Source organism: Microcaecilia unicolor, chromosome 4 (assembly GCF_901765095.1).
Source record: "Microcaecilia unicolor chromosome 4, aMicUni1.1, whole genome shotgun sequence".
NCBI lineage: Eukaryota > Metazoa > Chordata > Amphibia > Gymnophiona > Siphonopidae > Microcaecilia > Microcaecilia unicolor.
This window is the reverse complement of record NC_044034.1, coordinates 94,818,141-94,890,229: the sequence shown is the minus strand read 5'-3', so window position 1 is coordinate 94,890,229 and position 72,089 is coordinate 94,818,141.

The following is a 72,089-nucleotide window of genomic DNA, read 5'->3' as shown; positions in this document are numbered from 1 at the left end:
AGCAGTTGAGGACGCAAAAAATCGGCTTTCGATGATGCCGATTTGGGCGACCTTGGGAGAAGGACACCCATCTCCCAATTTGTGTTGGAAGATGGGCGTCCTTCCTTTTCGAAAATAAGCTAGTTATTCATCCACAGTTGATAAAACCTCAAAGCGACTAGAAGAATATGAGCCAACACGGGCCGTGCTTTGGCATACAAGCCTTCTTCAGGGATCCTTATAAAACATAAATATCAAAAGATAAAAGATCTCAAAATAACAATTTATGCAATAAAAAACTAAAAAACAAATTAAATATAGAATAAAATACAAGAGAAAAAGGGTGGCTAAAACAGGTGTAAACAGTGACAGTGTACAATATGATACAAATAGGTGATTAAAAACATGATGAGACAATATAAATATATGAAAGTAATATGGAATAAAGTATAAATAAAATAAGGTAAAAAGGAGGAAAATTAGAAGGTAGAAATAGTGTATCAGAAATGTGCTAAGTGACCAGAGTATTGATAAAATAAAACTATATTTAAAACATAGATTATAATATATCTATTAAATAGAATATAAACTAAAATGAAAAGGGCCATCTCGTGTGTATGTCTGTACTCAAGAGTGTTAGAAAATGTAAAACCCCAAGCGTATCGTGTAATAGATGAACATGGAAAAAGAAATAACTCGAGGTAAAATGGGTACAAATGTGTACCAGGTACATATGCATACCTAATGCCAACAAAAAGGTGATTCACACCATGACTGCTCAGAACATCAACAGGAATGTAAAGAGGAAAAGCAATCTAATAAAACAGTATAACAAACATTAGAATTTAAATGAAATAAAACAAATATTTCATGCCCGTGTCAATTAATAACCCACCATGTTCAACATGCAACTTTAGCTCTAGTAAAAGACAATGAGGGCCATAATCGAAAGGGACGTCCTCGTTTCGATTTGGACGTCCTCGCAAAACGTCCCCATCCAGGGGTGCGGAAACCCGTATTTTCGAAACAAGATGGACATCCATCTTTTGTTTCGATAATATGGTCAGGGACTCCCAAATTGTGGTGGGTTTTGGAGGGCTCGCTGTTTCCTCCACAAATGTAACAGGTAGGGGGGATGGGCCTCAGTCCACCTGTCTGAAGTGCACTGCACCCACTAAAACTGCTCCAGGCAGGGCCGGTCCTAGGGTCTCTGGCGGCCCCCTGCAGACTATGAATTGGCGCCCGCGAGCCCCCCCTCTGGCACCCGCGCACCCCTGCCCCCCCCCAGCATCTCCTTTCTCTCTTCTCCTACCCTGCCCCTGTCCAGCGATTCTCCTTTGCCCCCATCCCCCGCCGCCCTTGGTGCTTTAAATCTTTAATTTACCTCCGTTCCAGCAGCCGCGTCATTTGAAAGCCTTGCCCCATCTCTAGCCTTCCCTCCCTTCGTGAGTTCGTTCTGCATTCCCACCCTCGAGGAAATGACATCAGAAGGCGGGACTGCGGAACAAACTCACGAAGGGAGGGAAGGCTAGAGATGGGGCAGGGCTTTCAAATGATACAGCTGCTGGAACTCAGGTAAATTGAAGATTTAAAGCACCAAGGGCGGCCCGGTATAGCGGCGCAGCACCGCAACGGTGCCCTTGAAGGCAGGTGCCCCCCTGCGGCGCTTACCCCGCTTACCGGGTTTGACCGGCCTGGCTCCAGGTACCTGCATACTGCTGTGATGGACCTTAGTATGACATCTGAGGCTGGCATAGAGGCTGGCAATCAATATTTTTAAAGATGTTTTTTGAGGGTGGGAGGGGGTTAGTGACCACTCAGGGAGTAAGGGGAGGTCATCCCCGATTCTCTCTGGTGGTCATCTGGAGGGGGAAACAAAAAAAGTGCCAGAATAATTTGAAGTGTAAAGTATTTAAAATTGGATCATCAATTCATACAGGACCTTGAGGTCTGGACTTGATTTGAGGACCCCTGATCTAGAAGAACAGCCATTTTGGATCTTCTATAGGGAGAACTGTTCTAGCAACTGGTAACAAAACCTATATGACAAGGTGATAGTGGACCAGGTACTTAAAAATGGAGAGCGTATTTAATGCATCCAGTGATCACCGAGTAGTGTGGTTCAGTATTAGAACACAAGTGGAGCTGGTTCATTCAAGAGTGAGGGTTGTAGACTTCAGGAAAATTAACTTTGTTGAGATGGGAAAATAACTCAAGGAGTCATTAACAGGACAGGAACATCTGTGGGAACTAGAAAAGCACTGGGCAAAAGTGAAAGGAGATATTTTAAGGGTAACAAAGCTTTCTGTTAGGAAAGTAAATTTAAAAAAGATGAGGGAGAGGCTACTTTGATGTTCAAAACAAATAGCTGAATAGGGAAGGGAAAAGAGGTTACCCCAGAAAAGGAATACAAACAACAATATCTGGAAAAGCTATCAGAAGCTGGGAAAATAATCAAGAAAGCAAAGATTCAAATGAAATTAAAAAAAACAATACAGTAAAATGGGGGAAGGGGAGACAACTTTTTTTTGGAAGGTATATCTAAAGGTTGATACATATAAAGCAGAATTGCTTAACAAATATGTCTATTCTGTGTTCAGTATTAAGGGCAGAGAGTAGAACCACAAAAAACAAACTGGAACTGAAGTACACCTTGAACAATTTGCAGAAGACTGTGTTCAAGAAGAGCTAGCTAAATTAATAGTAGACAAAGCAATGAGGACCGATGGGATACAATTGAGGATATTGAAGGAGCTTAGGGATGTTCTGGCAGCTCGTCTGACTTTTTCAATGCGTCTTTAGAGTCTGGAATAGTTACTGAGAGTGAATGTGTCCCTTTCCGCTAAAGTGGAAGTAAAGAGGAGGCTAGAAACTATAGGCAGGTTATTCTGACCTCTGGGTTGGAAATGCCGCTGCAACAGAAGATAGTGCAGATTACAGGATCCAAGGCAATTTGGTTTTAGGTAGATCTTGTGTATCAAAACTATAAATTTCATTGGCCTGGTAACCAGAGAGTTGGATCAGAGAAGAGTGCTAGATGTATCATACATACATTTCAACAAGACAACATAAATAAACTGAGAGCTCTTGGAAAAAGCCTTAAAGGGACTAACTGGGTCAGAATTTGGTTGAGTAGGAGGCAAAAAAAAAGGATAGTAGTTAACGGAGTTCACTCTGGGGATCGTGGCATTACATCTGGCATCCTGCAGGAATCGGTCCTTGATCCTGTTTTTTCACCATTTTTGTAAGCAATATTGTGGAACGATTGTTAGGAAAGATCTATGCTTGTGCAGATGATATCAAAATCTGTAAGAGGCTGGACACCCTAGAAGATGTGGAAAGATGAGGAGGGATCTAGCAAAGCTTGAGGAATAGCCTAAGGTATGTTAATGTTTCTATTATCAAGAGTATGAGAAGCAATTGTGTTATTCGTATTGAATCATTTAATAGTATGCATTTATCCCCAAAACATTTCCTGTAAAAATCTACATGCAGTACATGAACAGTCAGTGTCCACTATTAAAATAATTACCTAATGCAGAGTTTGCCATGAAGATGCTTCAGGTAAAAGCCTCTGTAATAATCCAATAATGTTCTACATTCTGTTTTCATGCTGAAGATGGAACATTTCAAATCATCTCCTTCCTTAATAATTTTAACTTCAAGAAAGCCTACATGAAATTGGCCTTTCTCCATAGAAAAGTTCAAATAGATGTATTACTCATCTGCTGCTGGACTTCATCCAAGAAGATGTGAAAAGCCTTCCAAATAAAAAGAGCACAACTGACGTACCTTAGCTAATTTAAAATATATTCACGAAATAGCATCTGTGCGTAAATTTGTTATTATAGTTAACTGAGAACCTGAGACTTATCTGGGCAAGTGTTCAGTAGTTCATCAAACTGCAAATTGTGCACCTACTTCTGAACATACGTAAAATAATCCAGTTTTCAAACATAGATAAGGTTTCAGTATTGGGTTGTTTGTTATGTAGGTCTGCAACTTTATCTGTTTCACTGGCTTGAGTTATACACTATGGAGGTAATTCTACAAGGAAGTGGCTAACATTAGGTGGTGAATATACACATAAATTGAGGTATACTCAGCGGCGTACCAAGGGCAGGGCGGTGGGGGCGGTCTGCCCCGGGTGCACACTACTGGGGGGTGCCGCACGCCTGTCGGCTCTGCTGGTTCCCTGCTCCCTCTGACCCAGAACAGGTTACTTCCTGTTCTGGGGCAGAGGGAGCAGGGAGCCAGCGGAGCCGAGAACCGCACGGCTGCTCCCTGCAGCTAAAGATGCACCCGGGGGGGGGGGTGATGCGCCGAGAGGGTCGTGCTGAACCGGGGGGGGGGGGGGGGTGCGCATCAGCGATCCGCCCTGGGTGGCAGCTGACCTAGGATCGTCATTGAGTATCCTAGTCATTTACACACATGAAACACATACATGAAAAAGTAACCATAATCCAGCTATTTTGTAAATGTATGCATATTTTCGATATTTACATACTTTGCAGGTGGCCAATCACATAGGCAAGGTCTAGGGGGAACATGGGCAGGGCACATACTTAGGGGCCCTTTTACAAAGAAGCACCAAAAAGTGGCCTTAATACACCCTTACACGGGTCTTTTCGGTGCGTTAATGCCATTTTTAGCTTAGCAGTAAGGGCTGACGCGCTAATCACACGCTAATCAGTTAGAGCCCTGTTTGCTAAGCCACGCTGCAGGTTAAAAATGAGCGTGCGCTAATTTTTAGTGCACACTAAAAAGTTAGCGCAGCAACATCATGGCTTAGTAAACAGGGCCCTTATTGCGCAGCGATGTAGCTGCTCTGTTACCGCAGAAACATTCACTCTCTGCCCTAGACATACCTCCCTCCACGAGAAAAATTAAAATAATTTTTTGCCACGTCGTGTGCCTGTGCTAAGCCGGAACTTACCACAGGATGTCTGAGTGCACCCCGCGGTAAGCCCTTTTAAGGTACAATAAGCACACACTAGTGATTACTGCAGCTTGGTAAAAGGACCCCTTAAGGCAGTTAACTTATAGAAGACAATAAGGGGGTCCTTTTACTACGGTTAAAAAATGGTCTTAAGGTGCCCTTATGAGGTCCTTTCCCACACGCTAAGGCAATTTTTACCACAGCCATAAAAACTCTGATTTTCTAATTTTTTTCATTAATGGCCATGCACTAATAAGCACGTGACAATTTTTAAAAATTACCACTGCAGCACTTATCACCACCTCTTTTGTAGGCGGTAAGGGCTCCCACGTTATCCGTGCTAACCAGTTAATGTAATGTAGACATGCTGACTGGTTAGCACAGGAACACCCACTCTCCGCCCTGACATACCCTCTCAAAAAAATAATATATATATTTAGTGTGCGGTTAGCCTTCAAGTGCACACATGGCAAATGTAACACAGAACCAGTGGCGTACCTAGTGTATTTGACACCCAGGGACGGTCATTTTTTAACACCACTCTCCAAAATCCAGTACTAGGCATACCAAGAATACAAAACACTAAGGACCTATAGAGCAATTCTACCATACCATAAGCAGTAATTTCTACGAACCACACAAGGGTGCACCCAGGAAAAGGAAGCATCTTAAATACTGCAGTGAGCACTAGAACATCAATTCACCTATTGTAAAACGAAGATCATCGATCCTGCACAGTCAATGCAACTGAAAGCCATGCCTTTTTCACAGACACAGATACACCCTAATCCACTATAGAATAAGTAACCATAAACTTTCTAGTTAGACAAAAATTAAACTGAACCCCCAAGAAGCCAGATTCTGCATACAATGCACCACAGAAACAGAAAATATCCCCTAGTACTGTGCAAAATATCCCCTAGTACTGTGCAAAATATAAAGATAGCAGATGTAAATTTCACCACTTTACAAATAGAAATAAAACATTTTATAAGACTAATACATTTAGATTTCAGAGGCCAAAACCTCCTTCTTCAGGTCATTACAGTATACTGTTGTTACAGTATCCTATCCTGACTTGAGGGGGGTTTGCTTTCCGAAAATGAGTTAAAATGTATTAAAATTAGTCCAATAAAAAGATTACCTTATTTCCATGTTCTATTCATAAACATTTATTAACACAGCTCAGCTACAATACTAAAGCAAAAAAAGAAAAAATTATTTACAGTTTGATTTCTGCCTTCCTCATCTTCTCTTCACTCTCTCCCTTCCATCCATCATCTGCCTCCTCTCTCCTGTCCCCTCCATCCACCATCTGCCCTCTCTCTCCCTCTGCCCCTTCCAACCACTATCTGCCTTCTTTCCCCCTTCCATCTAGCATCTGCCCTCTATCTCTGCCCCTTCCGTCCACCATCAGCCCCTGTCTGCCCTCTCTCTCTCTCTCTCCCTTCCAACCACTGTCTGCCCTTTCTCTCCCATCCACTGTCTGCTCTTTCTCTCTGCCCCTTCCATCCACCATTTGCCCTCTCTCTCCCATCCATCCAGGGTCTGCCCTCCCTCTCTCTCCCTTCCATCCAGGATCTGTCCTCTCTTTAACTATCTCTGCCCCCCTCTTTTCAGCCCCCAGTTCTAACCCCATTATCCCACCTGCCCCTAGTTCCAGCCCCAGCCCACTTCTCCCACCTGCCCCCCTTTTCAGACCCCATTTCCAACCCCATTATTCAACCAGTCCCCGCCTCCGCCCACTTCTCCCACCTGCCCCCCTGTTCAGCCCCCAGTTCCAGCCTCATTATCCCACCAGTCCCCAGTATCAGCTTAAGTTTCAGCCCTAGCCCTTTTCTCCCACCAGTCCCTAAGCTTCAGCCCCAGCCACCTTCTCCGTCCCCTTTTCAGCCCCCAGTCCCCACAGTTATAGGCCCTGCCCCTTTTCAGCCCCCAATTCCAGAACTAGCCCCCTTATCCTACCTATCCTCTTTTTCAGCCGCCAGTTCCAGTCCCCTTCATCCACCTGCCTTGCATTATGTCCCCCCTTTTCAGCCCCATTTTCTCATCTGCCCCCCCTTTCCAGCCCCAGCCCCATTCTCCCACCTGCCCCTGCCACATGCATGGCCCCTTTCTCCTTCCTGCCCCAGGCATGGCCCCAAATCCAGCTCCAGCCCCCTCCCATCTGAGCCCCCCCCCCGACCCATTCCTAACCTGTCTACCCTCAGCTCCCTCGTCAACCCCCTTCTCTCTGCCACCTGGCCCCCTGCAAATGCATTTTAAAAACATCTGAATCGGGAGCGCCTCGCATCCGCCTGTGAAAGAAACAGATCGCCTCGGGCCTTCCCTCACTGTGTCCCGCCCTCCTCTGATGTAACTTCCTAGGGTGGGACACAGTGAGGGAAGGCCCAAGGCGATCTGCTTCTTTCACAGATGGACGCGAGATGCTGCACACTGGTGTTGTGCTGCCAATTCAGATGCTTTTAAAATGCATTGCAGGGGGCAGGGTGGCAGAGAGAAGGGGTCCGTCAAGGGAGCTGAGGGTAGACAGGTGGAGACTGGGGACTGTGCCGCCAGCAGCATAAATAAAAGACAGGATGAGGCGGGAGTGGAGCACCCCTCTTTATGTTTACACCCAGGGTGGACTGCCCCCACTGCCCCGCCCTTGGTAAGCCACTGCACAGAACACTTTACTGCATTCCATTAGGCCATTTTTGCTGTGTTAGGGGCACATTAGCACCTAATGCAGCTTAGTAAAAGAGCCTCTAAGTTGGGGAGGATCCAAGATGGCCGCACTTCATTAAGACGCTGCAGGTCGGGATCTTACCTCTGAAACAATGCCTAAACGTCGAGGGAGAGTAGCGGCTAGAGCTTCCCCGCTACCCCCCCCCCTTCATTGCCTGGTACCATCGATCGATTCTTTAGACCGCCGGGTCTTGCCTCTTCAAGCGGGATGTTGCCAGCTGGAAATGCCGTTGAACTGGAGACTTCGGCTTCCTTTGGCCCGGATGTCACGCTAAGCCCCGCTATGCGTTCACCACCTCCCCAGCCGATTGGCGCGAGCTCTTTTCTCCTTGAATCGACAGGGTCTACTCCGGAAGGTACAGAGGGCCCTGTAGAGCGTCGATTGGAAGCACAGTTAACAACGGAGAAGAGAACGGAGGGCATTTTGCCTAATGAAACGCCGCGGAGTGAGGGGAGAGGAGCTGAGGAACAGAGTCGGATTCTGGAGCTGACTTCCAAAAGGTTTGAAATTCCCAAAGAGTTAGTAGAAAAACCAAAAGATGTCACATTAGATACCCTATGGGATTTGGTGTCTAACCTGGGTCAAATTTTTCTTAAGCAAAATAATGAGACGTTACCAAGACTAAAATCTTTGGAGACTGATCTTATGAAAAAAGAAGAGGAGTTTAAAGATCTGAAGGACAAATTTGGGAAATTAGAGGAGAAAGTTGATTAAAAAATTTCGAATTTTGAAGTAATTCAATCTACGATGATAAAAGATTTGACCAGTCTGAGGATGAAGACTGAAGTATTTGATAATTATACTAAAAGTCATAATTTAAGATTTGTCAACTTTCCCAGAGTACAAAATGTAACTCCTCAAGAAATGTTAAAACGCTATATGCGTGAGATTTTGGATATTCCTGAACAGAATCTTCCACCCTTTACCTTGGTTTACTATATTCCCGGGAAAGACCCGAATCAGATACCTGATAAACCAATAGACATTTCTCTTTTGCTTGAAACTACTGACTCTGAATTGCTTCAGCCGCCACTTTGGTGGCGACTGTGGCATTATTGCCAGATAAGAATTGGATATTCCGCATGTTTTTCCGTAATAAAGATAAGCCTTTTTTAGGGTTTAAAATCCTTTTGTTTCCAGATGTCTCTAAGGAGACTAGACGGCGGAGGAAACAATTCTTGCTCCTAAAGCCTGAAGTGTTGCACTTGGGGGGCACCTTTTTTTTAAGATACCCTTGCAGGTGCATAATAAGGCTTGGGGGCAAAAAATATGTATTTATGGAACCTGCTCATGTTTCTGCACTTATAGCCTCAGCAAAATTGGATAAACGATAAAATAATTCAGGCATCACCTCTTAATGTAGTGCGATATCCACTTAGAATTTCTTTTTCTGTTGTTAATTTCCAGTATTTTTCCTATATCTTGGATCCCTCATTTATGGACTTGAGTGTCAATTTCTTATGAAGAGTGAATTATTTTACTTTTTGTGATTAAGTTTTTCCTGAGAAAGATTTATGTATATGTATGACACTTCCTAAACAAGATGTTTCTTGTAATAATTTGAATAATTGAATAAATAAATAAATAAATTAAAAAAAAGAGCCTCTAAGTTATAAGTGTATCTCCCAAATTTGCCCCCCCCCCCCCGTTTACTAATCCATGCTAGCGACTGCTGTGTACTAATGCCGACACCCCCCGGGGGGGTTAGGCATAAACCCCTGGATTCTATATATCACACCTTAATTTCTGTGCAGAACTCGAAGCATATTCTATAAACATACACATAACTTAATTGTGTAACTAGCTAATCAGCACTGTTAATTGGATGTTAACAAGCAATTATCAGCACTAATTGGCATTAAGATTTACATGCACAACTCGCTAAGTGTATTCTGTAGCATGGTGTGCATAAATTTTAAGTTGCATAGCTGAAAAGGGGGTGTGGCCAGGGCAAGGCATGAGTGTTTCTAAAATCTATGTATGTTGTTATAAAATACACCCACTCTCCCCTAGATTCTCTATATGGCGCCTAGATTCCACACAGAGATACATGTGTAATTTAATTGGCATAACATGGTAATCAGTGGTTTTAACAGCGCTTAAGCAATAACAAGCACTAATTGGCAATAATTACAATTTATGCATGGAAATCACTAAGCGTATTCTATAAAGAATTGCGCCTAAATTGCAAAGCGTGCAGTTCAAAATAAATGTGCATAACATAAAAGGGATGTATTTATGGACACAGTTATGGGCATTTCGTGGGTGTTCCAAAATGTATGCGTGTAATTACAGAATATGGGTCAGTGTGCCTAGATTTAGGCGCTACAGTATCGACTAAGTGTATTCTGTACACCACGCCTAAATCTTATAGAATATGCTTAGTTCTGCACAGATTTTGTAAGCGCTATATATTTTTTATTTTTGTTACATTTGTACCCCACACTTTCCCACTCATGGCAGGCTCAATGCGGCTTATATGGAGCAATGGAGGGTTAAGTGACTTGCCCAGAGTCACAAGGAGCTGCCTGTGCTGGGAATCAAACTCAGTTCCTCAGGACCAAAGTCCACCACCCTAACCACTAGGCCACTCCTCCACTATATAGAATCTGGCCTTCTGTACCTAATTTAGGTGTTGGGATTTATACCAAGTAAAACATGGCATAAATGGCTGCAACTAAATTTGATTGTGTGGAGAGACGCTCAGCGTAATTCTGTATTCCATTTAGTTGTCTGATTTTAATGAAAACCTTTCCACTTATTTTTAGTGGCATTAGTAAGGAAAGATCTTTATGATTTTGCATAATTATTTTTTATTTTTTTTATTTTATTATAAATGTGTTTATATTTATAAATTAATATATTTTTTATTTTAGATTTGTAACCCTTTATGCTGGCATAAGCTGAAACATAGCCATGTCAGTTTTACAGGGATATTCTTTTTGTGATGTATTTGTTTTATTAACAAACTAGTAAAAAAAAGCCCGTTTCTCATTGAAATGAAACGGACGCTAGCAAGGTAATCACCTTCTCTCATTAATGTTTTTAAGGGAAGGTCCAGCGTCCCCCCTCCCTTCTTCCCTCCCTCCCTCCCAATTCCAGGGTCCCCCCTCCCTCCCTTCTTCCCAGTTCCAGGGTCCCCCCTCCCTTCTTCCCAGTTCCAGGGTCGTCGTCCCTCCCTCCCTTTCAGTTCCAAGCCCCCTCCCTCCGAATTTTAAAAGTCATCCTGACTTACCTCGTCCGCGTTACGGTGGCCGGCAGCAGCGGTAAAAAGCGTGCAGGCTCGGCACTTACTTCAGTTTTCCCTTCTCTGTCTCTCAGCTCTGGTCCCGCCCTCATTTCCTGTTTCCACAAGGACGGGACCAGAGCTGAGAGACACAGAAGGGAAAACTGAAGTAAGTGCCAAACCTGCACGCTTTTTACCGCGCAAAGTAAGTCAGGATGACTTTTAAAATTCGGAGGGAGGAGGCCTGGAACTGGAAGGGAGGGAGGGACGACAACCCTGGAACTGGGAGGGAGGGGGGACGGACGATGACCCTGGAACTCGGAGGGAGGGAACGAACTTCTGGTGGGTGAATATTATATGCAGCCTTCCCTTCCCTCCGAGGGCGGGGCACTGAGAGAGAGTGAGTGTGAGGCCTGTGGTTGGTCCATTCTCCTTCTGATGTCGCATTTCTTTCCCTGGCAACTATACAGAGTTCCCTCGAGGGCAGGGCGATTACGAACCCTACGAACACTACACGGCTTCACTGCCACGCTGCCACGGAGTCAGCTTCAGAATGTTGGAGGTGCGAATTATTAGATTAGATTATCTCTCTATATAAAAGGCAACCCCAACGTTCTAATGAAGCCTCCATGGAAGTTGAGGTGCCCGAGATATCCAGTGTGCCCCTGAGTGTCTGCACCGCCCTCACGTCAAAACGTGATGACGTCGAGGGCGGAGCAATGACACTCAAGGGCTGAAACGGAAACGGCACAGGCACGGAGGCGCAGCAAAAAAAAAACCCTCCCCACATAGAGCGAACCACGAACAACGTCCGACGGTCACACGGAGGCAGGCAAGCAGCTCGGAGGGATGGAGGGAGGGGGCCCCTACCATTATAGAACCTTGCTAGCGCCCGTTTCATTGCGCTGAGAAACTGGCCTTTTTTCCTAGTATTGTTATATTAATCAGTTTTATTTATCAACTATAAATTGGGGGGTTACAGTGGGGGAAATAAGTATTTGATCCCTTGCTGATTTTGTAAGTTTGCCCACTGACAAAGACATGAGCAGCCCATAATTGAAGGGTAGGTTATTGGTAACAGTGAGAGATAGCACATCACAAATTAAATCCGGAAAATCACATTGTGGAAAGTATATGAATTTATTTGCATTCTGCAGAGGGAAATAAGTATTTAATCCCTCTGGCAAACAAGACCTAATACTTGGTGGCAAAACCCTTGTTGGCAAGCACAGCGGTCAGACGTCTTCTGTAGTTGATGATGAGGTTTGCACACATGTCAGGAGGAATTTTGGTCCACTCCTCTTTGTAGATCATCTCTAAATCATTAAGAGTTCTGGGCTGTCGCTTGGCAACTCGCATCTTCAGCTCCCTCCATAAGTTTTCAATGGGATTAAGGTCTGGTAACTGGCTAGGCCACTCCATGACCCTAATGTGCTTCTTCCTGAGCCACTCCTTTGTTGCCTTGGCTGTATGTTTTGGGTCATTGTCGTGCTGGAAGACCCAGCCACGACCCATTTTTAAGGCCCTGGCGGAGGGAAGGAGGTTGTCACTCAGAATTGTACGGTACATGGCCCCATCCATTCTCCCATTGATGCGGTGAAGTAGTCCTGTGCCCTTAGCAGAGAAACACCCCCAAAACATAACATTTCCACCTCCATGCTTGACAGTGGGGACGGTGTTCTTTGGGTCATAGGCAGCATTTCTCTTCCTCCAAACACGGCGAGTTGAGTTCATGCCAAAGAGCTCAATTTTTGTCTCATCTGACCACAGCACCTTCTCCCAATCACTCTCGGCATCATCCAGGTGTTCACTGGCAAACTTCAGACGGGCCGTCACATGTGCCTTCCGGAGCAGGGGGACCTTGCGGGCACTGCAGGATTGCAATCCGTTATGTCGTAATGTGTTACCAATGGTTTTTGTGGTGACAGTGGTCCCAGCTGCCTTGAGATCATTGACAAGTTCCCCCCTTGTAGTTGTAGGCTGATTTCTAACCTTCCTCATGATCAAGGATACCCCACGAGGTGAGATTTTGCATGGAGTCCCAGATCTTTGTCGATTGACAGTCATTTTGTACTTCTTCCATTTTCTTACTATGGCACCAACAGTTGTCTCCTTCTCGCCCAGCGTCTTACTGATGGTTTTGTAGCCCATTCCAGCCTTGTGCAGGTGTATGATCTTGTCCCTGACATCCTTAGACAGCTCCTTGCTCTTGGCCATTTTGTAGAGGTTAGAGTCTGACTGATTCACTGAGTCTGTGGACAGGTGTCTTTCATACAGGTGACCATTGCCGACAGCTGTCTGTCATGCAGGTAACGAGTTGATTTGGAGCATCTACCTGGTCTGTAGGGGCCAGATCTCTTACTGGTTGGTGGGGGATCAAATACTTATTTCCCTCTGCAGAATGCAAATAAATTCATATACTTTCCACAATGTGATTTTCCGGATTTAATTTGTGATGTGCTATCTCTCACTGTTACCAATAACCTACCCTTCAATTATGGGCTGCTCATGTCTTTGTCAGTGGGCAAACTTACAAAATCAGCAAGGGATCAAATACTTATTTCCCCCACTGTATCTCCTTTTTGTCTTTTTGGGCAGACTTTGGGGTCCTTTTACAAAGGTGTGGGAAAAAGTGGCCGTAATGTGCCCTTACACAGATCTTTCCCATGCACTAAGGCCATTTCTTCCTGCAGCCCAGAAATGGCCGATTTCCAATTTCTAGCATTAATTGTCATGCACTAATGCTACCATTAGTGTGTGGCCAATAAAAAAAGATTAGCACATGAGTCCTTACTGCCACATATTTTGTGGGAGATAAGGGCTCACATGCTAATCACGCACTAATCAGTTAGCATATCAGCATTGCCAACATGCTAACTGATTAACGTAGAAATACCCACTCTCCACCCCCAGACATACCCCCTCCACAAAAAAAGAATATTTTTTAGTGCATGGTGTGCGCACACAGAGTGTAAAATTACTGCGGGACACCCCAGCACCTCCTGCGGTAAGCCCTTTCAAGCTGCGGTAAGATCAGACACTGCTTACTGCAGCTTCAGAAAAGAACCCCTTGATGTTTAATCACCTCCCTCATAAGGAGAGCAACCGAGCAAAGAAAGCCTTTTCAAGGTAGATTCCTCTCTTGGCTGCCATTACATAATTCAACAGCCAGCATGTCAACACTCTTAAAATAAGGAGCCTGTCATATGGCACACAATTTTCTTGCATTCTTGTTTATAACATGAGTATAACTTTTATACAGAGCACTTGCCTGCACCTTCCTTGATCCAATCATTTGCACTTTTCTGCTGCTCTACCTAGCTCTGTTTCAAATTGTATAATTAGTGCCAGAAACTTGTTATTGACCCTGATTGCTTTAGCCAAAGTCATGTCTTAAAAAGCAGATCTGTTCATTTCTATGTAAGTTACAATCAGGTGCATTTTCGAAAGAGAAGGGTGCCCATCTTCCGACACAAATCGGGAGATGGGCGTCCTTCTCTCAAGGTCGCCCAAATCGGCATAATCGAAAGCTGATTTTGGGCGTCCTCAACTGCAGTCCATCGTGGGGACGACCAAAGTTCATGGGGGCGTGTCGGAAGCTTAGCGAAGGCGGGACTGGGGCGTTCTTAAGAGATGGGCATCCTCAGCTGATAGTGGAAAAAAGAAGGGCGTCCCTGATGAGCATTTGGTCGACTTTACTTAGTCCATTTTTTTTCACAACCAAGCGTCCAAAAGGTGCTCCAACTGACCAGATGACCACCGGAAGGAATCGAGGATGACCTCCCCTTACTCCCCCAGTGGTCACCAACCTCCTCCCACCCTAAAAATTTTTTTTTTTTTTTTGCCAGCCTCTACGCCAGCCTCAAATGTCATACCCAGCTCCATCACAGCAGTATGCAGGTCCCCGGAGCAGTTTTAGTGGGTACTGCAGTGCACTTCAGGCAGGCAGACCCAGGCCCATCCCCCCCTACCTGTTACACTTTTGGTGGTAAATGTGAGCCCTTCAAAACCCACCCAAAACCCACTGTACTCACATGTAGGTGCCCCCCTTCACCCCTAAGGGCTATGGTAGTGGTGTACAGTTGTGGGGAGTGGGGGTTGGGGGGCTCAGCACACAAGGTAAGGAAGCTATGCACCTGGGAGCAATTTCTGAAGTCCACTGCAATGCCCCCTAGGGTGCCCGGTTGGTGTCCTGGCATGTGAGGGGGACCAGTACACTACGAATGCTGGCTCCTCCCAAGACCAAATGACTTGGATTTGGTCGTTTTTGAGATGGGCGTCCTCGGTTTCCATTATTGCCGAAAACCGGGGATGGCCATCTCTAAGGTCGACCATCTCAACATTTAGGTAGACCATCTCTAAGGTCGACCTAAATGCTGAGATTTGGGCGTCCCCTACCATATTATTGAAACAAAAGATGGACGTCCATCTTGTTTCGATAATAGTGGTTTCCCCGCCCCTTCGCTGGGATGCCCTTAGAGATAGTCATCCCCGTTCGATTATGCCCTTCCATGTGTTCTCAATAGTGTATAGTCCTCCTAGAGTGGGAAGGTGACTAGCTTTTCCTGCGCCCCCTTACTATTGCTCTTCATTTGACCTCAATCTCTCTGACCCTTGAGCCAGTACCTTTATTCCACCTTTGCCTCACAACTAGCCATACCATCTGTGTAATTAAAGAGCAATATTCCTTAGAGGGGCTGACATCTGGAGCTCACCCTCTGATCTACTATTATGGCTGGCCAACTGGTATGTACAGTAGTGGAAAAGTTGCCTCTATGCTTTGTCTAGCATATCTGGAAATAAGCAGTGGATTTTTCCAAGTCCATCTTAATAATGACCTATGTACTTTTAGGAAATTGCCAAACCTTTTTTAAACCCTGCTAAGCTAACTGCTTCTACCATATTTTCTGGCAATGAATTCCAGAGTTTAATTAAATATTTTCTCTGTTTATTTTAAATTTACTATTTAGTAGCTTTGTGTGTCCCTTAGTCCTCATATTTTTTGAAAGACTAAACAAGAGTTTCGCATCTACCCATTCCACTTCACTCAGTATTTTATAGACTTTTATCATACCTCCCCTCAGCCATCTCTTCTCCAAACTGAAGAGCCCTAGTCTTTTTAGCCTTTCCGCACAGGGAAGTCATCCATCCCCTTTTCATTTTCGGCACCCTTCTCTGAACCTTTTCTAATTCCGCTATAACTTTTTTGAAATGCAGTGACCAGAATTGCACACAGTATTCAAGGTGTGGTCGCACCATGGAGTGATACAAAAGCATTATAACAACCTCATTTTTGTTTTCTATTCCTTTCCTAATAATTCCTAGCATTCTATTTGCTTTCTTAGGTGTGTATTAGAAAGTGGCATAAAGGACTCCATTCATATTTCATATCCATGCAGCCGCTCATCCTAATGCTATACAATAATATCTTGCAATTTCCACTTCATGGAAGTCCTCGCTGAACACTCACACAACTATTGCATGGACCCAGTTAACACAGATTCCATACAAGAAACCAAGGACCAAACCTGGCCCAGTGAAACCCTTGGAGGTGAGACTAGTAACAGTAGTATATTAAAGGAAGTTGCAGCAAGCATAAAGGAGTGAATTACCTCAGCCAATGCACCGTGCTCTCCCAGAGTTCTGGCTCCAATAGCATTTCCAGCATCATTCACTGACTGTACAATGTTCTTGGCTTAATGCTGATTTGGACACTAGTTGTGCATCTCCTCTACCTGCAGTATCCCACCACAAGTACCTAGGAACTCTCCATTCCTTGGCCCTGGTCTTCTCTCCCATGAGGAAAGCAACTATACATGAACTGTTCTTCTGATATGACCCCACTAACTGCAGCAGTATCATCAACCTGCATGGGAAAGATAGCTCTGGGGGAATTTGATCTTCAGTGCTCAAAAAGCAAGCAAAGCTACAGAAGACACCAACGACTACTCAGTGGACCTCAGTGATCTGGATACTTTGAAATTGGCTATTCATTGCAAATGCTATGTAATCAGTTATGACTAGGAAGGTGCCTTAGATGTTAGCTTGCCTTTTCTCTTCCTCCCATCTCATTCAGGGTCAGATGCAACAGAACTCAAATTAACCAGAAGGCTACATGTCCACCATCTTAGGTAAGCCATAATTTCTTTTAAAAATACACTTATGCTGTTGGCCCTGCCACTGGTTGGATAAGAGCTTTTGAATATTGACACAAACATGTAATATAAAAACTAACCTGTTGTCAAGGTATCTCCAGCTTCCTAAAAAGGTGTTGTAAGATGCAGCAACAAAAGAGCAAAACTGAATTGGAGACTGCAATGGGACTGCTAGTTAGAACAATCGTGGGCTCAAACGTACATAGGGGCTCTTTTACTAAGGCACGTAGACGCCTACGCATGGCCAACGTATGTCAAATTGGCACTACCACCCAGCTACTGCGTGCCGCGGGCAGTAATTCCATTTTTGATGCATTCCCAAAGCACCCAGCGGAAATTGGCAGTTTGCGCACACCGGCTACTTACCGCCCAGTTAGCACGTGAGACCTTACCGCTAAGCCAAAGGGTGGTGGTAAGGTCTCAGCCTGAAAATGGACAGCACTGGTTTTAATTTTGCCACACGTCCATTTTCTGGCATTAAAAAAAAACACTTTTTTCCAGGTGCATCGAGCAAATGGACCTGCTTGCATCTAAAACACATTCCTATACCAGCGCAGGCCACTTTTAGGCATGCCTTAGGTAAAGGGCCCCATAGTTATGGTGGTTTTCTCACAGAGATTCCACACATACATAAAGGGATAGATTCTATATATGGTGCCTAAAAAAATCGGCACTGAAATCAGTGCCAACTAAGCGTATTCTATAATCGGCGCCTAGATTTAGGCGTGGTATTTAGAATATGCTTAGTTGATATTTCAGCGCCTAAAGCTACATGCATCCATTTACACCAGCAACAACCTGGCGAAAATCCCTGCATATAGAGTTAGGCATTCTGGGCCATATTCTATAACTTCGTGCATTCATTTCAGAATGCCCACAAATCACCCATTTCCCAGCCTATAACCACGCCCCCTTTTACCTGCATGCATTAAAAATCAGGCATACTGCATTAAAGAAAGCGCTTAGCGAGTTGTGCACGTAAATTCTAATTAGTGCCAATTAGTGCTCATTATTGCTTGTTAAGTGCTGATATTAGTGCTGATTAGCTTGTTAAGCCAGTTAAGTTACGTGTGGTTTTATAGAATCTGCTTGGATTTCGGCACAGATCTGTAGGCACGCTATACAGAATCCAGGGGAATATATATATATCTTGGTTTAAATCATGTGGAACGTGTAGCAGGAGATCTTAGTTTAGTTAATTTAGGAACTTTCTAAACTGCCTTTCAAGTTGTTGACAGCAAAATGGTGAACAATACTTTATTAGAGGGTGATCTTAACTTAAGGGGTCCTTTTACTAAGGTGTGCTAACGGATTTAGTGTGTGCTAAGGATTAGTGCATGCTAAATGCTAAGACACCCATAGATATAAAATGGGCTTCTTAGAATTTAGCATGCACTAACACTTAGTGCATGCCAAGGGGTGAATTCTATGTATAGTGCTGAAAAAAATTGGCACAAAAAAAGCACTATTCTATAAACGCAATTTATAGAATAGCTTACGCCCGGGAGTCGCGTCTAACTATAGGCGTGGCCATGTGCACCAACTGAAACATGTTACAAATGTACATACCTACATTAGGTGTTTATCACCCCTCATTCTATAACGACATCCATAAATGTTAGGAATGCCCCATTCTACCCATGACCCTTCCATTTCCATGCCCCCTTTTTGAACTCATGCCTAAATTTATAGGCATATAACATCTCTTTCTCAAAACAGGGAAAATCAAACTTAATAAATAAATATTCTACCCCGATTAGAAGTTTGAACTATAAGATTAAGTTTGTGGGTGTCTCCCATAGGCGTAGTTTGACTGTTTCATTTGGGGGGGCAAAGAATGGGCGGAGCATATTAGCATATCATTTGCATATATACATATGCAAATGAATATGCTAATATGGAGGAAGGAAAAAAGAGCTGTGATAGAAAAAAAATCCAGGGAAGATCAATAAAAAATAACACTATAAGCCTGTACTCTATTATGCTGCACAATGAAAACAAATTCCTTACAGGTTTGCTTGCTTTGTTTTGAGTGAATGGCGACAGCTGCGCGGGGGAGTGGAAAAAATGAGATTTACCAAATGATGTCTTCTTCCTTCTCTGGACTCAGGACGCTCAGGCTCAGTCACTTCACTTCCACTACGGACAAGGGTTGCAGCGGCGAACTAGTCAGTCAGTAAAAGCACCGACAAACAGGTAGGCTCGACTCCGTCCTTCACTTCTCTGCCCTCTCAACGTCCCGCCCGCCCGAAAGGAAATGACGTCAGAGGAAGGCGGGACGGGACGCAGAGAGGGCAGAGAAGTGAAGGACGGAGTCGAGCCTACCTGTTTGTTGGTGCTTTTACTGCGACTTCGTGTGAAAATTAAATAAAAGTCATAAGTCGTTTCATTTCGTTTGGGGGGGCACTGCCCCCCCTCGCCCCCCCCCCAGTCTACGCCTATGGTGTCTCCCAATTATAAATAAACAATGGTAAAGTTTCCAACCTGGAAATCAGGAATAACCACTTATATAAATTGGAACCTCAAAGCTCCTCGAAGGGAAATACATAAGTATTAAACAAATCCCTTCCAACTCAGGAGTCCATTCCTATCACTGATTCCAGCAAGGAGGAAAAGAGAAAAAAAACATCAAATGTAAAAACTCATAGTATATTCACTCATTTTTCTCATATACTATGAGTTTTTACGTTTGATGTTTTTTTCTCTGTTCCTCCTTGCTGGAACCAGTGATAGGAATGGACTCCTGAGTTGGAAGGGATTTGTTTAATACTTATGTATTTTCCCTTTGAGGAGCTTTGAGGTTCCAATTTATATAAGTGGTTATTCCTGATTTCCAGGTTGGAAACTTTACCATATAACTGGGAGACACCCACAAACATAATCTTATAGTTCAAACTTCTAAGCTGGCATATAACATAACATAACACTTTATTCTTATAGCCTTGCAGTTCAATGCAGATTATATACTAAGGACATCCCAGGAAATACAGCAACAAAAAGAGTTAATCAAAAAGCCTAATACATTCACCCCTTTCCATAAATCCTTAATAAATATGTCTTGAGTAATCATCTAAAATATATATAACTCGACTCCTATAGTATCAAAGGGGGAAACTTCTTTGCCTAATTTAGCTGCCTGATAAGAAAGCAGAAAATGTATACATTTCTTTCTTAGTTTACCATTCATTGATGGAAAGGAGAATAAATTTATAGACCTAGAAGCAGAAATAGTACTTGCAAAACAAAATATTGAATCAGATAAACAGGAGGTAGACCATAAAAAACCATACACATCAAACAAGACAATCTGAACATGACCCTTGCAACTACTGGCAACCAGTGAACTTTAGAATAATACTAGCCTTTGAGCCCGTAAAAATGGGCTATTATAGGAAGGGGGAGGGTTGAAAGGCCCGCCCCCGCCGCCGAGTTCGCCGCTGCCCCCCTCCCCCGAGCCGTCACCACCCACCTTCCACCCGGCTGGGCCCTAGCTCCGCTATTGAAACAGCGAGGGTCCAGGAACGCAGCACTGAGCTCTGCTGAGCTGCCGACGTCGGCCTTCCTTCTTCTTCTCTGCCTGTCCCGCCCTCGTGTGACGTAACGTCGTCGAGGGCGGGACAGAGGCAGAGAAGAAGAAGGAAGGGCGATGTCGGCAGCTCAGCAGAGCTCAGTGCTGCATTCCCGGACCCTCGCTGTTTCAATAGTGGAGCGAGGGCCTGACCGGGTAGAAGGTGGGTGGCGGCGGCGACTCGGGTGGGGGGAGCGTTAGACGGCGGTGTCCCTCCCTCACAAATGCCCAATACAGACCCTCTCTGTTCCGCCCCCTGTCATCAAGTATTGACGCGGGGGCGGGGCAGAGAAGGTCTCTACTGCGCATTTGCGAGTGAGTACGACACTCGCCTTTTATATATATTGATTCTAACAAATGATCTGAACATTTTTTTTTAATATCAACCTTAGCACAGTATTCTGGATTGTCTGTAATTTGCACATTAAGACTTGAGAGCAGCCTAGATAAATGACATTGCAATAATCCAAAGGACTCAATAACAAAGCTTGATTCAGTAGCCGAAAGTGATATAAAAAAATTTGCAAATGAACATAACTTTTGCATAAGAAAGAACGTGTTTTGCACCGTCTTATTAACCTGAGGGAGTCCAGCATCACCCCCAAAACCCTCACTGAGGAGGAGAAATAGTAAACCTGTTCACCAATTACAATGCTGGACTCTGTAGGCCCTCCGGAGCCATTGAACAACAGCTTTGTTTTTTCTGTATTCAATTTTAATCTATGAACCATCTGCATAACTAAAGGTCACAAACCCCAATTTCTCCAATTCAAAACCTAAGGTATGTATATACACATTAAATAACAAGGGAGACAGTGGAGATCCCAATTAAATTTAATTAGTGCCAATAATTGCTTGTTAAAAGCCAATTGTTGGTGCTAATTAGCTCATAATTCAATTAAATTGCACCCACAAATTTGTGTGCTCCATTTTTCAACTTTTATAGAATTAGGGGGTAAATCCGTTAGTGCACCATGGTAATAGGACCCCTTTGTCACCTGCACAGGTAAGAAATATCCTTAATTGGTTGAGTACAATAATCATAAAATTGAATGGCAGTTTATTAATTTCTCTCTGGTTTGCTGTTGAATTAGATATTGAAAAAGCTGGCACATTGATTTGTTTTATAAATTAGCTGACATAAAATTAATCAGTGTTTCCATCAACATAATAATATTAAGTACAGCTTTCCAACATGTTTTTAAAGGGACATTGGTATCATTTTATGACATAAAAGTTCTTCCTGGCAGAGAGAGAAATATTCTGATGATATTTTCCTTCATCAAATGGAGATTTCTTGACCTCTAATTACTGCCTTTCATGGAAAGGTTTTTATTCTTGCCATTTATTTTCTCATGACTGCTTTTGTTGCATCGGTGACCTCTAGATACAGTAGAAAAAGCCAGAGGAATATTGTGCCACATTATCATTGGAATCAGAGAAAAGCAAAATAATGCTGAAGGGGAATGACAGCAAAACATTTTAAAGCTGTGGACAAAGCAGGGTCTTTTTTTTTAATCAAACCAGAAGATGAAAATCTCATCTGGCTAAACAAAAACCGCATTGTGAAAATACCACGAAGGGATTATGATGCTCGATCTGTACACAGTCATCCGAAAAGGAACAGAATGAAAAGGAAAGCAAGATATGGCAGAAATCAGTAATGGCTTAGTCATGCCATAAAACTCTGGTCTTGCAATAATACATATAGGAGTTAATATACTCCCAGAGGTTTTGGCCTCCAGGAGGTGAACAGCATTCAAATAAAGGATTTCCCAGAATATCTGCAGGGATAGAAAATGATGGGACCTTTTACTAAGCTGCATTAAGTCCTAATACGGGCTTTATGCAAGAAATATGCCTAACAGAAGATGTGCTAAAGGGGTCTTTTTACCAAGCTACTACTACTAATCATTTCTGTAGCACTACTAGACGTACACAGCACTGTACACATTATATGCAGGTACTTTTTCTGTCCCTAGATGGTTTGTGCCTGGGGTAAAGGAGCTGCAGTGGAATCAAACCCAGGTTGCCAGGATCAAAGTCTGCTGCACTAGCCATTAGGCTGCTCCTCTATTCCAAGCTGTGGTAAAAAGGGCCCTGCACTGGTGACAGGGGCTGTTTTTGCTGCATGCTGCGGCCCTTTTTACTGCAGCAGCTAAAACGACAAAAAATGGCATGGCCAGACAGTAAGAGTTCACCTACCTCATGGCCATGTGGGGGAGCTCTTAATGCCACTCATTGAGGTGGTGTTAAGGGCTCCTGCACTAACCTGGTAGTAACCAGGTAGCAGACAGCACTGCCTGATTACCACTGGGTTAGCGCCACGCTAGAAAATAGCTAACTGTTGGTGCACGCTGGGGCTGGAACTACTGCCAGTGCTCACATTGGGCCGGTGGTAGTTCCAGATTAGTGTGTTGGACTTACCGCTACTCTGTAAAAGGGATCCAAAATGTTCTGCATTAATTTTTCCATTTGCATGTATTAAGCATCTGGGGCCCAATATTCAGACCACAGGAGGTAGCCAGGCTAAGCCTGGCTATTCGATGGCATTGAATATCCAGATGTTTTTTGGCTGGTTTAAATTTAACCAGCCAAGCCAATATTCAGCACTGGCAGCTTAACTTTAAACCAGCCAATGATATTCCAGCTACTATGGCGGCCTAATTTGGCCACCAAACTTAGCCAGCGATGCACTGAATATTGGCGGGTAGCCGGTTATATCATGAGATATAACCAGCAATATTCAATGGGAGATAACCAGCTATCCCCCACTGAATATTGCCGGATACCCAGTTAAGTGCTATTTAACTGGCCAGGAACCGTTTTAATATCGGACTTTCCTACATGCTAAGCCCATTTCTACATGGCCCAAAAATAAGATGTTTTTTTATTTGTGTAGGTCCTGTACTAATTTTTCTATTAGTGTATACCTCACCTCTTGGCATAATTGCTCACCCTACGTTACCCTTGGAATACCTCGGGTGAACTCTTGTGAAACGGACAGAGGTGAGGTGCACTTATTTTCACTAACCTCGCTTACTTGTTTCTAAAACAAGAAGAGAATTAAATCTAAAATAAATAATTTAGTTAAGCAGATGTTATACTTTTAAAATTAATTAATTTATTCAACACTGTTAATTAAACAACCAATTTTGACTATATTTGACAGTCTTTGTTTCTTTTCACAGATAATCATTTTTCCCCTTAGTACTTGACACAACAGTAACAGATGAGATAAGTATTCATTTGACTAAAGCACAAATTTATCATAAACATGCATGTAACCCCAAAATGTATTCTAAGATTTCTTTAGCTTGTAGGAATTGATTCTTTGTGTGTGTTTTCTTTCCAGGTTCCTCTTCCAGTCAGCGTACAAGGTAAGTATAAAGTTTAAGGTTTTATTTTCCTCTCTATAATAGACTTTGTGTCTCCTTTTCAAATGTTTGTGAAAGGTTAAAGGATACTTTGAACTCTTTTCCAGCTTTCTTGTATTTCTTCTTCTTTCTTTTATCGTTGGGCACCTACTACACTATTCTTTAACAAAAAAACCCCTAAATGCTAACTATGTGAACAGATCAAGTAGTTATGAATAAAGGCTATTTTAACCTTTCCTGTCTAACTTCCCTAGTAAAAGAAAGTATAATTCGTAATCCCTATACTTTCCCTCCCACAATTAATTTAAGGAGTATTGGAGGTAGATTCCTTCAAAACTACTGGAAACATGAAATTCTCTGGGATTTAAATAAGTCCCAGCTGTTCTGCACATACACTGTCACCCAAGTTCAGTGTAATTAGTATTTTCCTTTTAATAAACATTTATTTAAAACTTCAGTGCAGCATTTCACTTTTCAAACTCCTTCTAAAACCCATTTGGTTTAATAGAGTTTTTAAAGTACACTTCAGCCAGCACTTTTGTGGATAACATTAACTATTACCCCTTATTAGATGAACCAGTCTTCCTAGCTCATCAAAACATTAATATCCTGGTAGGATTTATTGTGTTATTTTATTTCTAACACCACAGCCTTTCAAGCAGCTATCAGTCACCTCTCTAAAAGCTCCTAAAATCGCGACAGGCTTTTCAAGTTAAGTTATTAGTCTAGATCACCCTCTCCACACTCAACATCAACAACAACTTTAAAAGATCCCCAAAATCCGTTCTTAAAACATATTTTCTATTTCAGCTGTTCACAGATCCCTAACATATGTCTGTACAGCTTCTCTCTTACCTCCCACCTGCCAGCCTGAGCTGTTTGTCACTCTCCTGAGAGTTCCATCAGCATGCGGAACACTCAGCGCATGCACACAGACCACTCAGTTTCACTGCACTGCTGCTCACTGTCTCTACACCAGATCTAGAAGGAGCCAGGTAATCTTTTAAAATTTAACCCTTAGGGTTACAGTATGAAACCTGCAAAAATATTAACCTGGCAGCACTTACCATGTCCTATTTAGGAGGCGCTAACTGCTCCTGCATTAACTCTGTGTTATCCAATTAGAAACATAAAAACATGACGGCAGATAAAGGCCATATGACCCATCCAGTCTGCCCATCCTCTGTAACCCCTAATTCTTCCTGTTCCTAAGTAGAGGAGTGTGGTAGCCGTGTTAGTCCACTCTTAAGGTTATCAATAGAAATCAAACAAAATAAAACATGGAAAAAAAAATAAGATGATACCTTTTTTATTGGACATAACTTAATACATTTCTTGATTAGCTTTCGAAGGTTGCCCTTCTTCGTCAGATCGGAAATAAGCAAATGTGCTAGCTGACAGTGTATATAAGTGAAAACATTCAAGCATTGCTATGATAGTCTGACAGGGTGGGAGGATGGGGGTGGGTCGGAGGTATGCATGGGGACATCAAAGCATATCATTGATATTCTAACAGGATGGGTGTGGGTAGGTGAGGGGAGGGTTGATTCCTGTTCCTAAGCAATCCCACATGCTTATCCCATGCCTTTTAAAATTCTGGAACAGTCCTCGACTCCACCACCTCCACCGGGAGGCCATTCCACGCCTCCACCACCCTTTCTGTGAAATAATACTTCCTTAGGTTACTCCTAAGCCTAGTCCCTCTTAACTTTGTCATATGCCTCCTCATTCCAGAGCGCTCCTTCATTTGAAAAAGGCTCTCTTCCTGTACATAAATGCCCTTGAGATATTTAAACGTTTCTATCATGTCTCCTCTCTCCCTCATCTCTTCCAACGTATACATGTTGAGGTACTTAAGCCTGTCCCTATAATTTTTGCATCCAAGACCGCCTAATTTCGTAGCCACCCTCTGTACCGACTCCATCCTGTTTATATCTTTCCTTAGGTGCGGTCTCCAGAACTGCACGCAGTACTCCAAATGAGGCCTCACCAGAGACTTATACAACGGCACTATCACCTCCTTTTTCCTGCTGGTCATGACTCTCTTTATGCACCCAAGCATTCTTCTGGCTTTGGCCGTCACTTTTTCTACCTGTTTGAAAGCTTTGAGGTCATCAGACATGATCACCCCCAAGTCCTGCTCTTCCTTTGCACACTGAAGCACTACACCCCCTATACTGTACCGTTCCCTCGGATTTTTGCAACCCAAATGCGCCCCTTTAGCGCACATTAATGCAGACATTATAACAGGCTAATGCTTCCACACCCATTCCCCACCCATGGCATGCCTCCTCCCCCAAAAATAACAAAATAAATAAACAGTGCACAATTAGCGTGCCGACAGGCAAATTACTACAGAACATTTTGACATGTTTTGCGGTAAGCCTTATTTGTCCTGCAGTAAACATGTTAGTGTTTTACTTGATATTAGGTTCTACATTAGGTGTCATCATGGGCAGTACATTGAAATCCTCAGTGTGCAGTGGTGGCCAAACAAGCAAACAGAATGTTATTAATTATTCGGAAAGAAATGGGGAAAATAAGACAAAGGGGTCGATATTTAGCCAGAGACGATCAGCGTTTTGCTGACTGCCTCTGGCACGAAACACAGAAATTCAATGCTGGGCCATGTCCGGGCATCAGCATTCAATTTCCAGGTTTGCCTAGCTGCCTAACACATAGGGCCCTGTTTACTAAGCCATGCTATAGGCATGCTAGCATTTTTAGCATGTGCTAGTGCTAGAGACACCCATAAGAATATATGGGTGTCTCTAGCTTTTAGCACACAGTAAAAACTCTAGCACACCTTAGTAAACAGGGCCTATAGCCAGTGAAGTGTGATATTTAGCACTAAACTGGCTATAATTGCATAAAGATAGGATTGACTTTTATGCAGTCCAATTTATGTGGTTAATCTGGCCAGTTAAGTTCTGAATATCAGCACTTAACCAGTCAAGTGCCGACGCCGTCCCCAGAATGCCCCCCAAATAGCTGGTTTTGAGTTCAGCACTAACCAGTTATTTTCAGTGGCACCAACCAGTTATTTGCTGCACAACCATTTCCTGCAGAAAAGAGAGACTTCGCCGATGTGCCCCGCCCCCCGGGTGCAGCGCCCCCCTGGAATAGCGCGACGCCCCCCCAGCGAAAGAACCCTCCCTGGCTGCACGCCGCTGGGGGGGGGTGTCGCGTGCCTGCCGGCTCTTCGTTTTCATGCTCCCTCTGCCCCAGAACAGGAAGTAACTTGTTCCAGGGCAAAGGGAGCATGAAAACGAAGAGCCAACAGGCGCACGGCACCCCCCCCCCCAGCGGCGTGCACCCGGGGCGGACCACCCCACTGCCCCCCCCCCCCCTTGGTGCGCCACTGGGTGAAGGCGTCTGACATAATGGCACCATTTTGTTTGAAGTATGTAGTGGTGAGTATTTCATGAACAGCTTTAAGCATTGCAAAATGAAAAATTAGCTTTTTCCAAATAATGTTTTCATTTTCCAGATTGGTGGAGCAGCAAGTATTAACAGCACAAACCTCTGATGAAGCCAGATTGCTGTGTGAAATGGGCATAAAGATAAGCGCTGAATGTACTGAATTTTATTGAAACAAAGATTACCTCCAATTGAAATTTATATAAAAGAAATGTCTTTGGGAATGAATGCACAAGGATAAATTGAAAATAACAATAAAAAATTGAAAAATGTGGCCATAGTCCCTTGAATTTATTCACTATAGAATTCCCACGCACATCGTTATAGAATATGATGTAAGCGTAAATCCCAATTAAGGCCAATGAGCGCCAATAATTGCTTGTTAGCAGCCAATTATTGGCGCTGATTACCTCATTATGCCTTTGTATTGATCCATGGTGCGACCACACCTCGAATATTGTGTTCAATTCTGGTCGCTGCATCTCAAAAAAGATATAGTGGAATTAGAAAAGGTGCAGAGAAGGGTGGCGAAAATGATAAAGGGGATGGGACGACTTCCCTATGAGGAAAGGCTAAAGTGGCTAGGGCTCTTCAGCTTGGAGAAAAGGCGGCTGAGGGGAGATATGATAGAGGTCTATAAAACAATGAGTGGAGTTGAACGGGAAGATGTGAAGCATCTGTTTACGCTTTCCAAAAATACTAGGACTAGGGGGCATGCGATGAAGCTACAATGTAGTAAATTTAAAATGAATCTGAGAAAATATTTATTTACTCAACTTGTAATTAAACTCTGGAATTCTTTGCCAGAGAATGTGGTGAAGGCGGTTAGCTTAGCAGAGTTTAAAAAAGGTTTGGACAGCTTCCTAAAGGAAAAGTCCATAGACATTATTAAATGGACTTGGGGAAAATCCACTATTTCTGGGATAAGCAGTATAAAATGTTTTGTACTTTTTTTGGAACCTTGCCAGGTATGTGTGACCTGGATGGCCAATGTTGGAAACAGGATGCTGGGCTTGATGGACCTTCAGTCTGACCCAGTATGGCAATAATTATGTACATTAAACAATTAATTTGCATGTGCATATTGGCAATGTGCACATGCAAATTTAGTCACTATATATAGAATCGGGGGGGGGGGGGGGGTTGTCTTACTAAAATTTGGCTAACAGGCTCTGAAATAATTTATCTTACTCAAGCTTCCCCATTAGGGTACTCCTTTGAATATTTTCATAGGAAGGGAAGGAAAGAGGCTGGGTTAGAGGTTAGTATCTCTATGAGAGTTAACACTGGTGAATCTCTTCAAAAAGGCAGTTAATAAATCCCAATAAATAAATCATATAATTAGGGAATTGGAGACTTCATGTGGCTCTTATATTGAGTGATTAATATAACTCAACTTCTATAGATTTTTGTCTTCTTTACCAACCACTTCCTTGGAATGCCGATCTATTATTTCTACTCAGATTACGGGGATGAAACAATTTGATCTTCCTGGGTGATATTAATCTCCATGTTTATGAAATGAGTTCTACTCTTACTCAGATTCTTTCAGTATTTACTCAAGATATTGATGTTCTGAAATATGTAGAAATACCTGCACACTGAGCAAGTTACACTCTTGCCCTGATATTTAGTACTGATACCACTTCTTCAGTCTCGTTAAAATATTTTTATACTGTAGAATTACCTTGGTCTGATTATTTTCCAATCCTGTGCTACCTATTTATCCCAACTGACTGTACCATTGGAGCCGACTCTGTGGGTGCTGTGGGTGCTTGAGCACCCCCAATATTGAGAAAATTCCTTGTATGTGTCCAAGGAGGGGTTATTTTCATTGGGCTTAGCACCCCCAATAATTTTGAAAAGTTGGCTCCTATGCTCTGTACTACCCATCTTCTCCCCATCTATTTATCTGCACTTGACCCCTTGTCTAAGTGGTAAGCTGTATTGTAGGAAAAGCATTAGCATCATGTGTTATTCAAATGTTCTAATGTGTGCTTATTATGAGTGTTTAATTGGTATTATGCAGACATCATATTAATATCTGTGCTATTTGAATGTCTTTATCAAATTTCTGTTATATGTGTTCTGCAGTGCTGTCAAATTTGTATATCTCTTATACTGTTTCATGTTAGCTCTATTATTGGGTTTCAATTTGCTGTTACTAAGTTTAGTTTATCGATTGCATTTATATTTTATATTTGGTCATTTTACTATTGTTACGCTGTAACAAAATTGTAAGTTTTATGTTAAACTGCTGTACACATCCTTGGGTGAATGTTTTCATAAAGGTGGTTAATAAATCTCAATAAATAAATAAATTCAACAAGAGGTCTGCAAACCTGATCCTCCTTTCCTACTACATTGCATCTTGAACTGAATCTATCCTGCTTCCTGTGAACGGAGAGTTATTAGGTCATCACACAACTCCACTGCACTAATTCTATTCAAAGTCTGGTTGCAAAGTATAATTAAATCCACAGGGAGTTCCATTTTCAGACAGGTTATCAATAGAAATCAAACAAAATAAAACATGGAAAAGAAAATAAGATGATACCTTTTTTATTGGACATAACTTAATACATTTCTTGATTAGCTTTCGAAGGTTGCCCTTCTTCGTCAGATCGGAAATAAGCAAATGTGCTAGCTGACAGTGTATATAAGTGAAAACATTCAAGCATTACTATGACAGTCTGACAGGGTGGGAGGAGGGGGGGTGGGTAGGAAGTATGCATGGGGACATCAAAGCATATCATTGATATTCTAACAGGATGGGTGTAGATAGGTGAAGATAGGTGAGGATAGGTGTGGATAGGAGTGAAGATAATTTACATACAGACATAACTGCTTGTCCACATCCATAGTTTTTGAAAATTACCCTCCCCACATCCATTTTATTCTATTTGTCCCTATTCAGCCTTCTCTGTTGCCTCTGCTACAACTTTGAACAGCAATTCATTTAAAATATCAGCCTGACCAAATAGCTATTGGCCAGCCTCCTTTCTGAAGTCCGAATAGGTACATCATCCAAACAATGGTCTACTGTAGAAAAGCATCTTTAACCTAAGGTAAAACACAGTTGCTAAAATATCATTTGAACAAGAGCAACATATACCCCCATCAGAACTCATTTGAAGTTGTTCTTAATTACACTGAATGATGCCGCAAATTAATTGGGAAAACAATTTTATTTTAAACAAAGGATTCTAGGTAAGAGATTGAACTCTCATTGTATTTGAAGAGCAGTGGATGTATATTTTCAAGTTTCATATATTTTTCTAGTCCACTCCCCTTCCTCTGACCCTAAACCATTGCATTATGGCTACTTTATTTTTGTAATACCATTAGAAAGCAATATACATTCTCACATTATTTGTGAACTTATAATTTATCCTAAAAATGGGTTAGATAACTGATTATTTCAAGGGGATCAAGAGAGCTATGATCCATATCTTCCACTTAACTAATGAAGCAGCTATTAAGGGAAATAAAAGCCATGCGTGATTAAGATACTTTGGAGCTTACAAAGTCAAATGCTAAGATTCTTACAGAAAACTTAAATTGAAGGCAATGTTAAACAAGCAAAGCAGAAAACATGGGTAAGTGACCTTGGAGACATACAGTTAAGTTTGATCAAGGAAATCAAGGGCCTGATATTTAGACTGGGGGAGTTAGTTGGGCTGACTCCTGCGGTTGGCGCTGAGCCCGAATACTCAATGCTGGGCCATTTCCAGTGATCAGCATTGAATATCCGGGTGTTTTTTGGTTGGTTTCAACTTTTAACTGGCCAAGCCAATATTCAGTGCTGGCCAGTTAAGTCGGCCAAAGATAGACCTGCTAGTTTAGCGGCCAAATTTGGCCGCCAAACTTAGCTGACAATTTATGTATTTATTTATTAGAATTTATTTACCACCATTTTGAAGGAATTCACTCAAGGCTGTGTACAATGAAAACAAATCAAACATAAGCAATAGACAATTACAGCAGTAAAAATATTCAAATAACAATACAAAGTATGGCGTGGTATACTACTTACAATGTCAATACAATACGTATAGAACATTTTAATTGACAGTGTAGGGTATAAGCAAAGATGGAAACTTTAGATAGGTAAGAGAGTAAGATGAGTTAGAACGTAAGGTGACTAATTTAAAGAAAGTTGCATATGAGGTCAGAGAGAGGGTTAACATACTACTACTACTACTACAAATCATTTCTATAGCGCTACCAGTCGTACGCAGCGCTTCACAATTGAACATGAAGAAAAGACAGTCCCTGCTCAAAAGAGCTTATAATCTAAATCAGGACAGACAGACAGGACAAATAAGGGATAAGGGAAGGACAGACAGGCAAAGGGGTATCAAATTGCGATTTTTAAATTTTCTCCAGACTCAGAAGACTTCAGCGAGAGAATTAACATATAGGTAAGAGAGTAAGAGGAGTTAGAAATAAGGTGATTAATTTATAAGAAAGGGGCACATGAGGTCAGAGAGACGGATAAATATTATCTCAGCTAGGGTAGGAGTGGATAAACATGTCCTGCTGCAATATGCAGCCCGTGTCACTCCTTGTGTGTGTGAGACTTACAAGTTAGTTACTTCTTCCATTAAAGGCCTGTTTGAAGAGCCAAGCTTTCACCTGCTTCCTGAAGTAGAGATAGTCTTGTGTTAGGCGGAGCCTTTCAGGGAGTTCATTCCAGAGTGTAGGGGCTACTCCAGAGAAGGCTTGCTTGCAGGTATCACATTGTGTAATGTCTTTTGGAGAGGGTGTGATTAGTGATAGTCCTTGGGAGGACCTTAGTGTCCTTGGAGGTGTGTAGAGGATCATCCTATTCTTCAGGTACTCGGGGCCATTTCCTTTAAGGGCCTTGAAGATCAGACATAGCGTTTTAAATTTAGCCCTGTATTGTACTGGTAGCCAATGAAGGTTTTGCAAAAATGGTGTGATGTGGTCACGTCGCTTGCAACCTTCTATGAGCCTTGCTGCTGCATTCTGAATCAATTAGAGCTGGTGCAGACCCTTTGTAGTCAAGACCGTTTTAGAGTGCATTACAGTAATCCAGTCTTCAAGTTATTGTGGCATGAACAAATGGGATAAGATGTGCTGAATATTAGTGGATAGCCAGTTAAGTGCCATTTAATCAGCCAGTTAAATGCTTTTAAATATCAGGCAGAAAGTACCCAAAGGTGTGACTAAGGGGCCCTTTTACAAAGATGCAGAAGAGCCTATGCACATCCAGCATGCGCCAAATGTGTAAGGGCCTATACGCATTACCACCCGGCTACCGTGTGCTCCAAGCAGTAATTCCAATTTGGCAGCGCATGAGACCATACCGCTAGGTCAGTGGGTGGCGGTAAGGTCTCAGGCCGAAGATGGATACGCACTGGTTTCAATTGTAGCACACTTCCATTTTCCATTCCCTTAAAAAAAAAAAGACCCTTTTTCCTAGATGCAGTAAAAAAAAAATGGCCTAGCGCGTGCCCAAAGATGTGCTCGCACTACCACAGGCCACTTTTTACCATAGCTTAGTAAAAGGGCCCCTCATTTTCTAACTGGGCCGGCCATCCACCAATATTCAGCAGCACTTGAATTTTGCTCTGACCACCATTGCACTGTTCGGTTAGTTCCAGGTTGGTCAGTAGGCAGAGCCAGCATTTAACTAGTTAGCAGTGATAGTCAGTCCACTAACCGGTGAAGTAAGCGTCTAAAGTTAAGACAGCAAAGAGGCTGTCCTATCTTTATCTGCCGAGGTAACTGCCCAGTTAACTTCCAGATGACCACACATCTGGATATTCAATGCCAGAAACTAAACATGGTCTAGCATTGAACATGTGGGTTTAATTCAGCTCATGGCTCTCAGCAGCTTAAAAATCACTAACTGCCACAGGCTGAATATCAGGCCCATAAGCTTTATATCTGATAAACATGAATAATATTAAAAACAGTAAAATATACATATAATAATAACTTGTTTAAACACCATTGCAAAAAATGTCACTCAAATTATATCATATGAAACATAGATAAATGAAATATAGAAAGAGCAACCTGCTTAGCTGTGCAAATCCAAACTAAATTTGTGCTACCTTAGTTTAAATGTTTCCATGTGAAAATATTCTGACATGCAAAATGGATATGTTCCTTTAAGAACCTGTGTCTAATTTTACCCTTTAAGGATTCCTTTTACTAAGGTGTGCTGAAAAGTGGCCTGCGCCAGGGCCGTGCTGACAGCGAGGTAAGCAATGCAGGGGGGCGCCGACCTCTAGAGGGCGCCACTCACTTGCAAAATCTTTTACCTGAAGTTGTGATTCTCCTCTCTCCCCTGCCCTTCCCGCATCAGGAAGTGAAGGTAGCCCAGAAGTGCTGAGACAGACACACTGCTCTGCTAAAGCTGCTTCAAAGAGTACAACCAGCAGCTATTTATGGCTTTGGTGTGTGAACAACTTTCATTCAGGGTGAGCTGGAACAACATTCATATTAAAGAGAACAGGTTTGGAGGCAGGTGTGCAAGTGAGACTGGGGAGAAATAAAAAATAAATAGTGTAATTGTTATCTGTAAGTGGTTCAAAGTTTTTGTTTTTTGAGCATGTACACTGAGAGGAGGGCATGACTGCAATGATGTGTACATAATTATCATAGCTACAGCTAAAATCCATTTAATTGGCTGAGGAAGTTTAGCTGAGGTATAGTGTAGAATAGCTGGTAAGTAAAAATCTGATTGCTTTTTTTGTGTGTTTGTTTTTATATAAAACATTCTGCTTGGATAGGGAGAGTTTGTGATATTTGAAAATACATTTTGCTTTAATGAAATTGCTAAACTTTAGAGTCAGAGACTTATCAATGAGGGATACATACAGTGGAAAGGAAGCCCTGGAAACAGAGTTAAGAGGACAGATACCAGCAACAGAATCAGATACTGGGCCAGCATGATCAGAAAAAGAAAGTCACCAGCCAACAAAGGTAGAGAAAAATCGTTTTATTTTCATTTTAATGTTTGGAATATGTCCACTTTGAGAATTTACATCTGCTATCTTATTTTGCAATGTATAGCTGTCTCCAAGAGACTGGACTCCCAGGCCCTCATGATCAAAAGCAAACTCTGGCGCTAGAGGCTGTTAACGCCATACTAGCGCCAGAGTTTGCAGCCGACCCATGATCAGAGCCCTCGAGCGCCTGAAACAGCGCACTCGAGGGCTCTCAGCGCAAGTAGCATGCAAATGCATGCTAAACAGGGCTTCTAGCGCAATTAGCTTGCAAATGCAGTTGCATGCTGGCAGGCCCCCCTTCCCCCCCAAGGCAAACTCGAACGGGGGGCTGGAGGTCCGGTGGGTCTCCAGCCCCCGAAACCCCCAGAAATCGTTCTTCCATCAATGGGGGGGCTCCCTTACATGGTCTGTAGCCCCGCCCAGTGCATCCCAGGATGCAGTGGGCGGTGCTGGGCGCCGCCATTTTTGGCTACGACTAATTGGAAGAGGAGGGAGGCAGGCAGGCTGCGTCCCTCCTCCAACAGAAAGGTAGGGGGGCCGGGAGGGGGCCGGGACGGGGCCAGGGGGGTGTCACCACACCACGGACCACCAGGGAAATTAAAGACAACGCTGGGGGGAGGATTTGAGGTGGGCTGGAGGTCCACCGGACCTCCAGCCCCCCCCCCTCCCGTCGATGGAAGAACGATTTCTGGGGGTTTCGGGGGCTGGAGACCCACCAATCCTCCTGCCCCCCCCCCCCTGTCGCTGGGTGGGAGAGGGTTTGGCCGGGGGGGCCTCGTTGTTCGGGCCTCGGGCCAGGTTGTTTGACAGGTTTGGGCTTTTGACAGCCCAGACCTGTCAAACAAGTGCGGGAGGATTGTGCTGAGCGCATGCTCGGGCGCAATTCTCCCGCACTTCAACATGATAATCAAAGATAATAGCGCTGCTTAGATTTGCATGCATTATCTTTGATCATCGATGCAGAAAAGCCCTGCGCTGTCCCGGCGCTATTTTTATGGCGCTGTTTGGAACAGCGTAGGGCTTTTGATCATCTGGGCCCCAGTGAGCCAGGGAGGTCAGACTGTGTAAATGAGATGAAGAGACCCCCCCCCCCCCCCCCCCCCCACTGTAACAAAGACAGGAACATGCATAATCAAAGCTTTGGTCTCTGCAGTTACAAGGGCTGGCCATTCCTAATTATGCTAATAGTTTTTAATAGGCTAAGTCCCACTGAAAAGCCTCTTTATAAAGGCAGTGCTTTCTTTGGAGAGCAGTGTTAAGAAACAGCAGGAATTGTGTTTATTTTTTTAAACTGCTTTCCTGTGTAAGCTAATTTACAGTTTTCTAGTATATGCTTAACATTGAAGGGTGTGGTAGACCCTTTTGTCAGGTCTGGCTGGGCCTGTAGTTTTCAGTCTAAAGGAAAGACAGGTAGCAATGGAGAAACATCTAATGAAGAAGCGAGATGGGGGGGGGGACACCAACTGATAGTCTGCAGGGGGGCACCAGAGACCCTTGGCACGGCCCTGGCCTGCGCTAGTGTAGGTGTGTGTTTTGGGCGTGCGCAGATCGATTTTTCAGCACGCCGTACAAAAAAGGCCTTCTTTTATTTTGCCAAAAATGGACGTGCGGCAAAATAAAAATTGGCGTTCGTCTATTTTGGGCCTGAGACCTTACCACCACCCATTCACTTAGCGGTAAGATCTCATGCATTAACCGAGCGGTAATCGTCTATGCACGTATAATGCTGATTACTGCCTGGTTTCCGCCGTGCACCAAAAAATAAAAATTATTTTCCGGCATGCATAGCAGATGCGCATAAAAAATGAAATTACTGCCCAGGCCATGCAGTAGCCGGGCGGTAACTCCAAACTGACACAGTTGGGCGCACGAAGGCATCTTCGCAGCTTAGTAAAAGGGACCCTAAATTAGGTACTGTGTACACTTAAAGATGAATAGCAGGACAGATCATCTTTAGAATACAACCACTGAGAGCCCAGCATTAAGCCATTACTACTTCAAAGATGCTATGATGGCACAGATAAGTTGGTCCCTTGCCAAGGGTTATATTGCCAATATCTAAGGTTCTTTTCATACAGTGTCTAAAAAATGACACAAAATCATTAGTTTTTGCTCTTTCTAGATGTGTAACAGTGGCAGTGTCCACCTAATGAATGTAAACATGCCATAAATCCCAAATATGGAGGATGCTTACCTTATATGAAATTCCCTTATAAGCATTCCCATCTCTTTCCCATCTCTTCATCATCATATCTATAAGGCTAGATGCTCTATGGGAATGTGTCAGATATTTAGGTGCGATGAGGAGACTTTGAATTTTGATGGTGGATTGAAAAAGGGGGAAGGTGGGAGGATGAGAGTGATGAAAATGAAGGATTCATATAAAAAAAACTGAATCCATCTAGAAATATGCTTAAAATTGAATTATGTGATGCAAAACACCAATATATACAAATTTTCCATGCCCTTCCAAAGACCCCAATTAACTTGAAAATAAACACCTACATTTGCAATTTATAAGACCCTAGAATCAGAAGCCCAAACTATAATGGTTTGCTGATGTGTCACTACTAACTATATTAAAACCAGAAATTTTGGGGTTGGATTTAATTGTGACACGTGGAGGGGCATAATTGAATGGGGCGCCCAAGTTGTCATGAAGGCATCCTCGCAGGACATCCAGCGAAGGGGTGGGGAAACCCGTATTATCGAAACAAGATGGGCGGCGATCTTTTGTTTTGATAATACGGTCAGGGACGCTCAAATCTTCACATTTAGTTTGACCTTAGATGATCGTCCCTAGAGATGGGTGTCCCCAATTTTCGGCGATAATGGAACCCGAAGACGCCCATCTCAGAAATGACCAAATCCAAGCCCTTTGGTTGTGGGAGGAGCCAGCATTTGTAGTGCACTGGTTCCCCTCACATGCCAGAACACCAACCAGGCACCCTAGGGGGCACTGCAGTGGACTTCAGAAAAAGCTCCCAGGTGCATAGCTCCCTTACCTTGTGTGCTGAACCCCCCAACCCCCCCCCCCAAAAAAAAACAACCCACTCCCCACAACTGTACACCACTACCATAGCCCTTAGGGATGAAGGGGGGCACCTAGATGTGGGTACAGTGGGTTTCTGGTGGGTTTTGCAGGGCTCACATGTACCAGCACAAGTTTAACAGGTAGGGGGGATGGGCCTGGGTCCACCTGCCTGAAGTGCACTGCAGTACCCACTAAAACTGCTCCAGGGACCTGCATACTGCTGTCATGGAGCTGGGTATGATATTTGAGACTGGCATAGAGGCTGGAAAAATTTAGGGTGGGAGGGGGTTAGTGACCACTGGGGGAGTAGGGGGAGGTCATCCCCGATTCCCTCCGGTGGTCATCTGGTCATTTAGGGCACATTTTTGTGGCTTGGTCATTAAAAAAAAGGACCAAGTAAAGTCGTCCAAGTGTTTGTCAGGGACACCCTTCTTTTTTCCATTATCAGCCGAGGACGCCCATGTGTTAAGCACGCCCCAGTCCCGCCTTCGCTATGCTTCTGACATGCCCCGGGTAACTTTGGTCGCCCCCATGACGGAAAGCAGTTGAGGGCACCCAAAATTGGCTTTCGATTTTGCAGATTTGGGCGACCCTGTGAGAAGGATGCCCATCTCCCGATTTGTGTCGAAAGATGGGCGCCCTTCTCTTTCGAAAATGAGCCCAAAATTCACCAAGCACTGGTTAAACCAGAGATATGGGTTTCCCAACCATGGAGAAGGCTTACTTGTCACCATCAGGTCAAAAAATATGCTTATATATGGTCTGCCAGGTTTCTAGCTTCCGTAATTCTTGATGTTAAAGACTTAGGGCCCTGTTTACTAAGCCGCGCTGGAGGCGTGTTAGCGTTTTAATATTCCTATGGGCGTCTACATGGTTATTGTGTGCTAATTTTTACATGTGCTAAAAACACTAGAACACATTAGTAAGCAAGGGCCTTAATAATAGAAGTGGAAAAAAGTCTGAAGCATCTTACTCATTCAGTTTGTCTTTTTAAGAAATCAGTGGATGGTATCAACATTCAATACTGAAAACCCATTTGCTGAGAGAACAAATGTATGTCTCCAAGCAAAACTAAACAACTAGGATGATTAAAACAAATTGCTTTGTTTTTTTTTATATGTGTGGAGGGGCATTTTCAAAAAGACATCTAAGTAAAAAAAAAAAAAGTCCTGCTCAAAAAGTCCAAAAATCCATCCATCTCACAGCCATAATCAAACAGGAAAAATGTCTAGATTTCCTGTTCAATTATGGTTGTGAGATGGACATTTTGCACTGAAAAAGTCCAAATTGAATAGCCGTTTTCTGTGAAGTGAAATTTCCAACTTTTGAACGACAAAAAAACCAGGGACTTGAACATCTGGCCACAAAGACCTTTCAGCAGAATAGTGGTTAGTGCAGTGGACTGTAAATGAAGAGATATAGGCTCAAACCCCCATATAACTCTTTTTTTTTTTTTATGTGATCCCTCCAGGACCTGAAAAATATCTACTGTACCTGGATGTACACCACTTCAATAGCCTTCAGGCTTGCGGGTGTCTTATATATTTAGGTACAGTAGGTATTTTTCTGTTTCTGAAAGAATCAAAATTATTTTTTAAAAATCCAAGTAGGACTCAGTGGCGTAGCCACAGGTGGGCCTGGGTGGGCTGGGGCCCACCCACTTAGGGCTCAGGCCCACCCAACAGTACCACATGTTTAGTGGTAGCTGGTGGGGATCCCAAGCTCAGCCAGCTGAAGACTTCCCCCTAATGGTAACGAAAACACTACTCTCCATGGTACCAGCACCTGCATATGCTCAGTTTTCAGCGCATGTGTACTGCAGACTGCCATGGTGGAAAGAAGCATTTCCCCGCCAGCTGAGATATTTTTGTTGGTGGTGGTTGGGGGGGGGGGGGGGAAGAGCACTTGGTGCCCACCCACTTCTTGCCTAGGCCCACCCAAAATCTGTACTCTGGCTATGCCCCTGGTAGGGCTTGTACCTGTGTCCCTTGGTTCACACAGCACTTCCCTAACCACTAGGCTACTCCTCTAAACTACTTGCTAGCTCGTTCAGAATGGTCATAATGCCTGTAGCTGACATAAATCCTAGTTTTCCTTTCCGTTTTCACTTTCAAGGGAGAGGGATGGGGATAGCAACCACTGGGGATTACGGCAGGGTCATGCCTTAATCCCACCAGTGGTCAGCTGCTCAATTAGAGCAAATTTTTGTGACCTGAACGTGACTAAAACAGGTCTAGATGAAAAAAATGTCCTTCTTCTTAGACATGGACATTTCTTCCCATTCAAAAATCCCTGTTGGACACTCTACTTTTCGGCCCTCCCTAGACTAGTCCTGCCTAAAGCATGCCCACAACACTCCCCCTTACTACGTAGATAAACTGCAGTGTCAAACAGCTAAACTCTGACTTTCCAAAATCAGGATTTGGATGTTTTTAGCAAATATACATTTTAAAACGTCTTTAAAAATGTCCATCTGCTTTGAAAATGAGCACCAGAGTTCACAAATTTCCAAGGAAAACATCCTTTGCCACAACTAATAATGGATAATATTTATTTCATAAAGAAAGAGCAAAACCCAAGTTATTAAGCAATAACAAATATGAACTTTGACACTCCCACCTATTAGTCAAGGCCTTAAACTAAGGGGTATGAAACCAATTTACATATATCATCTCAATAAGAAAAACACAACTTCAAAAGGCATGATGTTTATTAAAAGCTAACCAATATTATGCTGTATACAAGAACATTCTTTGACCAATTATGAAACAGGGAAAGAAATCCAGATGGGATCCATTATCCACTAATTACAGATTAACCAACAAAAAAGGATTCTAATTGATGATGATAGAAACAAATACACTGCAATCCTTGATATATTATCATATATTTACACAGACATTTCAATTAAAGATAGCCCCAATAGCAGAACTTTACTCATGCATCTTCAGCAACTTCTTTTGTCTTGCCTGCATTAATTTACTGACATCAAAATAAATATGAACAAGAAAATCCAGAAAAAGTGAATGTCTATTTGCAAAATATTATTTCAAAAGCCAGTCTCTATTGGGCTTCAATATGAACAACACTATTCATCTGGAGTCAATATCTTTGAGAATTCCAGAAAATCCGTTATGTTCAGACTATCAGGAAATGGCAGAGAAATTGATCATCTTTCTTCCAACCCTACTATGCTAGGTAAGGAGAAAGCAGATTTTAAAAAATAGGTAAAATAGCCTCCTCAGGATACCTTAAGACTTTCTAGTCTTTATTGAAAGGTGGTCTATCAAGTCTGTAATAAACATAAACATAAGCATAGAAACACAGAAATGATGGTAGATAAAAATCATGTGGCATATCCAGTCTGCCCATCCTTATCATCCACTACCCCATGGAGTGGAGGAGCTTAGTGGTTAGTGCAGTGGACTTTGATTCTGGAAAACTGGGTTCAGTTCCCACTGCAGCTCCTTTGACTGTGTGCAAGTCACTTAACCCTCCATTGCCCCAAAATAAGTACCTGTATATATGTAAGCCACCTTGAATGTAGTTGCAAAATACCACCATTTCCCTTCCCTTCCCTTCCTATCCATAAAAGATCCTATTTGCTTGTCCCATGCTCTGTTGAATTCAGGTATAGGTTTTGCCTCCACTACCTCCACCAGGAGGCCATTCCTCAGATCCACCATCCTATCCTTAGAGAAGTAGTTCCTTAGATTACTCCTAAATCTATCCCCATTCACCTTCATCATATGCCCCTCACTCCAGAGCTTCCTGTCAATTAAAAGAGACTCCTGTGCATATATTTAAATGTCTCTGTCACATCTCCCTTCTCCCACCTTTCCTCCAAAGTATATATATTGAGATCTTTAAGCCTGTCCCCATAGGCATTATGATGAAGACCACTGACCATTTCAGTAGCCACTCTCTGGACCAACTCCATCCTATTTACATCTTTTTGAGGTGTAGTCTTAAGACTTGTGCACAGCACTCTAAATGGGGTCTCACAAGAGACTTAGAGGTAGATGCACTAAACGTTTTTCATCGTTAAATGAGCCCTCAGGGAAGAATTTCCTATCCTTTCCATGCACTTAAGCCTATTTTCCGACGACAGTAGCAGCTAACGAAAACGGAATGGAGATGAGCAATTAGTGTGAAAACCCCATTGAAACGACATGCACTAACCTTTTCCGATTGCCTTTACGCAGGAAAAAGGCAGGAAAACTAACGAGAGGTCTGGACCTCTCGTTAGGACAGCTCCGTGGCAGGAAAAAGTGTTAAGTGAAAAAATAAACAAACTTTGAGCCAATCCCAGCGCATTAGCAGAGCTAAAAGCGCTGTGATTGGTCCAAAGGACCTCAGAAAACACATAAAAAAATAAAAATAAAAAAAGGATCGGGAGGGGGCAAGGGCGCTCATCAGGAGCGTCCTGTACGGACGGCCTTGCCCCCCCCCGCTGCTCCCCACTTTCCGCCGCTCCCCCCACCCCGAAAAAGCAAACTTCTAGAAGCCCCTGCCCCCCTCCCTTCCTCACTACTCTCTCACCTCAGCTCCGCCTCCCGACATCCTCCATCCGTGCCCCGCCCCCTTTTGGGGTCGTCGCCGCCATTCCCCTCCTCCATCGGGCCCCCCTTCCTCTTACCGGGCCCGTGCAGCGCCTCTCTCCTCTGTCCGAAGGCGCTGCACGGGCAAGAAGAAAGCTGAATCAGCTGATGCCTGCCTTCGCGATGGCGCGTCTTTCTTCTGCTGCGCCCGCCCCTGTCTGACGTCAGTAACCTACGTAGGTTACTGACGTCAGACAGGGGCGGGCCCAGGAGGAGAAAGACGCTCTATCGAAGCTAGGCGAAGGCAGGCATCAGCTGATTCAGCTTTCTTCTTGCCCGTGCAGCGCCTTCGGACAGAGGAGAGAGGCGCTGCACGGGCCCGGTAAGAGGAAGGGGGGCCTGATGGAGGAGGGGAATGGCGGCGACGACCCCAAAAGGGGGCGGGGCACGGACGGAGGATGTCGGGAGGCGGAGCTGAGGTGAGAGAGTAGTGAGGAAGGGAGGGGAGCAGGGGCTTCTAGAAGTTTGCTTTTTCGGGGTGGGGGGAGCGGCGGAAAGTGGGGAGGGGGCAGGGGCTGCTAGAATTTTGCTTTTTTCGGGGTGGGGGGAGCGGCGGAAAGTGGGGAGCAGCGGGGGGGGGGCAAGGCCGTCTGTACAGGACGCTCCTGATGAGCGCCCTTGCCCCCTCCCGACCCTTTTTTTTTATTTTTGTTTTTATTTGGGAGCCATGTGCTTGCGATTTGACTGTGTTTTGACTGTTTGTGGCATGCGCAGAGCAGCTAACATAACGCTTGGCTGCTCTGCGCATGATTTGGGGGCCGATTAACGATGTGTATTGTGATTCTTTGATACATTGTACGTTTCACTACCGATCTCAGCATGTGTGACTTTTTTTTTTGGTGCATTTTTCGTTATTTTAAAATCGTTAGGGACTTTAACGATTTAGATTTTTTTACGTTTGGTTGCTGCATCTGCCTCTTAAACAGAGGCATTATCACCTCCTTTTTCTGCTGGCCATTCCTCTCTTTATGTACCCAAGCAGTAAGAACCCTTCTGGCTTTTGTTGTCTTTTCTTCCTGTTTGGCCACATGTCCATTCTTATTTCTGTTTGTTTTCAGAGGTCCTACTCTCAGACCTTCATCTGTAAACATAGAACAGACTTGTTTACTCAGCAACTTATTCCTTCCCTTCATCTTGAAGCCTCACAACACCACTTTTGCACGTCCTCCTATCACTAAAATATCTTTAAAGAAACAAACTTCTTCCCCTCCCCCATTACCATATTGGCTATTTTTCTTCCATTTGCATATTTGCCTTCCTATCAGCTTCTCTTAGCTTTTCCCGATATTGTTGCCTGTCTTCCTCTTTCTGTGATCTCTTGTAGTTTATAAAGGCTAGCTTCTTTTTCCTTACATTTTCGGCTCCTACTTTTGAGAACCAAATTAGTCTTCTTTTCTTCTTACTTACATTTACTTCCTTACAAAAAGTTTTGCTGCCTTTAAAATAGCACCTTGCAGTTTTGCTCAGTGCTTTTCTGCTTCCCACAGATGTTCCCATCCAGCTAACAGCTCCTTCAGGTATTCCCCTATCTTGACAAAGTTAGTTTTTTTGAAGTCTAGAAACTTCTCTTTTGAATAAATCCTCTCCGCATGTGTCTTAATATATGAATCAAATCATCTGATGATCACTGAATGCCACATGATCACCCACTATAATACCGAAAAAACTCTCACCATGTGTAAGCACTAGGGGGTCCGTTCACTAAGCTGTGGTAAAAGGGGGCCTGCGCTAGCGTCAGTACGTGTTTTTGATGAGCACGGAAACCCCTTTTACCATACTACATAAAAGGCTGTCTTTTTTTTCTCAAAAAGAAATGGTCATGCAGTAAGTGAATCACTTTCCACTCGGCCATTTCAGGGGGAGCACTTTCCACCACACATTCAGGTGGCGGTAAATGCTCCTGCGCTAACCCAGCAGTAACCGGGCACGTGTGGTGCTGCCCAATTACCGCCGGGTAAGCGCTGGTTTTACAAAAATAGAAAATATTTTTGTAGTGCTGGAAATGGAGCGTGCTATGGGTGGGAACTACTTCCGGGCTCCTGCAGTAGCCCAGCGGTAGTTCCGGATTGGTGCACGCCAACCCCATCGCTACACGCCAACCCTTTAGTAAAAGGACCTCTAGATCTAGTATTGTCCCATCCAAGGAGGTTTAATAAGAAGGGAGATGGCATAAACCAATCTGGTCCATTCTGTGGGCTGAAGCCAGTAGGCAGAGCTTGCCACCATATTGAGTGACCCAAATATTCGCAGATGCTATTGAAAACAATAGCAAACTTGTGAGGTTTATATTGTTTTATTAAACCTCCTTGGTTTTGCATTCTTTCTGTTAGGAGGTGATTGGGGAGGATGTAAAGAGAGTTGGGGGAAAGGTTTGGGAGTTTTTGAAGGGTCTGTAAAGGGGGAGGGTTATATTCGAAATGTTTTTGTCAGTGTTCCAGAGCTTGCTTTGTTATTTGCAGTGCTGTATTGTGGATTTCAGTGCTGCACTGTGACTGCCTATGTATGGATTTTTTTTTTATTTGACAGCTTTTTTATTTATTTGAAAGCTTCCCATATGTAGATATATATCATGAAATAAAATTCAAAATCACTAAAACAGCATAAAAATTATTGTATCTGGAAGAAACAGCAGTAATAAACTTTCTGTATTTAATGCTCATTTTTCTACACTGTTCTATAGAATACAGTAATACATGACCAAATTTTAGTGAGAATATCTTGTTTCCTGATAGGTTCATTTTAACTGTTGTAATCTGCCTTGAGAAGCCTGATGTTATAAAGATGGAATGGAAGTAAAATTAAACTTTCCTTTTATTGGGACACATAGAATCACATTTTCACTTCATCTCTTTTGTAGAAGCTTACATTTTAGATACACAAATGGATTATTCTGTTTTGAGTCAAAATAATCTAATCTAATCTGTTGCTTTTACACCACGCAATTCCCAGCATAATGTTTGAGGCGGTTTAAATAAATATGTTATTTGATACAGATCTCTCATTTGTTTAAACATAACTAAGAGGTCCTTTTACTAAGCTGCGCTAAAAAGTGGCCAGCAGTAGTGTGGGCATGTGAAATTGCCATGCGCCAAGGCCACTTGTTACCACAGCCATAATTTCCATTATTTTAATTGGAAGTCGTAAATGGCCATTCACTAATAAAAATATTGGTGTGCGGCAATTTACTGCCTGAACCCTTTCTGTCACCTATTTAGAAGGCGTTAAGGGCTCAGTAATTGGACAGTGCATGGCAATGGCCAATTACCGCTGGGCATGCTTACACCATTCCCCCAAGCTAGAAAATAGAAAAATATTTTTTGGCATGGGAAACACCGCACGGCAAGCACAAAACTACCACAGGGAGCCTGGGTGCACCCACAGTAGTCCTGTTTTGCCATACGGTAGCCCTACCACGGCTTAGTAAAAGGGCCCCTAAATGGACTATAAGTCCCTAATGCAGTTCATTGGTTTTCTAATATATTTTGTTCTTGTGATGACTTATAATGTGCCAAAACTGAAAACTCTTATCTCTTCTATCTGGCCGATAAGAAAAGGAGCTCGTTGTTAACACTATCCACCCTAAAAAGTTGTTTTGTGGCTCTACACAAGGAATTGTGATACTAAATTAATAAGTGTGTGTTTTTGTTCCTAGTCATGTGTCCAAATGTCATATAATCCTTTCAAGAGAGCCAGTTAATCGTTTAACTTATTAGTGGAACATAACCACAAAAGCATGGTATGGTCGCATTTTCAATACGGTAATACTAGAGCCAAGCTAAGGAAGAGGTTATTTTGAGTTAGTCTTCAGTGGACCAAACTTGCTTTCCTTGTGCCATCACCATCCAGTTGGATAGGCAATGCCTTAAAAGGTGCAGGGTAAAGGACTCTTTTTCTTTTGTACATTTATATCCCACATTATCCCAAGCAAACTCAGGTTCAATGTGGCTTACATTTGGAAATACAGTGAGACAGAATAATAGAATTCAGTAACATCATGGGAGCAAGTAGAGGGATATATCTGAAACATTTAACAAAGTTGAGGTTAGCATATATACCCAACTGCACATTTAAAAGCCTGTCCTTTAATGATGCCACATGTTCAGAAACCATAGCTATAAGTATAGACAATTATTCAAACATGATCACATACACACATCAGAACTGGCATCCATACACACATTGCAAAAACATCTACAGAGTACATTCAGAACTTAATTTTTAATTCTTTATTTCCATCTTCCAAAATTCTAGGTAGCAAATGTACAGATCAATAGGACCCAAAGCAGTCCAAAACAAGTCAAGTCAGAAAAAGTTTACACCTAATTGTGCAACCACCCTTAGATTTTGCCTTTGAGTTTAAACCAGTGGATCCCAAACCTAGTCCTGGAGACACCCCAGCCAGTCAGGTTTTCAGGATATCTACAATGACTATTCACGAGAGAGATCTGCATGCAGTGGAGGCAGAGCATGCAAATCTCTCTCATGAATATTAATTGTGGGTATCCTGAAAATCTGACTGGCTGGGGTGCCTTCAGGACCAAGTTTGGGAACCACTGGTTTAAAAAGCAATACCATGTGCATGTAAGGTCTGGATAAACAAATTAAGACCAAAGCAACACAGTAGATGATGGCAGATAAAGACCTGTAAGATCCATCCAGTCAAAGTTTTAAGCAAATGCCCAAAATATGTAATACTTGATTCCAATAATGAAACAGTGATGGAATATTCACATAGCAGGTGGCCAACAGATTATTTTCCTGTGAAAATAAATAACTTTGTATGAACTTGGTGCATAAAGGTAGCTCTTCTCTCATTATTCAATACCGTTCTTTTAAACAGTAGTAATAAAAAATGTCAAGTGCATTTTTATAATATACCACTGTATTCCACAAAACAAAAGGCGCAAGTTCCCATATACCATCTTTCTCTTTTGATCTACACACAAGAAAAAAAAGATTTTAAATGCTCTCAGGTTTCAACCTAATTAAAGTTTTTAAAAAACCTTTGTAGTTAAAATAAAAACTTTGAATATTGAGCACCAGATTGTCATAGCATGTCTGTTTTAGTGGCCCTTTACTAGGTGAAAAGATCTCAGCACTATTTCAACGCATGCTAGGTTGTCCCTATAACAAGCCCTTCAAAATGACACACTGACTACAATTTAGAACTTATTACTACTCTAACTGATGAAAAGTTATTCCATTCTGATGATTCCTCTGTGTATATCCATATACTGCACAAACCAGCATATTTCTATAACTGAGATTAGATTAAAATGCTACCAATAAGGATGCAGCAAGCTGCACAGGGGAGACGGCTTCAGCTTTTTGATGTCATGCCATCTCCTGTCTTATTAAACTTCCTTGGCCCCACCCTATATGCATTCCATTACCAGCTGCTGGAACAGTTCTCCCTATAAAGAATCCAGGATCTCCCTACTGCTGTAGATAACCCTGCAACAGGGATATCCCAATCAAGATCCGGCATATTGAAATCACCTATTTCCATTTCATAGCTATATTGTGTATGTCTTCAATTAAATCTCTATCCACTTCTTCTGCCTGTGAAGCAGGTCTGTACATCATACCAACGTAAAAAGATTTTCTATTTCCTGTTTCCAAATTATCCCACAGTGCATCTTCCTTACCCAGTAAGTTATGCAATTTTGTGTCTTTAATATTATCTTTGTTCAACTTTCAAAGATGGCTGCGGCATCATAAGGGAACTTTTAAATAGCTTTCCTGTTTCCTCAGCTGATTCATATCACAGCCAATCAGAAACAAGAGTTCAAACAAGTGACATCAATTCAAGTTCAAACCCTTAGGGGTGACAGAATCAAGATGAAAAATCCAATATTACTCTTTAAAACTCAAATGCTGCTCTGTGTTACCAATGTTAATATTATCTTTAACATATACTGTTAACTTTAACATATACTCCCTAATTCTATATATGGCACTAAAAACTGCTTGCGCATAATTTGGGCATGCGCCCAATTTATGTGCACAATTTAATTGATGAGTTAATTAGCACTGATAATTGGGCGCTAATAATCAATCATTGACACTAATTGGTATTAATTAAAATTTGTGTGCACATGTTTAAGCACCAGGATCTCCACATAAATTTTACATGTGGGCATGGCCATGGGAGGGGTATAGGTGGATTGGGAGCATTCCTGGAATTTGCGTGAAGTTTTATGCAATAAGGGAGATCCATGTCTAATTTAAGTGTGAGAATTTACACCAGGCTTTACCTGGTATAAATCCATGCACCCAAAACTGGGTGTGGATTCTGGCACCAAACACTATTATATAAACTGCTTCTAACTCTGAGCGCCATTTATAGAATAACACTTAGCGCTAATTTTTATTGGTGCAGATTTTTCAGCATCATATACAAAATTCAGTCCATAATGCCACTCCTCCTCCCTTTCTTCCTAACCTGTCCTTCCTGAATAGATTATAGCCAGGTATAACTATATTCTAATCTTGGTTTTCCATGAACCACGTCTCTGTCACTGTCACTAAATCCAAGTCAGCCTCTTCCATCACAACCTGTAGATCTAAAATCTTACTTCTCATACTATGGGCATTAGTATGCACAACTTTCCAGATATTGTCCCCTTTTCCCCATTTCTATATTTACCTCCTCCCCCCCCCCCCCCCCCATTTACTAAGCTGCGCTAGTGGCTGCTGTGCGCTAATGCCAATACAGCCCACTCACTTTGAATGGGCTGTGTCATAATTGCAGCATGGCAGATGCTAGCGCAGCTTAGTAAACAGGGGGTTAATGTTTGCTAAATTCACTTTAAATACCTTGCTATTAAATAATTAAAAGGCATATATATGTTTTTGATTTTTTCATGGCGACCCAAGGTCCTGTTTAGGTATGCACCTTTGTGAGACCTTCTGGTGTAACTTTTTAACAAGAGGCCTCCAAGCTTATATAGCTTAGGGCCTCACCGTCTAAATCCGGCACTGCCTGGAGCTTTGTTCACCCAACCCCAATGATTCTAGTTTAAAGCCCTCAGAGTATAATTAAATTGCTTCCCCCTTTGAAATGGAGGTTTAAAAGAAAGCCCTAGAGCGAGCAATCAAGCAAGCAAATAAACTTGCTAAAACAAGAATAATACACTAATCCCCTTCTGCTAAAGCTACAGAAAATAACCCAACAGTTAACCCAGCAATATAAAGTAACAATAACAAAAAAAAAACACACACACACACACAACCTTTTAAATAAATCAGACAGAGCACTTGATGTAAGCAAGCCAGAAAAAATTACCTCAATTTGCAATATTCTGCTCTGAGGAAGACAGATGTTTTGAGAGATTTTTTATAAACTCTGAAATACTTACTCCCAGGCAGACCAGCTAACACACACCTCAGAAGTCCTGGGAGTTCAAAGAGTATAATTAGCTTATCTTCCACTTGGGGGGTACTAGACAGCATACATAGTAGCTGATGCTTTTCTTTGAACCTTTGTCAGCTCTCTCTGCTTGATCCCCTTTGTAATATCTGCACTTTCAAATACTTTATCAAAATTAACTTTATCAAAATGAACTTTAAAGTTGCCCATAAGAGATCTGAACAAATAATAGGAGGCAGGGGACAGTGAGTGAAAACATGGTGAGCAAGGCAGAGAAAATGGTGTTGTATAGTGGCCCAAGTGCTGAGAGTACAGCACAGATATGCATGAGTGGGTGATCCAAGAGATAACAGAGTTAATTAGCAAGCTGTCTGGGATTCTGAACTCCCTCATAGAAGTCAATAATATGTTGTACATTATCAGCCTGATGATTGAGGAATCAGAGCAAAGATTTTCAGAATTAGATGAATGGGAAATGAGTGCTGTAAATAAGATGATGGATCTCAGTAAGGTGGTCTAAGCCTTACAAACCAAGGTTGCAGATTTGGAGGAACATTCATGTAGCTGTAACTACCGAATTATGAGGATCCCTGAAAGGTGAATGGTGTTGACATGGGAGGATTATGGTCTTGGCTGATTAAGTAAACCCTGATGCTAGTGTTGACAACAGCGTTTTGGCTTCCTGGAACATAGAATGATTTTCTAAGGGCTTCAGAGCATTCAACTATCAAACAAGAGAATAAGCATCTTCCAGAAGGGACTAGCAACCTGCTGAGGAGTGCTTTAAATTTGAATCAACAGAGACGGAATGGACAAGACTCTCAGCTAAGAAAAAGCTTTCAGGTGAGTAAATCATTAAGCACAGAAAAAAGGCAACATCTTGAAAGCTATAGTGCTCATTTTCAAAGCAGATGGATGCCTCAAAATGTCTAAAAAAAATGTTTAAAAAACGTCCATCTGCTAAAAACATCCAAATCGCAAATTTGGAAAGTCAGAATTTGGACGTTTCACACTGCAGTTTGTCCAAATAGCAAGGGGGCATGTTGTAGGTGTGTTTTGGGTGGGGCTAGGAAGAGCCCAAAAGTAGGACATCCAACAGCGGTTTTTTGAAGGAGAAGAAACATCCATGTCTAAAAAAGAAGAACATTTTTATCTAGATCTGTTTCAGTCATGTCCAAGTTACAAAAAGTGCTGTGATTGAGCAGCTGACCACTGGAGGGATCAATACATGGGCCTTCCTTAATCCACCAGTGGTTGCTGCCCCCCTTGCTCTTCCCTGAAAGTGAAACTGGAAGGAAAAACCAGGTTCTATGTCAGCTGCAGGCATTATAGACATTCTGAACAAAGCACCAAGCAGGTCAGAAGAGTAGTGTAATAGTAAGTACAATGAAAGGGCCACTGGTTCAAATCCCACTGTAACTCTAATTATTTTTTTTCCTGGGGTTCCCTCCAGGGCCAGAAAAATACTTATTGTACCTAAAGATATAAGCCACCTACAGGCCTGAAGGCTATTAAGGTGGTGTACATTCAGACACAGTAGGCATTTTTATGTTCCTGGAGGGATAACATTTACCAAACATATAAGAGCTACAGTGGGATCTGAGCCTATGTCCCTTGGTTTTAACTCTACTGCACTAACCACTAGGCTACTCCTCAAGGACATCTGTGTGGCCATTTTCATAAGAATGCTGCCAGACAGACAGGTGTCCTTGTGCCTTGTTTTCCCCCATTTATAATTCAAGAGTTTCAGGACCCTGTTTAATAAGGCGCATTCGCATATAAGAAAATTTATGACATCAAACAGATCCAGAAAAGTTGCATAGGAGAGAAAGTGACTGTCCTGAAGTGCTCCTCTCTCATATTTGAAAGACTGGGCAACACCCAGTGGAAGCATCATCAGATTGATAAGGAGCAAAAAAGGAGGGCAAGACATTAACACCAGTTTCCATTACAAATCCCTAAGGATAGGAAAATAAATGTATGATTCCGATATTGCTCACCCCCTATTTTAGACCCTTCGAACAGTATTTCCCAAGTCCGGTGCTGAATTACTTAAGAACTGGCCATTTGCAGGCTTTAATTTGGAGTCCTGCGTCGGCGTCTGCAGTGCATGCTGAGCCTGAGGTCCTGTGTGCCGCCGCTGTGCTCCCCGGCCGGAACGGCCCGGGCGCGCGCTGCGGTTCGCAGGGCCTGGATGCAGTGCACGGACTGAGACGCTGGCTGGCCGACCAGGGCGCGGGGGACGGCGGCCGAGTTCGGCGGCCCTTGTGTGGACAGCGGAGGAGCGTCCATCGGTGACCACTGCTGTACCCAGCGGCCCTACACTGCAGGCAATCCCCGTGTTTCAGCAGGGCCAGTGCACAGAGGTCAGGAACCACAGGGCGGCATCTGTCTGGGAGGCTGATTCCCCCAGAGCTGCTGCTGCACAGCCATCGGGATGCTCGAGCCCAGCCAATTTCTGCAACTTGCCTCCACCTGATCCGGCTTCACCCTGCGTGTTCCAGTCCGCCTGATCCGGCTTCACCCTGCGTCTTCCAGTCCGCCTGATCCGGCTTCTCCCTGCGTGTTCCAGTCCCCTGATCCGGCTTCTCCCTGCGTGTTCCAGTCCGCCTGATCCGGCTTCTCCCTGCCTGCTCCAGTCCGCCTGATCCGGCTTCCTCCTGCATGCTCCAGTCCGCCTGACCCGGCTTCTTCCTGCCTGCTCCAATCTGCCTGATCCAACTTCTTCCTGCTTGCTCCATTCCGCCTGACGCAGCTTCTTCCTGCATGCTCCAGTCCGCCTGATCCAGCTTCTTCCTGCCTGCTCCAGTCCGCCTGAACCAGCTTCTTCCTGCCTGCTCCAGTCCGCTTGATCCAGCTGCTTCCTGCTTGCTCCAGTCCGCCTGATGCAGCTTCTTCCTGCCTGATCCAGCTTCTTCCTGCCCGCTCCAGTCCACCTGGTACAGCTTCTTCCTGCCTGCTCCAGTCCGCCTGATCCAGCTTCTTCCTGCCCGCTCCAGTCCGCCTGGTACAGCTTCTTCCTGCCTGCTCCAATCCGCCTGATCCAGCTTCTTCCTGACTGCTCCAGTCCGCCTGCTCCAGCATCTCCCTGCTTACTCCAGTTCGCCTGATCCAGCTTCTTCCTATCTGCTCCAGTCCGCCTGATCCAGCTTCCTGCTTGCTCGTTCCAGTTCACCTGATCCAGCTGTTCCAGTCCGCCCGATCCTGCTCTCCCTGCTTGCTCCAGTCCATCTGCCTCAACCTGTTCCAGTCTACTTGATCCAGCGTGTTACAGCCTGCCTGCTCCAGCTACTCCCTTACTCCAGGCCCTCTGCTCCAGCCAGCTTACTCCAGTCTGCCTGATACAGCCTGTTCCAGTCTGTCTGCTTCAGCTTGTCCCAGCCTGTTCCAGTCTGTCTGCATCAGCTTGTCCTAGTCCGCCAGCTCCTGCTTCAAACCACTCCAGCCTGCCACTGAACTTGACTACTAGCCAATCATTGACTTACCACCAATCACCTGACTGTCTACCACCCACCCTGAAACCCGCCTGCCTCCCAGCCCATCTTCCTACCAGCTCATCACTCTTCTGCCCGACTGCTTACCCTCACCTGCCTGTCTCCCAGCCCACCTACCTTCCCTTTGAACACCTCAGTCACTACCCATGGCCCCCATTCACATCCTATTCCTTGCCCTGTCCCTCCCTAATCTTTTCCCCCTCTCACCGCTGTCTTCCACACGATCTCACTACCCATCCCTGTCCTCTTCCGCCCTCCCCTACCTACCCCTGTCCCCTACCACCTCACCATCCCTACTGTCTTCCTCCTCCTTCCTAGCTCTCAACCTTCAACACCTCCTTCCTGCCATGAACCCTTCCCCTTTCCTCCTAAGCGCATCCCGTCTTCGTCGCCTTCGTCGCCCTTCCTCACCCACCCTTCTCCGCACTCTCTTGCTCCTTCTCCTACTATCCGCGGGTGACATCAATCCCAACCCAGGTCCCCCACACCTGTCCTCGTCCTCATCTCATCTATGCAAACGATCCCGCGATATTTCCAATCTCATCCCTATTCCCCTCCTCCCCCCCTCCTCCCTCCCCTTCTCGTGTGCCCTGTGGAACGCCCACTCAATCTGCAACAAACTTCCCTTCACCCACGATCTCTTCATCTCCCATTCCCTTCATCTGCTCGCCCTAACTGAAACCTGGCTCACCCCGGACAACTCTGTCTCAATCGCAGCCCTATGCCACGGAGGTTATCTTTTCTCCCATTCGCCCCGCCCAGTCGGCCGCGGTGGCGGCGTCGGACTACTACTTTCGCCCGCCTGCAGCTTCCAACCTCTCCACCTACCTCAGTCTCACAGCTTCTCATCCTTTGAAGTTCACTCCATCCGTCTATTCCTCCCACTGCCACTCAGAGTTGCAGTCATTTACCGCCCCCCCTGATAAATCCCTCCCATCCTTCCTTACCGACTTCGATGCCTGGCTCTCCGTCTTTCTTGAGCCCTCATCCCCATCCCTCATTCTCGGTGACTTCAACATCCACACTGATAACCCTTCCGATTCATATGTCTCTCAGTTCCTCACTCTTACCTGCTCCTTCAACCTCCAACTGAGTCCCACCACCCCTACTCACAAATCTGGCCACTGTCTTGATCTCGTCCTCTCTTCTACTTGCTCACCCTCCACTTTCTGCGTTTCACCTCTTCCTCTCTCCAACCACCACCTTATCACATTCACACTTCAGCACCCTCCCCCTCAATCTCGCCCAACACTAACTACTACGTCCAGAAATCTCCAGGCTGTTGACCCCTCCACCTTATCCTCTACTATCTCTGTTCTCCTCCCTTCCATCTTGTCCTCCACATCTGTTGACAAAGCTGTCTCCACTTACAATGCCACTCTTTCCTCTGCTCTAGACGCCCTTGCACGTTCACCTCCCGGCCCACAAGACGTACCAATCCCCAGCCCTGGCTGACCCCTTGCACCCGATACCTTCGCTCCTGCGCCCGTTCGGCTGAACGCCTCTGGAGGAAATCTCGCACCCTTACTGACTTCATTCACTTCAAATTCATGCTATCCTCCTTCCAATCCTCCCTATTCCTCGCTAAGCAGGACTATTATATCCAATTGACCAATTCACTCAGCTCTAACCCTCGTCGTCTATTCGCCACCCTCAACTCCCTCCTCAAAGTGCCCTCTGCTCCCACCCCCCCTTCACTCTCTCCTCAATCTCTGGCCCACTACTTCCGTGACAAGGTCCAGAAGATCAACCTCGAATTCACCACTACTCCCTCTCCTCCTCTTCAGCCTATATCTCACTCTCTCATCCAACCTACCCAGGCCTCCTTCTCCTCCTTTCCTGCTATCACCAAAGAGGAAATCGCCCATCTCCTCTCCTCCTCGAAAGCCACCACTTGTTCCTCTGACCCCATCCCCACTAACCTACTCAACACCATCACTCCTACCATCACCCCCACCATCTGTCATATCCTTAACCTCTCTCTCTCCACTGCATCTGTCCCGGACACCTTCAAGCATGCTGTGGTCACTCCACTCCTCAAAAAACCATCACTTGACCCTACCTGTCCCTCCAACTACCGCCCCATTTCCCTCCTACCCTTCCTCTCCAAGATACTTGAACGCGTCGTTCACAGCCGCTGTATTGATTTTCTCTCCTCTCATGCCATCCTCGATCCGCTTCAATCCGGCTTTCGCCCCCTACACTTATTGTTTTCCCACCCAAACCCACTTCCCCTCTCCCTTCACTCTCTATCTCAGTTGATAACACCCTCATCGTCCCCGTCTCATCTGCCCGCAACCTCGGTGTCATCTTCGACTCCTCCCTCTCCTTTTCTGCGCACATCCAGCAGATAGCCAAGACCTGTCACTTCTTCCTCTATAACATTAGCAAAATTCGCCCCTTCCTCTCCGAGCACAGCACCCGAACTCTCATCCACTCTCTCATTACCTCTCGCCTTGACTACTGCAACCTACTCCTGACCGGCCTCCCACATAGCCATCTATCCCCCCTTCAGTCCATCCAGAACTCTGCCGCACGTCTTATCTTCCGCCTTAACCGATATACTCATATCACCCATCTCCTCAAGTCACTTCACTGGCTCCCAATCAGATACCGCATACAGTTCAAGCTTCTCTTACTCACCTACAAATGCACTCGATCTGCGGCCCCTCCGTACCTCTCTACCCTCATCTCCCCTTACGTCCCTACCCATAACCTCCGCTCTCAAGACAAATCCCTCCTTTCAGTACCTTTCTCCACCACCTCCAACTCCAGGCTCCGCCCCTTCTGTCTCGCCTCACCCCATGCCTGGAACAAACTCCCTGAGCCCATACGCCGTGCCCCCTCCCTACCCATCTTCAAATCAATGCTCAAAGCCCACCTCTTCAATGTCGCCTTTGGCACCTAATCACTACACCTCTTCTCAGGAAAACTTATCTACCCCAACTTGACATTTCGTCCTTTAGATTGTAAGCTCTTCCGAGCAGGGACCGTCCTTAATTGTTAATTTGTACAGCGCTGCGTAACCCTAGTAGCGCTCTAGAAATGTTAAGTAGTAGTAGTAGTAGTAGATCTTCTAAAGCAGTATTTCCCAAGTCCAGTCCTGGAGTACCCCTTGCCAGTCAGGTTTTCAGGATATCCACAAATAATATACATAAAAGAGATTTGCATATATTGGAGGCAGTGTATGCAAACCAAGTTCATGCATATTCATTGTGGATATCCTGAAAAACTGACTGGCAAGGGGTACTCCAGGACTGGACTTGGGAAATACTGCTTTAGAAGATCTCCAAATTAAAGCCTGCAAATGGCCAGTTCTTAAGTAATTCAGTTCCATTTGTACCCAATACTTATCATCATGGTCAGTATTTCAAAAATTATCCCCTCGATATTCAAAACAATTTAACTGGCTAGGAACGGTTCCTGACTGGTTAAATAGCATTAAAATGCCCAATGCGGATATTCAGTGTTCAGTGGGAGATAACCAGTTATCTCCCCGCTGAATATCCTGGTTAGCGACATAGCTGGTTAGGCATGGATATTCAGTGCCAAACCTACTATGTTGAGTAGTAAAAATAGGCCGCTTACATAGCAGGCCTATCACTGATTGCTAAAAATGTAACCAGTTAGTGCTAAATATCAGCATCAGCGTATCTGGTTAACTTTTTAGCAGCCAAAATAAACTCAGATATGCAATACCTGAAACATAACAATTAAACTAGGAAATGGACAATACTCAATCCCTTGCCGCATGATCCCACCCTTGCAATCTACATGGGACGAACCACACCAAATCTAATTAATTGTACTATCCACTCTATATTTGTTCACATCGGAGTCTGTAACTACCTCTTCAGAACTATGTAAGCCACACTGAGCCTACAAATAGGTGGGAAAATATGGGATACAAATGTAACAAATAAATAAATACCAGTCACCAGAAATGGCCCAGTATTGATTATCCGGGTTTAATGCTAGCAGCAGACAACAAATGTGCTGCCCACTGCCATCTGAATATTGGACCCTATGTCTTTCCAGAGGTGGCCCAATAAGAGACCTTAAAATCCGGGATGCCTCACCCCCTAACTAATTCCTTCCTACCTGGTATTATACAAACAGCTCTCAGTTTCGTCTACATCCAAATAAACCAGGAGATCATTTTACTAAGTTTATTACAAAAAGCTACCAGGAACAACACTGGGTAGCATATCAAACAGAAGTAACATGAGAAAAGATATTCATCTTCACAGTTGCTATTTAATGAAGCCAAGGAGTGTGCAGTGGGTACCAGGAAGTCATATCTTCTTGGAGTTAATTCAAAAGAAGATGCAAATTAGTGTAATAAAGTCTTCCTGAATTGGCTGTTAAATGGACCCCAAGGTATTTCAAGGTTGTGTTCCTCATTTGTAAAGCAATACCTGCTACAATTCAGCTTGGAGTGATTACACATTAGTTTACGCCTAAAACTTCTTATCTTGATTAACTTTATAGCCAGAGAAAGAACTGAAAAAGGAAGGGATCTGATAGACCACCTTTCTCTGGTACAACCAAAGCAGTTTACATATTGTATGCAAGTACTTTTTCTGTCCCTAATGGGCTCCCAGTCTAAGTTTTTTTGTAGCTGGGGCAATAAAGGGTTAAGTTCTGCATCAAATCCAGTTCCCCCCCCCCCCCCCCCCTGTACTCGGCCCACTGCACTAAACATTAGGTTACTGAATGGTGGCTGGCAGTATTTGAAGAGACACTGCTGGGCTGCTGACATAAAGCAGGATATTGTCCACAAATAGGGCTATTCTATGCTCTGTACTTACTGATCCCATATGAAGAGGAGTGATTTCTAATCTGTACTCCAAAGGATCTGTAACTAATATGAATTATAAGAAGGGCAAGGGGCAACCTTCTTCCTCAGTGAAAATAAAGGATCTGAGAGGTAGCCATTTATTCTGACTTGCACCCTAGGGAGATGGGAAAAACTGCATATCCAAGAAAGAAAGTTAGGGCCAAAACCAACCTATTTCAATGTCGCATATAAAAAAGCCATTGTACCCTATCAAAAGCCTTCTCAATGTCTATAGAAACTAAAAAGGAGCTCTCACACTTTCATCCATAACTAATTAAATTAACTGGGCATCTAATATCTGCCTCCTGCCAGCATTTTACAAAATCTGTTTGATCCCTGTGGACTAATGCTGGCAGGATGAACTCAATCATAGAACCTAACAGGGCCGGCCCTAGGGTTTCTAGCGCCCTCCTGCGGTCTATTAGTCGGCGCCCCTACCCATCCAGGGGCGGGATCACTATGGTTCCGCCCTCACAGTAGACACACCCCTTTTACCAGCCATGGCATCATTGAAAATATTACACCAGTATAGAAGAAAAATAACTTAGCACACAGACCAGGAATTAGGAGAACAGACAGTCTTGCCAACTCTGAAAAACAATGGTTTATCAAAATTTCAGAATCTAATAAACAGATCCCTATTCAGACACTTGGCCTTGCAGTCACACAAGTAGAACAGAGATAGCCCCTCTTCAAATTCTTCAAAAATTAACCTGAAATCCTAAGAAGTTAGACTCTGCATGCAGCACAATAGCCTTCCCATCCAGCACAGCTTAGGATCTAGCTAAGGCAGACTTAATCAGCATAAACTAACATATTCTACAATCTGAGTTGGACAGACTAACAGGAGTTACTGAAGTGGGAATGAGAGATAGGAGATTGGTGATGGTTAGGAATTGAAAGCAGGCATCTAGCCCTCCTGTCCTGTGAGTTACTGTGTTGGTGGGGGGTGGAAAAGGGTGGGTCAGGTGCAGCACTAAACAGCAGTCTCTGACAAAACAAGGGTCCAGGCTCTGCTGTGCTGTCTCTGAGCCCTCTCTGAGCTGGATTCCAGCTCCTGGTTTCACTCTCAATCCCAATGTGTTGAAGGGGTGGCTGCAGAGAATACTATGCTGCTGCTTAGCTCCTGAGCTCAGCCAGGCATAGTGAGTGCCTGTGCTGGAGCCTCCTCAGGCTTTCCTTCTTGCCCTGAAGCCCCTTGTCACCAGAGGGGGGGCAGGGGGCAGAGGTTAGCTGAGCTCCCACAAGTTATTTCGGAGCCAGATTCAGTTGGAGCAGTGACATCCTCTGACAAACACAAGGAGGATATTTCTCTGCTTGGGAGGGGGGAGGGGACGGGATGCTTTGGAGCCAGACTGAGATGAGCTGCAGAGATTAGATACTGAAAAACAAAAGCCTCAGCAGGCGCCCCCCTGCAGTGCTTACCCTGCTTACCGGGTTTGACCGGCCCTGGAACCTAACAGCCCTGGAACCTAACACCTTTGCTAAGATCTTCACATTATAATTTAGTAGGGAGATAGCTATATTTTATTTATTTGTTACATTTGTATCCCACATTTCCCCACCTATTTGCAGGCTCAATGTGGCTTACATAGTACAGTAAAGGCGTTCGCCAATTCCGGTATGAACAAATACAGTAGAATAAGGTTCGTGTGTACAGACACATTAGGGAATCATAGAGAGGAAGAGAATCGTAGAGAGGAAGAATTATTATATGTCTATTACGAGCTTTGGTTTCGTTGTGTTGCCGGGTAAAGGCATTTAAGTTGGGTCGGTAGGGTATGCCTTTTTGAACAGGTTAGTTTTTAATGATTTCCGGAAGTTTAGGTGATCATAAGTTGTTTTCACGGCTTTTGGTAATGCGTTCCATAGTTGTGTGCTTATGTAGGAAAAGCTGGATGCATAGGTTGATTTGTATTTGAGTTCTTTGCAGCTTGGGTAGTGGAGATTTAGGTATGTTCATGTTGATCCTGTTGTGTTTCTGGTTGGTAGGTCTATGAGGTCTGTCATGTATCCCGAGACATAGGAGCCAACTTTTCAAAATTATTGGGGGTGCTAAGCCCAATGGAAATGACCCCTCCCTGAACACAAACAAGGAATTTCTCTCAATATTGGGGGTGCTCAAGCACCCACAGCACCCACAGAGTCGGCTCCAGTGTCCCGGGGCTTCGCCGTAGATAATTTTATGAACCAGGGTGCAGATTTTGATTGGGAGCCAGTGCATCTTTTCTCGGAGGGGTTTGGCGCTTTCGAATCGCATTTTTCCAAATATAAGCCTGGCTGCCGTGTTTTAAGCGGTCTGAAGTTTCTTTATAAATTGTTCTTTGCATCTCACATAAATTCCGTTGCAGTAGTTTGCATGGCTTAGTACCATTGATTGTATCAGGTTATGAAATGTTTCCCTCGGGAAGAATGGTTTCACATGTTTGAGTTTCCACATTGAGTGGAACATTTTCTTTGTTGTAGATTTCACTTGGTTCTCTAGTGTGAGGTTACGGTCGATTGTAACACCGAGAATTTTCAGGCTGTCTGAGATAGGGAGGGTATAATCTGGGGTGTTTATGTTTGTGGGTTTGTTCGTATTGTATTGGGTTGAGAAGATGAGACAGTGTGTTTTTTCTGTGTTTAGTTGAAATGCGTTTGCCCATGAGTCCATGATATTCAAGCTGAGCTTGATTTCGTTGGTGATTTCTGTCATATCACGTTTGTAAGGAATGTATATTGTGACATCATCAGCATAGATGAAAGGGTTAAGGCCTTGGTTGGATAAGGATTTGGCTAGTGGGGCCATCATTAGGTTGAAAAGGATTGGTGATAGTGGTGATCCTTGAGGTACTCCGCATTCTGCTTTCCATGGTGGTGAAAGGTTTGAGCTTGATTTCACTTGATATGTTCTAGTGGTTAGGAAACACTTGATCCAACTAAGTATGTGTCTGCCAATCCCGAAGTAATCTAGGAGTCTTAGTAGTATTTTATGGTTTACATGTGTCGAACGCACTGGACATGTCAAATTGGAGAAGTATGCTTTTGCCTGTTGCTATTTCCTGCTTGAATTTGGCTAGGAGGATAATTAGTACTGTTTCAGTGCTATGGAGGGGGCGAAATCCTGATTGTGATTCATGTAATATTGTGAATTTGTTTATATAATCAGTAAGTTGTTTGGTTACCATGCTCTCCATCAGTTTGGCCACCAGTGGGATTGATGCTACTGGGCGGTAGTTAGTGATTTTGTTTGATTTTTTTCTTGGGATCTTTTGGTATTGGGGTAAGTAGGATGTTGCCATTTTCCTTAGGGAAGATACCTTGTTGGAGCATGTAGTTTAAGTGGGATGTGAGGTCTGCTATGAAGCGGCGGAGGCGGATTTTATCAGGTAGCTGGGGCAGATAGCCAATTTACAGTGAGTGTTGGAGAACTTATTAATCGCTTGGGTAACTGTTTCGACAGTGAGGAGAGCGAAGTTTGACCAGGTTCGGTCTGCTGGGTATTCACCAGGGGTTGGGTCCAAACCATTGATGATGTTTTCGATGTCAGTGTTGTCCTGAGGTTTACGTAGGTTTGCAATTTTTTCATTGAAGTATTTAGCAAGGTTGTCTGCAGATGGGATGTCTGTATTGGTTGTGGTGACCAAGGTGGTGTCTAGTAGTTTGTTCACGAGTTGGTCTGTTTTATTGCGTATTTGTATTTTCTTTGTATTTGTTTCCATGCGTTGAGTGTGTGTTCATCTTTTATTTTTGGCCAAGCTCGTTCGAGTTTCCTGGATTGTGTTTTTATTTTTTTCAGTTCTTCGTTGAACCATGGTATCAAGTTATGCCTACGTGAGGTTCTTGCTCGTAAGGGTGCTATTTCGTCCAGTATGCTTCTGCATCTTTTATCCCATTCTGAGAAGTAGTAGTTGGAGTCCATTTGTGCTGTCCATTCGTTATTGTATATCTGTTGCCAGAATGTTTCCAAGTCTATTTGGCCTCTTGTGCGATAGGTTGTGTGTTCTTGTATACGGTGTGAACCCTTTTTCCGCCATTTTAGATATAGGTTTAGTTTGTAGTGGTCGGTCCAAGGGGTTTCTGTCCATTTAATTTCTGTTATTAGTAGGCTCTGGTCTGTGGACCGTTTGTGTGAGATGAGGTCGAGTGAGTGCCCTTTGACATGGGTTGCTTGCATGTGTGGCCATTTAACATCACACGAGTGGAGAAATTCCTTGCATTCTCGTGCATTGGTAGAGTTTGAGTCTTCTAGGTGGAGGTTAATGTCTCCTAATACTAGTATATTTGAGTTGGTTACACAAGTGTCCATGAAGTTGGTCTGGCCTTCGTTCCAATTACCTGAAGGTCTGTAAAACAAGACACAATTCACATGATCGCTTAGGGTTTTGTTGTGGATTCTGATTGAGGCAATTTGAGGTGTTATGGACTCAAGTTGAGGTGTTATGGACTCGGCAGTGGTTTTGGTGGTAAAGTGGGACTGATGGATTAGTGCTATGCCTCCGCCTCTCTTTTCTTTTCTGGTCCAGTGTGTGATTTTGTTTCCTGGAGGGCACAGGTCTAGGATTATAGGGTCCTTTTGGTCATGGATCCAAGTTTCAGTGAGGAAGAGTAGGTCGAGGTTTTCTGACATGATCCAGTCTGTTAGTATTGCTGTTTTATTTACAGCGGATCTGGCGTTGACGTAGCCCACTTGGATTGTTTGGAATGGGTCTTCTGTATTTGGTGTTAAGTGGACTTTTGTTAGTTGTCGTTTCTTTGCTGAGGTGAGTTTGTTCGGGCCCTTCTTTCTCTTCTGTTGTGGTTGTTCGCATGTAAGTGTTCTTCCTTTGTTTAGGTTGTTAACAGTTTGGTGAGGTGTGGTGTAATTGATCAATCTATGATGATTGTGTAGTATGGGTATGATGTTGTTTTCTGCAAGTGGGGTGGTTAGTGTTAAGTGGATCAGTGTTAGGGAGTAGTTTGAGGGTATTCATTATGGTATATATTTCCTGTGGTTTCTATTAAGACTGTGTTGCTCCAATCTGCTCTCCTCACAAGCCTGCCTTCTCCGGTTGGTCAAATGCAGTGCAAAAGGCTCCTTCTCAGGCACGCCCGTCCTGCTGAAGGTGTCTTCAGTTCACTAGCAATTATTCAGTTTTTACTACTGTCAGGCCTTTCAAGCCTTGTCAGTTGTAAAGTCTTAATATCTTGAAATATAATAGGCACTTTACTCATGGTCTGGTGATTGGACGCGTTGCCCAGGGCACAGAGACTCCACAACCCTGGGAGCTGTGTCTATGTTGGAGGTAGACACCAGTATCAGCTAAACGCGCTGGGATTGGCTGAGAGAGACCTGGAGGGAGGGACGTCCAAAAAATTTTGATTTGGACATCCTCGCACGTTCCGATCCTGTGGGAGGGGCGCAAGCTGAAAACATTGCAGGTAGGAAAAACACATCCAAGAAGGACGCCCATCACAAAAGCTGCAGGAAGACATCCAGCTCGTTTTAGACGTCCCTGACGAGCACTTGGATGTTTTTTTTTCTTCACAGAAGTCCTTCCTAATTGCCTGATGTAAGCCTGCCTTTAACATGCAAAGCAGTAAACAATGGAAATGTTACACAAGCGAAGAGCAGTAGCACTTAAGTTAACTGGGGCTCTTTACAACACTGTTTCTCTTCTGAGGTTCTGGCTGCTGACAAGTTTCCTACTTAGTAACATAGTAAATAGTAGATGATGGCAGAAAAAGACCTGCACGGTCCATCCAGTCTACCCAACAAGACAAACATATGTGTAAACCTTACCTTGATTTGTACCTGCCTTGTTCAGGGCACAGACCGTACAAGTCTGCGCAGTAGTACTTCCCGCCTCCCAACCACCAGTCCCACCTCCCACCACCGGCCCCGGCACAGACCGTACAAGTCTGCCCTCCACCATCCTCGCCTCCCAACCACCAACCCCTCTTCTCCCCACCTGCTCCGCCACCCAATTTCGGCTAAGCTTCTGAGGATCCATTCCTTCTGCACAGGATTCCTTTATGCATATCCCACGCATGTTTGAATTCTGTTACCATTTTCATCTCCACCACCTCCCGTGGGAGGGCATTCCAAGCATCCACCACCCTCTCCGTGAAAAATACTTCCTGACATCTTTCCTGAGGCTGCCCCCCTTCAACCTCATTTCATGTCCTCTCGTTCTACCGCCTTCCCATCTCAGGAAAAGATTTATTTGTGGATTAATACCTTTCAAATATTTGAACTTCTGTATCATATCACCCCTGTTCCTCCTTTCCTCCAGGGTATACATGTTCAGGTCAGCAAGTCTCTCCTCATACGTCTTGGAACGCAAATCCCGTACCATTCTCGTAGCTTTTCTTTGCACCGCTTCCATTTTTTTAACATCCTTCGCAAGGTACGGCCTCCAAAACTGAACACAATACTCCAGGTGGGGCCTGACCAACGACTTGTACAGGGGCATCAACACTTCCTTTCTTCTGCTGATCACACCTCTCTCTATACAGCCTAGCAACCTTCTCGCTACAGCCACCGCCCTGTCACACTGTTTCGTCGCCTTCAGATCCTCGGATACTATCACCCCAAGATCCCTCTCCCCCTCAGTACCTATCAGACTCTCACCGCCTAACACATAAGTCTCTCTTGGGTTTCTACTCCCTAAGTGCATCACTTTGCATTTCTTCGCATTGAATTTTAATTGCCAAACCTTAGACCATTCTTCTAGCTTCCTCAGATCCTTTTTAATGCTTTCCACTCCCTCCCGGGTGTCCACTCTGTTGCAAATCTTAGTATCATCCGCAAATAGGCAAGCTTTACCTTCTAACCCTTCGGCAATGTCACTCACAAATATATTAAACAGAATCGGCCCCGGCACCGATCCCTGAGGCACTCCACTACTCACCTTTCCCTCCTCCGAGCGAACTCCATTTACCACCACCCTCTGTCGTCTGTCCGTAAACTAGTTCCTAATCCAGTTCACCACTTCGGGACCTGCCCATCAAGTTTATTTAAGAGCCTCCTGTGGGGAACCGTGTCAAAAGCTTTGCTAAAATCTAAGTAGATTACATCTATAGCATGTCGATGATTTAATTCTCCAGTTACCCAATCAAAGAATTCAATGAGATTCATTTGGCACGATTTCCCTCTGGTAAAAACCATGTTGTCTCGGATTTTGCAACTTATTGGCTTCCAGGAAATTCACTATCCTTTCCTTCATCATGGCTTCCATTACTTTTCCAATAACCAAAGTGAGGCTTACCAGCCTGTAGTTTCCAGCTTCTTCCCTATCACCACTTTTGTGAAGAGGGACCACATCCGCCGTTCTCCAATCCCTCGGAACCTCTCCCATCTCCAAGGATTTATTAAACAAATCTTTAAGAGGACCCGCCAGAACCTCCCTGAGCTCCCTCAATATTCTGGGGTGGATCCCGTCTGGTCCCATGGCTTTGTCCACCTTTAGCTTTCCAAGTTGTTGATACACACTCTCTTCCATGAACGGTGCTCTATCCACTCCATTCTCAGGTGTACTTTTGCCTGTCCCTCTCGGTCCTTCTCCAGGATTTTCTTCAGTGAAAACCGAACAAAAGTATCTATTTAGCAAATTGGCTTTTTCTTCATCATTATCTACATAGCGTTTCGCTGTATCTTTTAGTCTCACAATTCCCTTTTTAGTCATTCTTCTTTCACTAATATACCTGAAGAAATTTTTGTCTCCCCTCCTTACATTTCTAGCCATTTGTTCTTCCGCTTGCGCCTTTGCCAGACGTATCTCTCTCTTGGCTTCTTTCAGTTTCACCCGGTATTCCTCCCCGTGTTCCTCTTCTTGAGATTTTCTATATTTCTGGAACGCTAACTCTTTGGCCTTTATTTTCTCAGCCACTTTCTTGGAGAACCATATCGGTTTCCTTTTTCTCTTGCTTTTATTTACTCTCCTTACATAAAGGTCTGTGGCCCTATTTATTACTTCCTTCAGCCTGGACCACTGTCCTTCCACTTCTCGTACGTCCTCCCAGCCCATCATCTCCTTCCTCAGGTATTCCCCCATTTTACTAAAGTCAGCACGCTTGAAATCCAGGACTTTGAGTTTAGAGTGACCACCGTCCACTTCAGCCGTCATATCAATCCAAACCGTTTGATGGTCACTGCTTCCCAGGTGTGCACCCACTCGGACATTTGACACATTATCCCCATTTGTGAGTACCAGATCCAGCGTCGCTCCCTCCCTCATGGGTTCCATCACCATTTGTCTGAGCAGAGCACTTTGGAAAGCATCCACAATCTCTCTACTTCTTTCCGATTTTGCAGACAGAACCTTCCAATCTACATCCGGCAGATTGAAATCTCCCATCAACAGAACCTCTTTTTTCTTTCCTAATTTTTGAATATCTGCGATCAGATCTTTATCTAGTTCCTCTAATTGTGTCGGGGGTCGGTAGACAACACCGACGTGGACAGAGGTTCTATCCTTTCTTTTTAAGGTGATCCATATCGCTTCTTCTTTTCCCCAGGTCCCTGTCATTTCAGTCACCATGATATCATTCTTTACATACAGAGCTACTCCTCCACCTTTTCAACCCTCTCTATCCTTCCTAAATAGATTATAGCCTGGTATGTTTGCATCCCATTCATGGGAACCATTGAGCCACGTCTCCGTGATTGCAACAACGTCTAAGTCTGCCTCCAACATCAGGGCTTGAAGGTCATGTACTTTATTGCTTAGACTACGAGCATTTGTGGCCATTGCTTTCCATCTATATTTCCTGGTATGTGTTTCAACATTAGTGATTTGGGGGTGTCTTTTCACTTTGGGTACCTTCATATCTTTTTGTTCCAACTTTATTGCTTTTTCCTCCTCCTCAGTTTTATTTTTAGGAGCATCACAGTGCTGTAATGGAGCAAAAGAATTCTTTAGTGGCAACACTTGTGCGGGTGGATGCTTCTGTGTCACCTGACGAAGTCTGCCTGAGCCTACTGTGAACCATCTGTTCTTATGTGGTTTTATTCTTTGAGGCAGTGGTGAGAAGTTTTTATTGTGTGCAGTCCTAGAAGTTGCTTTAATTGCATTCAATTCTTGCATTACTTTACTGAGCTCTTGTTTTAAACTAGATAGCTGAAGACAGATAGGACAAGCTTTAAGTCTCCAGATGATTGGCCTTGAAACTAAAGCACCACAATTATTGCAGAGAATAAAAGTCATCCTCATTGGTTGAAATGGGTATGAACAGGTGTACTACTGTAAGACTGCCTGTGTATGATTGAGTAAAGTTGCCAGGGATGTCCTTTTTTTAGTTGTTGTTTTTTTTGAGTGAAGGACGTCCATAAAGGACGTCCTTGGCATACACAGAGCAGCCGGCATAATGCTTGGCTGCTCTGCGCATGCTCCACCGGTCGACTGGCTGACTGTTTACCGATGAATAGAGAATGCAAGTGAGCTACAACAAGCAGCTCATTTGCATTCCTTTTCGTTGATGCATGCCCGTTCCTTACCGATTCGCTAAGGGAATCGGTAAGGGAAGGGCTTTAACGATTTTTTAGTGCATCTTCCCCTAAGAGTTTTAGAAATAGTTATGTGGTTAAAATAAAACTTTAACTCACGGATTGTAGGTATGAACTTTATAGTTTCTGGTTCTGATATCCTTGGATGGTCCAATTGAAGCAGGTTGCTGTAGGCTTTTTCTTTGTTGTCCAGGAGGAGGGTTAGATGTAAATATAGATCCAGTACCGGTTACAGGGCATAAGAAGAGTTATTTGCAATATGAAGGGAAGATAAAGTTCTTTTCTCCAGCCAAAATAAAAGAAAGAAGTTCAAAGTAAAATTGAGGACTGGTTCCTCAATACAGACTGCGCAGAAGTCACTCAAAATTTGGGTTGTAAATAAGCAAAAATAAGCAAAAAGTGTATTATTTGCAGAGCCTCATGTGAGCCCAGCCACCCAAATCCAAAGGGGCCCAAGTAATACATATATATCAGCACCACTGTAACATGTCTTTGCCTTCCATAAACATTACTGAGGTGGTGGCTACAAGCATACTGGCTGATATACAGCTCGCAGAGGTCAGCAGTTTTTAAAGACAGCATAGTCGCCAAGAGGGGGGGGGGGCAGAGGGGACAAAATTCCCTGGGTCTGGGCCTCCGGGGGGGCCTGGCGCAGGGGTCTCTCTCTCTCTCTCTCTCTCTCTCTCTCTCTCTCTCTCTCTCTCCTGCCCCTGACGGGACCCAGGTGATCGCGTCCCGACAGGAGCAGGAGAGAGAAAACTCCGGCGCCAAGCCCCCCTTGCATTGCCTGCATAGCAACTGCTGGGCCCTCAGGCTGTGCATGCTCAGTGGCAATTATTGGTGCTGATTGGATTATTAAGTAATTAAATTGCATGTGCAAATCCAGAAAAAGATGTATCCCAGATTTCACTCTGGAGTAGGATAACATAGCTGAACTGCCTGGGAACTTTGTGCAGGGACTTAGGAACAGCAATAGGAAAGGTGGATTGGTGGAGAGGATAGAAAGGGGGGACCAATCTCAGCCCTTTCTATGGGCTGATTGGTTTGAGGGGTTGGTTTTAGGAGTGTAGGTGGGGGGCGATGGTAAGGGCGATCGATTGTTTGTTGGTGCGGGGGCAGGTGTTTTGGGTTTGTTGCAGTGGGAGTTGAAAGTACATTGGCATTATCAGTGGGGTTGGGGAAGTGAAACAGTTGAGGAGTGGTTGGGGAGCCACTTACAATAAACCGCCATGGACTTTGGGGGAGGGAGAGTAGGATGGTTCAGCAGTACTGCGGGCCATTCCTTTGGGGACAGTGTTGATGTTTATATGTCAGTCTGTTACTGTCTGGCGGAGATGGGATTATTATACTATTGTTATACGCAGATCAGTAGTAAGTGTATTACTTAATGTTTAATGCAACAATAATAAAGCTGCAGCCAAGTTTAAGCACAGTGTAGTGTAAAGTGTTCTATTTCAGGTTCAATGTTGTAGTGGTTAATAGAGGAGCATGCGAATGCCTATGTTACACATGCAATTCAGTCATGCTATATACCTGTAGAATCTGGGGGAATATGTTTATGTTTATTAAATTTAATATAGCACTTAAACTGTACAGTACAAAGCAGCTTACATCTTAATCAAAGTAATACATTAAAATCAATTTACAGGACACCAAAATATCAATAGAAGAGCCTAACCCAGACAAAAGCCACACTCAACCCCATACTCACTTCCTAATTAAATTATTAACACATCGGATTTTTACAAAATATAGTTAGTTGCAGAACCTCCAATAGTGCATCCCTCATAACACCTCATCGGGAAAAACTAAAGTGAAGTTTTTACTAAAACATTACATTTGTTAACATCCATTCTCCTCAATGATAGGCAGCTCATTCCAGTATTGTGGTGCTAACCAAAAAAAAAGTGCTCTTACAAGTCCACTGGTATAATCCTCGTATCCGATGCAGTACTACTCATTTATTCTCCTGCAACGAGCGCAAAGTTCTATTTGGAATATATGGGGTTATACAAGATCTCAAAGGCTATCCAAGATAAAATGCAGCATGAACCAACATCTGTTTGGGTACAGGCAATGAATATTGGTGGTAACTGGATAACTTCTGGCTGTACCTTGGCTCTGCCTTGGACCACCCCAGGACTACCCAGATAACTGCGCGCTCACATTTAGATACCACTTGCACATGTAAATGTACAGAATACAAGTACTTTCTGGGCAAGTGGACGCTTACTCATATATGTGGCAGCAAAGCAACTAAGCACTCCAAGGTGTACGCAAGTGGCATAGGGGGAAATTCTATAAATGGCACTCAGAAATGGGTGCCAGAAAAAAAATCAGCAACAAAATAATGAGGCAAATACAAGGAATAAAATGGTGACATACTGTGATCAATTCCACATTCTACTAACATTTGTTACCTGTATTTCCACTGACATATGTTCACAGGTTTGTTGACCCCTGAGGCAAGCTTATACGCCGAAACACGGCCGTGTTGGGTCTCAAATGTGTTGAATTTGTGACTACATTTAAAGGTCCTTAAAACTTTGGAAATCCTCATTGTATTTGCTTCACTACTTTGTTGTTGTCTACACTTCCATGAGGTTCTGGATTTTCTCCTCCTTCCTGTGTTTTCCACCAGAAAAAAATCAACACTAAGGGGCCCTTTCACTAAGGCACGCCGAAAAATGGGCTGCGCTAGTGTAGGTGTGAGTTTTGGGTGCGTGCTGAAAATGGACGTGCGGCAAAATAAAAATTGGCGCGACCACCAGCCATTGACTTAGTGGTAAGGTCTCACGCGTTAATCGTGCGGAAATCATCTATGTGCGTAGAATGACGATTACCGCCCAGTTTCTGCTGCGCATCAGAAAATAAAAATGATTTTCCAGCATGCGTAGTGGACGTGTGTCAAAAATGAAATTACCACAAGGGCCATGTGGTAACTCCAAATTGACGCACGTTAGATGCGCATAGGCGCCTACATGGCTTAGGAAAATGGCCCCCAAGTGCTATCCTAGATGCCTAGAAAATGTAAAATGTCTGGTCTCAGCAACTCCGATTTATGTTGATCATGTAACAGTCATGTGGGCACTCTAATCACCTTATCTTTGAATGCCCTAATTTACAAATATTTTGGTCAGATGTTTGGACCCAGATTCAGGACATTCTTCAATTCCAAGCACCACTTCTTCCAAAAACTATACTGTAGAAATCTATATCCATTTCCTCTAACATATCTGAAGATGCCAAGTCTCTACTAGATTTTCTCCTCACTGTGGCTCAAAAATTGTCATCTCTCATTGGAAGGATAACTTGGTACTCAATGTGTACATGTGGTGGAACTGGAACTGGACCTTATTGTTCAAGAAATATGAACAATCAATAGTTTTTCATTCCTTAGGTCAGGGGTAGGCAACTCAGGTCCCTGAGAGCCGCAGGCAGGTCAGGTTTTCAGGATATCCACAATGAATATGCATGAACTTGATTTGCATACACTGCCTCCATGGTATGCAAATCTATCTCCTGCATATTCATTGTGGATATCCTGAAAACCTGACCTGCCTGCGGCTCTCGAGGACTGGAGTTGCCTACCCCTGCCTTAGGTGTACCGTCTTGTCTACATAAATGGAAATTATTAGATGATTACTTGGCACATAAGCCCGTTATGCCTTGAATATGCTTAAACTGTAAAAACTTCCTTGTTACATATTGTTTTCTTCATGTTTTTTATGTTGCTTTTATTTTATATTCTTCTATAAAATCAATAAAAATATTTTTAAATAAAATAGCGCTTCGCACCAATTCCCATGCCTAACTTTAGGCGCCAGACTGACGCCTGCTGACACCTGGTATAAATACTGGTGCCCAAGTTAGGGGCACTGAGGCAGTATTCTATTACTGCGTACACATTTCAGAACGTCCCTGATGCCACAGCCCCTTTTGAGTTATGCACCAATTATAGAATAGTGCACAGCCAGATGCACATGCAAATTTTAATGAGTGCCAATTAGCGTCAGTAATTGGCTGTTAGCACCCAATTATTGATAGTTAAGGGTTCGTTACTCAATTAATTTGCACATACATCTTGGGCACACACACACACATTTTGGCATGCAAATCTGGGCACCATATATATATAGAATCCAGGGGATGGTGCATAAATGCTAGAGGGTATTCATATAGCATGGGTAGTGCTATCTCGTAGGTGTGCAACTTACAGAATACTGTAAGTTATGTAAGCTGTGCTACATTGATTAGGAGGCTGTTAGTAGCCTCCATGTTATGGAGGAAAACGGAATAGGGTCGGGAAAGGATTAAGGGATTCTCATTCTTCACTTTCCCCACTGTAAAAACATAAAATATAAGTCAATATTCACCAAAGGATCCACTTATTTAGAAAATAAGATTCATCAACAATTACCTGACCTTCCGCAACATGTCAAGAAGTATCAATCAATATTTCTGGCTACTACAACTCTTCACTCATCTAACACATGTCTACATATTCTTATCATTCACATGATCCTTTTAATTCTATGCATTGTAATACCTGTTCATTAATGTATGTTAGCCTCGTTGAATTGATAGGATTGCTAGGAGTGGAGGAGTGGCCTAGTGGTTAGAGTGGTGGGCTTTGGTCCTGGGAAACTGGGTTCAATTCCCACTGCAGGCATAGGTAGCTCCTTGTGACTCTGGGCAAGTCACTTAACCCTCCCATTGCCCCAGGTACAAATAAGTACCTAAGCTGCATTGAGCCTGCCATGAGTGGGAAAGCACAGGGTACAAAAAAAAATTTTTCAAATAATGTGGGATATAAACACAAATAAATTAAGATAGGAGTTGGAATGAAAGTTTAATTGAGTGTTTATTAAATTCTTCAATGACAAAAGATTTCACATAAA